This window comes from Miniopterus natalensis, chromosome X (assembly GCF_054644295.1).
Source record: "Miniopterus natalensis isolate mMinNat1 chromosome X, mMinNat1.hap1, whole genome shotgun sequence".
NCBI lineage: Eukaryota > Metazoa > Chordata > Mammalia > Chiroptera > Miniopteridae > Miniopterus > Miniopterus natalensis.
This window is the reverse complement of record NC_142103.1, coordinates 59,984,920-60,056,196: the sequence shown is the minus strand read 5'-3', so window position 1 is coordinate 60,056,196 and position 71,277 is coordinate 59,984,920. Positions and strand designations below refer to the sequence as shown.

The 71,277-nt window shown below is 48.0% G+C and overlaps 1 protein-coding gene across 1 annotated transcript; it reads left to right on the top strand.

Annotated features, from left to right (window-relative positions):
- The first annotated feature begins 16,407 nt into the window (after positions 1 to 16,407).
- On the top strand, positions 16,408 to 48,690 carry STARD8 (StAR related lipid transfer domain containing 8). The gene is made up of 14 exons (XM_087813303.1): positions 16,408 to 16,569; positions 35,468 to 35,539; positions 37,933 to 38,014; positions 39,022 to 39,085; positions 40,301 to 41,691; positions 42,349 to 42,522; positions 43,447 to 43,606; positions 44,074 to 44,272; positions 44,562 to 44,772; positions 45,069 to 45,183; positions 45,454 to 45,678; positions 46,639 to 46,856; positions 46,957 to 47,133; positions 47,284 to 48,690. Exons 4-14 carry the CDS (start codon positions 39,029 to 39,031, stop codon positions 47,399 to 47,401), a joined length of 3,045 nt encoding a protein of 1,014 aa, XP_087669429.1. The 5' UTR covers positions 16,408 to 16,569; positions 35,468 to 35,539; positions 37,933 to 38,014; positions 39,022 to 39,028; the 3' UTR covers positions 47,402 to 48,690.
- The last annotated feature ends 22,587 nt before the right edge of the window (positions 48,691 to 71,277 follow it).

Genomic DNA, 71,277 nt, shown 5'->3' with positions numbered 1-71,277 from the left:
AGACAAGGTCTGTCCTCATAGGGCCTCTCACTGCACAGGGTTTGGGGTTATTTTTTGACAAAGAATGTAGACCCCTGTCTCTGTGGTCTCCAGTCTGGAAGATGCAGCTGACCTGGGGCTAAATCCTGCTTAATAACTGACCCAAGTGGGCATTTCACAGGGCTTTTTTTTCTCCAGGGTTTATGGACTGCAGCTGGGCTTCCAACCCATTGTTGTTGGAGAAGTACAGGGGGCTGGCCTGGAGAAGCTACACCCCTTTCACAGCTACATGTGGGTGCCCCTATCTGTTAAAGCCATGCTGCTGCTTGTCTAAGAACCTGTGCATTGCCAAATTTTGTTTCCAGACTTCAGCATGGGTTACCTGAGGACACCACACTGAAGAGAAATTACAAGAGACGTTTTTCCCAAAGAAATTTGGAACTTCTCTGGAAACCTTTCTTTTGACCTGATTGCTTGAACTGTTCAGGGCCCAAGGGAGAGAGCTCTGGGAGACCAAATCTCCAGCACAGGATAAGGTAGGCACAGATACTGGAGGGCAAAGCCCTGGTGCAGGGCTCTGAGTTGCTTGCCCCTCCTTCGATGGGAGTCAGGATTTCCAACTGTACCATGAGGGGTGAAGTCCATGCTCACTGAGAACCAACCAGCTCCAAGCAGGGCTGCATGGAGGTTTGGGCCACTCAGAATCTCTCTCATGAATGACCTGAAATTCCAGAGGAATGTACCAAGTAATGGATGTAAATAAAGCCTGCCACTGCCATAGCTTGCTGACCCTCATGGCTAGTCACAATGGGGTGGGGATACAGGAGGCAGGTAACTGACTCCCAAGCTGAAAACTGCTCCTCTGACACAAAAGCAGCTTTTGTTCATGGCGAGGCCAGCTGCTCAAATGGACAGAGCCCTGGATCCTTGAGCCAGACTGCAGGGTATGTGTTATCTTGGGCTGGAGCTACACTGCCAGGTGATGGGAAGAGGAGGAGGGGCTTCTGCCAGTTCTGACAGGTGAAGGTGTATGTACTGAGGCCAGTGAGTTGAGGGTGAATGGCAACTATGGACAGGTGCTGTAACTACTTCCCAGATAAAGACAATTGGTAGGCATTGGAAATGAACAGCCTACACGATACAAGGACAGAAAGAAAGTGATGAGCCAGGGTGAAGGACTAAATAGAGTAAGTTTGTTACTGACAAGAGCATCTTATCAAAGCTTTGGTATTTGATCTACTTAACAGTTTAGGTAGGTAGGTGTTATTGTCTCCTTTAATAAGTGAGGAAACTGAGGCCCAGAGAAGTGATACATGTCATCTAGTAAGTGTTAAAGCTGGTGTTCAAAGCCAAGGCTGCTTTGAGAGTTGCTGTTCTTAGGGGCCCCTTGTTTAGAGCTGATAAAATCCACACATGTTACTGTCCATCCACCAACCCTTCTAAGGTTAGGTTGCAAAACCTAGGAATTATCCTTCCCATTTTACTAAAGCCCAGAAAAGGCTGATGATTGGTCTATAGGCATACACAGCCAGGTAGAGATGCAGAAAGGCTGAGGCTCAGGCCATTGACATTTCTGCCTTCATTTGGAAGGCTGCAACACTGATGTTCTCTGTGGCTGGTCATTTCCATTTACAAAGTGCTCTCAGATCCATTATCTCGAGGTTTGCAAGGCAGAAAAAGAGTTATTTTCATTTTCTAGGTGAAAAAACTGAGGGTCAGTAACTTGCCAAAGGTTACACAGTTTTTGTTGTTGTTTGTTTGTTTGTTTACTGAATGATGGAAACAGTTATGCTCACATTTCCTTCTACTTTTTCACAAAGTGTATTTGGCCAGCAAGGGAAGGACTGAGCAACTTCACTGAAGCATAATGTTTGAGGCCAAAAGAAGAAAAACCCAACTCCCTGGGGTGACATTTAAGCCATTCTCTCTCTTCCATATAATCCTCTGAATTGCAGAGGCAGTCATGTAGCCTTTGAGGGGGCAAAAGAGAAGCCAGTGAGCTCAGTTCTCTGGAGCAGACCCTAGAGAGACTGGCTTTCACGGCATGCTGGATACCCCATCAGCCCAATGATTTTGTGGTCAGAGTGCCAAGTTTGGTCCAGACACATGAAGGTCAGGATGGGGTGGGAGGAGCCTCACCACTTGTGGTTGCATTTCATGTCCAGTCTTTCAGTCATATTTACATTCCTCTATCCCAATGACATTGGGAAAGGAAACTCCAAATCTCTCAGCCACCATTTGGTTTGGTCAAGGCTGCTTCTGGGCCACTCACTCATTTATACACTCACTCTTCATTCAGTCCTTTAAGAAATATTCCCTAAGTGCCAATATAACTCCATGCCAAACTCCTTCCTGAGCAATGAATATGTCATAAATAATAAAACACAGTCCCTGCCCTCAGAGAATTTAAACGCTTTTTGGGCAGGAAGACATATATTAGATAACTAAATTCAATATAGAATGATTGCTGGTGTAACTGTGCTGTGGGAGCCCCCAGAAAGGGAATGGCTTATGGTATTCATACGAGGACCTGAAAGGATATATAGGACTTTTCCAGGCGCAGGGGATAGGGAAAATAACCTCTTTGTGCCTCAGCTTCCTTATCGGTAAAATGGGATAACAGTACCTACAGGGTTTCTGTAAGGCATCTGTAAGATAAAAAGTGCAAAGAGCTTAGAACAGTGTCAGGCACATTGAAAGCAACAAATAACTGTTTGTGAAATAAGTCAAAGGAAATAAAGATGAGCATTTTCATGAGAGAGAAGGGCATATTGTTATACATTTAGAGGGTGATGAAGTTAAGTTAATGAGGTTCTAGGAATGCCAGATCATTTGGATGGGTTACCTTGTGCAGCACTTTGAATGTCAATCTTAGAAGTGTGGACTGGTCCCTGTAGATGGATGGGCAGCCATTTCTGAAGCTGGATCTTTGCCATGGAGGGTGGCTGGATCTTTGCCATGGAGAATCCTGCCTGAAATTCTAGTGCTCTGTCCACCAGCTCTATAGGTGTTAGGTCCAAGTCATAAGCAAGGAAGCAGTCAGTTGCCACACATGAATGACCAGCCCTATGCCCAGCCCAGCCCCTGGCATACCTTCAGTCTGGGAAAGGTTGAGTTGGGGAGATAGGCAATGCATCTTTACCCTCAAGGACCTGCTAATCTAATTGCAATAAGGCTTGTTTCTGCCAAGAATCAACCCAATCATCCTGATGGAGATGGGTGGGTAAGAGAGGCTCTGTTGTAGCCTGAGAGGTGGCATGTATGGTGGTTACTAGCCAAGGCTGACAGGCTGTCTGGATTTAAAGTCCAGTGGTCACTTCCAAACTGTGTGACCATGGGCAAATTGCTTAACTTCTCTGTGCTACAGTTTTCCCACTAAAAATGAAAGTGATGATAATAACTTGACATCCTCATAGGGTTATCATGATGATTAAATTATATGTGAAAAATGCTTAGAATGCTGGCTCACATATCACATGATTCATAAACATTAACTCTTCTCAGTGACTAAGGGCCTACCATGTGCCAGGTGTCTAGTACTCCTGGGGTATAAGGCAGTGGCCTGGAGTATATGAATGCACAGAACCAATTTTTTCCATCTTCCTGGAGAGCCAACTTTCCTCAAAGACACTGGGAAATTCAAGCAGATGTTTAAGATAAAACCAAAGAGAGAGAAATCCAAGATGGCAGCAGATTGAGTGGAAGCTACACAGACACTCTCCCAGGACCAAACTGGAATTATAACTAAAACACAGAAAAACCACCATGAATAATCAACTGCAACTGAAGACTAGCTGGGAAGCACCCTCATAACCAAGGACCTAAAGTGGAAGCCATATAGAGACTGGTAGGAAGTGCAGAGGCATGAGAAGCCTGGCTGGGCAGCAGCTGAAGGTATGGAGGGATATCTCAGCTGTGGGAGGGTTCTCACTGAGGACTCTGGGGTCTAAACCTCAAGCTGGGCTCCCCAGCCCAGAGCACCAGAATGAGAAAGGTGCCCACGTAACATCTGCTGTGAAAAGCAACAGGGTATCTGTCTGCCAGGGAGAGAGGGCTGGAAATGCAGGTATCCTCTTAAAGGGCCAATAAACAAAGTTTTGTGTGTAGCCACTCACCTTGGGCTCTGGGGGAGGCAGAGTGTACTAAAGCTGCGTAAGGAGAGTCCAGGGGGGCTGGTTGGGGGTATAGATCTCACAGGGCACCCATCTGGAGTCCTGTGCTGAGTCATTCCCCCAAGAGGCAGAGGACACCTTTCACTGGCAGACGTTTACCTCACAAGCAGCTTTTGCCTAGGGGGAGAGCAATTACCCCACCCTGCTGGAAAACATATGGCCTCACCCCAGTGGAGTTTCTACAGCTTGAGGCTCCTAAAGAGACTTGATAACCATCAGCCACCCCACCCTGTGGAGTTTCTATACAACCTGAGGCTCATTAAGAGCTTGAATAACAGCCTCTGGGTGCCTTGAGTCTTTGCCTGATTTGCTCCTGGACCCAGGGCTTGGAAAAGCAGACCTTGGTGCACATCTTGGTCCTGTCCAAACACACCCAGCCCCAGCAGAGGAAACCAGAAGCTCTGGAGTATGGAAAACTTCAAACAGTGTTCTCAAGGCCAGTCACAAACAGTATCTGACATTGGCCTGCACCAGAGGCCATCCAACACACTGGGAATACTAGCAGATCTACTTAATACATAGAAACAAATCCAAACAGGTAGCCAAAATGGGTACACAAAAAAACAAGCCCCAAATGAAAGAACAAAAGAATTCTCCAGAAGAAGAGCTAAATGAAGTGGAGATAAGCAATCTCTCAGATATAGAGTTCATAATACTGGTCATAGAGATGCTCAACAGCAGGGAAAAAAAAGAAATGGAAACTATGAAGGAAATAAAGAATGACATAGTAGAGATAAAAAAACAACAACATTAGAAGGAATGAGCAGCAGATTAGGGGAAGCTGAGGATCAGATCAGCAAATTAGAAGACACGGTTAAAAAAAAATCAATCAGAGAACCAAAAAGAAAAGACAATTAAAAAACAGGAGGATAGTTTAAGGGAGCTGTGTGACATGAAACATAACAATATTCACACCATAGGAGTTCCAGAAGTGGTCGAAAGTAAGCAAGGGCTAGAGAACCTGTTTGAAGAAATAATGGCACAAAACTTCCCTAACCTGGTCAAGGAAAAAGTCACACAAGCTCAGGAGGCACAGAGAGTCCCAAACAAGAAGAACCCAAAGAGGCCCATGCCCAGACCCATCATGATTAAAATGCCAAAAATTTAAGACAAAGAGATAGTCTTAAAGGCAGCAAGAGAAAAGCGATCTGTTACCTACAAAGGAACTCTCATAAGGCTTTCAGCTGACTTCTCATCAGAAACTCTACAGGCCAGAAGGGAAAGTCATGAAGTATTCAAGCTAATGCAAAACAAGGATATGAAACCAAGACTACTCTGTCCAGCAAGGCTATCATTCAAAATAGATGGTGAAATAAAAAGCTTTCCAAACAAAAACAGGCTAAAGAAATTTATCACCACCAAACCAGCATTGCAAGAAATGTTTAAAGGACTGCTGTAATAAGAAGTTCAAGTAGAGAGAATGAGAAACATAGGCATAAAAAAATAAAATGGCAATAGATAAGTACCTATCGATAATAGCCTTAAATATAAATAGATTAAATGCCCCAATCAAAAGACTTAGGGTAGCTGAATGGATAAGAAAACAAGACCCAAATATATGCTGTCTACAAGAGACCCACCTCAGAACAAAAGACTCACACAGGCTCAAAAAAACAATGAAAACTTCTGGAGGACTTAAAGGAGAGATTGACAGCAATACAGTCATAGTAGGGGACATTAACACCCCACTGACTTTACTGGATAGATCTTCCAGACAAAAAATCAACAAGGAAACAGTGACTCTAAATGACACACTAGATCAGATGGATTAAATGGACATTTACAGAACATTCCACTACAAAGCTGTAGAATAGGCATTCTCCTCAAGTGCACATCGGACATTCTCCAAGATAGACCACATGTTAGGACACAAAACAAGTCTCGACAACTTCAAGAATATTGAAATCATATCAAGCATCTTCTTGGACATTACACCATGGAATACTATGCAGCTGTAAAAACGAAGAATCGCTTGCCCTTTGAGACAACATGGTGGGACCTGGAGAGTATTATGTTAAGCAAAATAAGACAGTCAGAGAAAGACAAGTGTCACATGATCTTACTCATATGTGGAATCTAATGAACAAAATAAATTTATGAACAAAATAGATCCAGAGACATAGACGCATGGAACAGACTGACGAATCTCAGAGGGATGGTGGGGGTGGGTGAGTGAGTGGGTATAGATAAACATAAGAACTTATATGCATAACCCATGGACACAGACAATAGTGGGGTGAAAGCCTGGGGGGAGGGGTACAGGGTTGAGGGGATTAATGTGGGACAAAAGGGGACATTTGTAATACTTTCAACAATAAAGATAAATTTTTTAAAAAAGATAAAAGCAGGGACTTCAAAGACATTCCCTGCTTAGAGCCAAAGTTTCAGAGTCCATTTTCAGCCCTCCCCTGCAGGGTTTCTTCACATTCTTCTCCGTTGGCCCTTAGGGGTACTTGGGTACAAAAGTTCCAGGCACACAGACACATGTGAACTCTTGGAACTTTTATGATGGATCATTCTCTGAGGTAGGAATGATGACTGCCTTTATAAGGATGAAAAGTGAGCTTCTGGGCTTAAATTCTGCCATGTCCACTATTAGCTGTGTGAACTGAGCAAGTTAAATTATGTTTGTCATCCCTCAGTTTCTCTATAAAATGGAGATGATGATGTTGATGATAGCACCTACTTTAGAGGGTTGTGATAAAGAGTTAGCACTCAGTACACATCAGCTTTTATTAAGTCCCTTCTCACATTTCCTCGCACACCACAGCAATATTGTCAAGTGGGTGTCATTCTGTCATTTTATAAAAAAGGAACTTGACACTGTTAGAGGTTAGGTCAGATTTGCTAACATAGGGCCTTCCTACAATGAAGAGGGAGTGCGGATAAGTGATCTTTGGGGTCCTTTCCAGTTCTCAGGTTCTGTGATTCAAGTTAAACTTTGGAGTCCTTTCACATCACTGTTCTGGCTGGGACTGAAGCAGCAGAACTCAGGAAATAGGGGAGGGACTGGCCAGGGAGGGAGATGACTTAACAGGGTACGTAAGAGCTGCTGCCTCCCTTCCTTCTAGGCTGCAGCCTTGGAGGGGCCGTGTCCATACTTTGGCTCCACCAGTGAGCAAAAGGGAAACTCCTATGCTTGCAGGAAGCTGACTGAGCCCTCCTTTTCCCCAGAAGGGAACTTGCCCCTGTGGCAGGGGTAGTGCTGGAACTTCAGAAGTCAAAGGCTCAGCAGCACCAAGCTGCGCATGCAGAGGAGCCTCCCAGTGGCTGTTCATCCTAGCTGAGCTGGTCCAAAATGAGGACTGCTGATAAGCCTGAGTATGCTGGGGGAGAGGAATGGGCTCCCCCTGGTTTATGATCACATAGAGGGAAACCAAAAAGAAGTCCATGAAGAAACATGGCCTAGTAGAAGGTGGAGTAGACAGGAGATATGACTCAATTCTGAAGTGGAGTCACTGTGTGACCTTGGGCAAGTCCTCTGCTCCATGTGAAGAATACATTCAATAAATGTTTCGTGAAAACCTACTGTGTGCCTTGGGGAAAAAGATGACTGGCATAGAGATCACAATGTTAATCTCTTATTCCCTTCCAACTCTGACACTGAGTCTAGGAAAAGTGGGTGCAAATCTCTTTCAAATAAGCACACCTCAATTCACAAACTCTTCTTTTTCCTAGCATGTCCCTCCCCCATGGGGTTGCTTAGCTCTAGTCTTGTGGCACAAGATGTGAACATGGTAGAAAGAGAGGTTGTGACCTTCACCTGTGTATCCCTTTATCATAATTCCCATTGTATCATAGGATTATTATCTTGTTGCAGATGAGGAAACCGAGGTTGAGAGAGGAAAAATGGCCCAGATTATGCTGCAGTTAGTGCAGAGCCACTATTAGAACCTTGCTCCCCTGGCCACCAATAGAAGTGGAGTGGAAATGACCAGGTCTGAGAGCTGGCAACTTTCTGTAAACAAAGACAGATCAGGTAATGCAAGTTTACTTGCTGTGGGTGGAGGTTAGGGGTAAGGGAATCTAAATTATGTAACTTAGGGTCCTGGGACCAGGCTTTTTAGTGTGGTAGATCTCCAGTGCAGATCTCTTTGAGAAAAAAAGTGAATCTTTCTTTACAGAGACTGTACTCGGGCACCATGCTCAGCCCTTTTGTATCCTCACAACAGTTCTGCAACGTAGAGATAATTGTCCATTTTAGATAATTGCCAAGTCATTTGCATTCTTGAGCCTCAGTTTTGCGTCTGTAACATAAGAGAGTCTATTAGGCATGCTTCTGCTCAAAAAGCCCAGGATATTCTTGGTACTAGAAGGGTTTCAAGGTGTTTTTGTTGGAACCCAAAGTCCCCTTGCTCTGTTGGTCACACAGAAAACCAGGGTGGATGGTGAGAAGTGTCTGAGTGCCTAGATGGTGGGAGCCATGTTCCCTCTCCATCTGACTGTTGCACAAGGTTTTCTCTCATGTCACATTTTGGTGAGATTTGGGGTAGACATGCAGTGGAGGAGCTGACCCTGGTACTAAGAAGACCCTCACTCTCTGGCACTGAGGTAGGAGAGTAGAAGGGAGTGGGATTGGTGGTGAGACACCTCTCAAATAAGTGACCAGGGTGGAAAGGGTCAGAGGGTGACTCCAACCCTGGAGATGAGGCCTGACTGCAGTAGGGAGTCAGAATATAGGAGCTAAATGACTTGAGGCCAGTGTGGGATAGAGAAGGGCGGGGGTTCTTGGGGGGCATGGAATTCTCTAGATGCTATGAGGGGCAGAGCAATCAGGCCTTGGCTCTTCCCCTGCCATCTGTTGGCTCAGTTTAGGTGCAAGCACCCAAAGCACGACGACCCGACCCGGCCAGCTGCCTGCAGGCTTCGGAGCCACCACCAACGCATGGCCAAGGCACAGGGCTGGGGGCCAGCCCTGTGGCTTCCGGAGCCACTGATGTGGACACGGAGCACGCCTTGGGATGTGAAGGGCACTTGGGGAGACCAGACACGCTGGAAACCAGGTGAACAGAGCAGGGCCGACCCTGGTGGGAGGTCAGGGCTCTGCTGCACTTGGCCGAGAGCTTTGGCCCTGCTGTCCCATGGCTCTAAGCTCCCAACCCCTTCATCTTTGGTTCCAGTCTCATTTTCATTTGTTAGTCCCATGTCCATTTGTCTAAACCCCACCCCTGGCTGGCAGTCCCCCTTTTTCAGACCTTCCAACCCAGCATGCCTGCTTTCTTCTAATTCTTAGCCACCTCTTGCTCTGTCCCAAGGTGTCCCGTTTTTTCATTCCTACTGTCCTTCTGGCTTCGTTCTTACCCACCTCTCTCCCTCTGCCTTCATCCTCCACTCAAAAAGAACATTATTTCAGTTATTAACACACAGTAGGTGTTTAATAAACAGTATGTCCTTAACCCTTTATTCCTACAACACCTTCTTTGTCTCTACCTCTGTTTTTGCACTTCTCCTGTCTGTCTTCCTGTCCCACTATATGTCTAACTCTCGTCAGTTATTTTCACTTCTTCATTCTATTGTTTTCCTGTCTGTCCTTCTATCTCTCTTGTTGTCTCCATATTCTTGGGTCTCACTACCTATTCATTAGCATCCTACACCCCACCACATCACTCCAAGGGCCCCTTACTGCCCAGCTCTGTCTTTTGTTTGCATGACCCAGCCCAGCTACCCTGGCAGCACTTTTTTAGTCAGCTCGAATTGACTAAAAGCTCCATCCCAAAGCCTGTTTTCACTCCAGCAGGTCTCCCAGAGTGCCTGACACTTTGTCTTGTTAAAAATATATATTTCTTTAAGAACTTTAAAACATTTCCAGGCTCTGCCTGTTCCTTTTCCCCAGTAAATTCTCCCTTGTTCCTGCCCTAATGGCAGGGAGGAAATAGCAAATTGGGTGGGGTTTCTCAACATGGATTTGTGGTGGAACATGAATGCACTGAAGGATAGGGCCCTCAGGGATGCTCAGATCAGACCCTTTGATTGTACCTATGTGGACATTGATGCTCAGAGAGGGTGACACTCCTAGCAAGGTAACACAGCATCTCTGTGGTAGACATAGGATAGAAGCCAGAGTTGCAGTGTCTTACCCTTGATCCAGGAGCCTAGATGGGGATAAGGGTGGGGGTGGGGCCCAGGAGCCACTTTCTTGGTGTTTCCTGAGGGATAGGGAGCATTGCTGTCATACCTCTCTCCCTGTCCTCTGGGACCTGATCTGGCTTCCCACCTGCCTGGGTTGGACATTCTCCACCTGGGGCTGCTGTTGCCTCCCCTACTGGCATGGCAGCTCCAGGAAGACAGGGACACTACAGCTATTGGATTTATCTATCCTGGCCTGTACTCCAGCTCCCTGTTGGTGCCTGGGTGCCCATATTGACATATGCATAGGGAAACCCTGGCCCTGGCTGAGAGCCAGATCAGAACTTTTACTTAGTAAGTGAGTGAAAGAGAGAGGGAGGGAGGAAGGGACAGAAGGGGTATTGGGAGAGTAGGGGTGGAGAGTTGTACTTGGAGAAGGGCCTACTGAGAAGGGACAGGGACTCCAAGACCAAGAAGAGCCCAAACACTTTGTTGAGTGGCCCTCAAGCCTTACCACACATCCCAGGTCCTCTCTGATGTCATCCTGGGGCCTCTGAGTTGTTTTCAGGGGAAGGATACAGGGTGTGTGGCTGTCCAGGAGATAGACTGTGTCTGCTTGAATTGTTATTGCCAAGTCCTAGAGACCCATAATTACAAGGTTGGACTGGGCCAGGCTCTGGGCATAGCCTGTAAAACCACACACACACACACACACACACACCAGCCCTCCAACTTCATGGGCACCGGATTTGGTCAGGCTGATTGGTTCCAAAGCCTGTGGGTGGAAAAGAAGAGCCCCATCTCTCCTCCTCTTTCACCTCCTCCTCACCCTCCCAGGTTTTGTCTTGGGAGCGCCTTTCCCAGAGAGACATGTGGAAAGGTCCCAGGCAAGGGGGCAGGATCCTGAACTCTGTTCAGGGGCTCTGGGTGTCCACTGCCACAGGATGAGCTGGGGACAGTGCTAGAGGCAGAGGTCAGGTCTCCAACCTTCTAGGCTGGGTTACCTTCAAACCCCCTCCCTTTCCCTGTCTTTCACCTGAGCCTTCCCCCTTCCTTTTTCTCACTTTCCTCTGCTCTTTCTGACCTGGTCCCTAGCTACTCCCCATCTTCAGAGGACCCTCATGCCCCCACCACCCCCTTCCTCTGCAGAAGCCCCATGAATGTTGCCTTCTGGAGGCCCCACTCCCACAGGAACACACAGAGAAGCTCACAGAAGCAGAGAATAAAGGGACCCTAGAAACCCAGGCCCAGCCCTGTTTTTTAATTTAATTTACTTTTTAATATGTTTTTTATTGATTTCAGAGAGAGGAAGGGAGAAGGAGAGAGAGAGAGAGAAACATCAATGATGAGAGAAAGTCATTGATTGACTGCCTCCTGCAACCTGGGATCGAGCCCAAAACCTGGGCATGTGCCCTGGACTGGTAATGGAACTGTGATCTTCTGGTTCATGGGTCGATGCTCAACCACTGAACCATGCCGGCTGAGCCCCAGAGCTGTTTTTTTATGTGAGGAAACTGAGCCTCGCCAGGAAGGGGCAAGCTTGAGAATCAAAACTAAATCAGGCAGAGGTGACTGTTGGGGAAGAGGTAGAGGGAGGGTTCCTCTGACCTCAGCTGCTTGTATGTATGCATGGGGAGGGTATGAGAGGGCTTGTATTAGACGTGGGTTTGTCTTTACACATCTTCTTTCAACCCCCTGTGACCTTCCTCTCAAGGACAGGAATGAGGTGGGATGTGGAGGGAGTGGAAATCTTGCTTTGGGTGTCTATGCCACAATCTCCAAATGCTCTGCCCATGGTGACCTCACCTATTTGTTTAAACCAAGGTAGGCATATCTCCCTGAGGGAAATGAGGAAGGGGGTGCTCCATCTGCCTATAGCAGAGAACCTCTTGCCCCTTTGATATGGGCCAGTAAAGCCAAGTCAGGGGCCCACCCTGGGTGTGAAATGGGGCCCATCACACTGTCATGGCCTGGAGGGTCTGTTACATGGATGCTGGGGGCCAGCCCTTCATCAAGCTGACACTCTGGTGTTTGTTGGGGAAAACGGGACAGGCTTTTGGGTGTCTGGGGAAGAGTCAGGGACAGGCACTGAGCGGGCCTCAGTTTTCTGCCTAGAGGCCTGAAGAGCTATCCTAACACTTTTCTTCTCAATGGCTCTAGGAGGCAGGTGGGAGGGAATGAGTGCCTTTGTGTCCTAGCTTAAAGAGGGGGATTCCAGAGAGGGTAAGCGGCCCCTGAAATTCCTCTGACCTGCTCCTGGCTTGGCTAGTGCTCCAGCTCCCCTCACAGCCAGCCCAGGGCTCCCAGTCCAGCACAGAGCTCCTCCTTCCCTTCTAGGGTCTCTAGTGTATGGGGTGAGCACAGCCATGGTGGTCCCTGAGCTGTGGGCTGAGAAAGAGTCTTTGTGCTCCTCTCAGGACCTAGCTCTGTGTTCACCACCCATACTTAGCAGTGCGCAGTAGGTGAGGTTCCTGTGTGCTTCTCACCTTTGCAAGCCCCTCCCACTACAGCCTCTCTACCTCCCCTACTCTGGCTGCCCTTCTTAGTGCAAAGTCCCTGCCATGGCAGTGGCTTTTCAGGATTTCTTTTATGAGCTATAACTAACTATCCCACATTGTAGGAGCCTGATCAATATCCTCCTTTCATGAAGCTGGGTAGGGGCCCCAAACTACCAAGGAGTGAGCCTTTACCCTCCCAGGCCTGACTGGTGGGCTTTCAATGAGGCATGCAGGATGTGTGTGCTAGTGCAAGGACACCCATGGTCACTTGCTGGATGGGCCTGAGTGTAATTTATTTTCCCCTCAGGCTTCTTCTCCCCTTTTATCCTTCCTGGATGAGTTTCCTGGGATTATTTGCTGCTGCTCTTTTAGCTCCATGGAAAAAGGTAGTGGAAGGGTCTGTTTGGTTTCTTCCTGATGTTACCCTCAGCCATTTCAGAGTGGGGTTATGGGTCTACCTGCAGCAGTTTTCAGAGCCCCCATTCCTAGGCAAGGATGGGTGTAGGGACTGTTGTAAGTCCTCAGGCACTATTGAGACCTAGGTGTCTTGGAGAGAGGCTCAGGGTAATGGCATATGGAGTTTCTCTCCCCCACCACCTAGAAGAAAAGGGCTGATTAGCCCTGGAAAAAACTTGGCTCTGCAACACATTCAGTGCCATTCTGCCACCTGTTACCACCCTTATACCACCCTCACATTTGTTGTCTCAGCTCTGCCTGCTAGGGATTGTGCTCTACCCTCATTCTACAAGTGAAGAGACTGATGGTTGGAGCACACAATGACTTGCCTTGGGTGACACAGCCAGAAAATGGTAGAGCTGAGGCTAACACCCAGCTCTCCTACTTCCTGATCCAGGGCTGTCACCATGTCTAACACTTAGAAGCACGTTCTATGTGCCAGACACCATTCTAAGTGTGATTTAGCCCAGTGGGTCTGCTCAACAGCTGCATAAGGTCAGGACTGTGATTATTATTCACACTTTACAGATGAGAAAACCGAGGCACAGAAAGTTGGGAAGTAATTTGCCCAAGGTCACACAGCTAGTTAGTAGCAAAGTTGAGCTTTGTACCCAGGTCGTCTGGCTCCAGTAGCCATTGCCCTGCCTTTTGCATGACACAACTGGTCTGTGGTGGTAGTAGAATGAGAAAAGCTCCATGTCTCAGGCATAGAAACACATGCACGCAAGCCCACGCCCAAGACCTTTTCACCTGCCCTCAGCCAGCCCTCATGCACTCTGTGTTTTCCTTCCTGGTGGCTGAGCAGGCATCCGGGACAGCAGCAACAGTACTATAGGATACATAGTCAAGAGTGGGGGCTTGTGGAAAAAGCAATTCCAAGGACCTAAAAGCTCCAGTTATCTCCAGAGCCACTCAAGATGCATCCCAGAAAGGAGCTTGTGAAAAGGTACCATTTCCTCATCCGTTCCAGGCACCATCATGGAATACCTGTTATATGCAAGACTCTGGCTTAGGTCAGGGGTAAGGGTGTCTTGGGGAGCAAGAGATGGTGGTGGGATTGAAAGAGATGAGCTATCTTTGTCTTTCCAAAGGGACTGAGCTCTTAATGCCTTTCTGAAGCTCATGAAGTCAAGGAAGACCAAACAAGATCCAAAGAAATAGCCCAGACATCACTTGGGCCATTTCAAAATGTCATGATGTGCATGGCAAATATTAGGATTGTTGCTTTCCCTGACTAATATGTTCACTCAAGCCATTCAACAGGTATTTTTATTGAGTACCTACTCTATGCCAGACACTGGGAAGCTCTTGTTCTAGTTATTTATAGCAATTGCTCTTTTTGTACCTTTTGTACTTTTTGTACTTTCTATAGTTTTCTGGTTCCATTGCCTTAAAAAAAAAAAAAAAAAAAAAAAAGAACTGGGTGTCCCAGAGCCCATCATATCTGATTTAGTTAAGTGTATCTACTAAAAGATAAGTCAAGTTTGCTCATTATTCATATGATTGTAATTTCTTCATGGTTGTCCCTTGCATATCTTTTGACATTCATTTGTCCATTAGAAGACATTACTGAGAAACTGCTGTAGTACTGCACTTGGTGCCATGGGTGGAAGGAATTGGCTCTGACATGATTTCCTGCCGTTAGGGAAGCTATAGAATCATTGCAGGACCCACACTTTTATATCCTTCTAGTATTTTCCAGAAGCAAGATAAGTTTGGCTCTAACTCAAAGGCTGACAGATATAACAGCCCAACCTCAGAAAGGAGGTCATCTCCCTTCCCACCCATCATAAGGGTTTCTGACTCTGGGTAAGATTTTATATCCAAGAGTGAGTTCTGGTGTACAGGTCTCATCCACATCTGAGATCCATAGGGACGTGGCTAATCTTGAACAAAGTGCCACCTGCAGTCTTGCCATTGAGAGGAAAGGAGGGGTACACACTGGAGGTAATCTTACTTCATCATTTCTCTTCTGATTATCATCAGGGTTAACCGGGGAAGAAGGTAGGAGAATTCCAGTTTGGCCTAGTGGACTGAAGGCCAGACAGGAGGGGAGCACCTGGGGCTAGATCTGGCTCTGCCCCTTCCTCTGGAGACCTTAAGAAAGTTGCTGTCTTAAGAATCACTAATTTTTGCTCTCACCTTTGTTGGGTACTCTAGCAAACAAATTACATGAATGCAGTCCCGCTTTTTAGGAGCCTCAGCTTCATTTCTCCCATCTGTTAGGTATGGAGAAAATAACCAGTGTGCAGGTATTGTCCCTGCCATGGATTTTCTGGGTAAACTTGAGTGAGTCATCTCTTCTCAGTTTCTGTACTTGTAAATGTGGAAGATAGTGGTTGGATGCATGGGCTCTTGGGTATTCCCATCCCAGGTTAATAGGAGTTTCCAATTCAACAGTGAAATCAAGGTTGTGAACTTGTGTTGGAGCCTTGTGAGGAAAGGGAAGAGAGAAATAAAATCTTAACTTAAACCTGAATTTAAATGGGCTTTCTTGTGGTGCTTGCTGTCACAACTCTTGGGAGCTCTGCCCTGCGGTGATTAATGCAGATACTTTGAAGTTTTCCATGCATTTCTCTGTGCAAGTACAGTCTAGACTTGGGGTAGAGAGCTGGGAGTAGTGGGGAAGTTGCAGAATGCTGGAGCCTGGCAAGGGGGAAATGGCAACTTCCTGCTCAAACATCTAATGTCCCAGTTCTATCTTGGTTGCTTCTACTAATCTGAGATCTCACGGAAGCTGTGTCTTCTGAATTCCCAGTAAATTATCTTCAGCAAACCTCTGAACCTTCCCGTGCACATGGCATTTGCACATAAATTCCCCACACAGTGCCATACACATACAGACCTCAATAAACGTTAGTCTGTGTACCTGGCCCACTCACTCCTTTACTCTCAGTCCTTGGCTCTTGGCTAGAGCCTTTACCCCCACCTCCCACGGCGCCCCCACCTCCTGGGGTGTGACCAGAGGAAGAGACAGCGGCGATGGGATTGGAGGATCTAGAAGGCAGAGCCTGGCCCACGACAATTTGGACGACTTTCTGAAGAGTCTGGTAGGCCGGACTGCACCCTCATTGGCCAAGGGCCTTATAGGTGGGCGGGGCTTCCCTACAATCTACTCGCCGCTGCTCCCTCCCCACCTGCTCCGAGAGTGGCTTTGGGTTCGCTAGAGCTAAGCAGCTCAGGCAGCTGCTTCTCTGGCTAGCACCGTTACCCCCGCCCGACCCCAGGCTCTGGGCGTGCCCAGGACTTAGCAGTGCCGCATACGCTCTCTTCCTGCTCTCTGGCAACTGTGTCTGGGTCTCAGACCCGAGGCGGTGGACGCGGCCTCCAGGTAGGAGTTGCGGCGACGACCCACGCAGGGGAAGCGAACCAAAGCACCTTTGCCCTTGGAATTTGGGGTAGGAGTCGACAAAATTGGGATACCCCTGAGCCTGACCGCCGCGCTTCTCCCAGGGAAGTCCCACTAGTGGGGTGGTGGAAGACGGCTGGCTGCCCGTTAGCCTCGGGCCCGGTTGGCGTCCCGAGTCATAGCTCTGAGGTTTTGGAGGGGGGCTGGAGCTAGGCGGGGGCGGCAGGGCTCCTGTCTCTGTGCCTGGGCTATGCTGCTTCTCCTACACTCTTCTCTTTCTTCTGTTTTTGAGGGCATTTTCAGGAAGCCTCTGGTCGGGCAGAATGTACTTTCCCTCCGCCAGTGCTTTCCCTTCTGAGAAACGCCCCAGACTTTCCGGTATTAGGGTAGCTGAAGGGATCAATCGAAAAACTTTGGATAAATTGCATGTTTCTGGGCTCAGTTTCCTCATGAAGTCCAAAACGGTTTTGGATTAGAGAACTGAGCGTTCTAGTAGAAGTTTTTGGGATTTCCAAATTAGATAGTCTGGCGGTCTCTTTAATTTCCCTTCTCCCAAGACTCTTTAAAGTTGAGCACTGAAGCCCTACTCGGGTTGGCTCAGTGGTTAGAGTGCTGGCCCATGGACTGGAAGGGTCCCAGATTTGATTCAGGCCAAGGGCACTTACCTGGGTTGGAGGCTCCATCCCTGGCCCTGGTGGGGTCCTGTGAGGAGGCAAATAATCAATGTGCCTCTCTCACACTGATGTTTCTCTTTCCCTTCCACTGTCTCTGAAAAGCAATGGGAAAAAAACATCCTCGGGTGAAGATTAAAAAAAAAAAGTTGAGCACTGAATTATGACTCAGGAAACCAGGGTTCAACTACTAATTCATGTGACCTTAGGAGAGTCATGCAACTTGTGTGAGCCACAGTATTTTCAACTGCAATGTAGGTGGTGGGCTGGCTAGATTTTGGTATCTAAAGGGCCAGTATCTTCTGCTCTGACATTTGGTCACTTGGTTCATGGGTCCAGGCTCCTAACTGACAGGTAAAGGGTTGTCTCTGAGATGCTTGGGGTGAGAGGAGCTAAGCAGATGGAAAGCTTTGTGGTAATTATGTAGCTAAGCCAGCTAGAAAACTAGTGGTGGTGGGGAGGGTGAACAACAGCCAGACTGAAGGTGGGGAAGGGTGGAACTAACACAGAACCCCATGCCCCAGAAGTTGGGCTGGAGGCCCCTGGCTTGTCTCCTTCTTATTCAGAGCACCCAGGTTTGCAGACCAGAGAGGAGGCTGATGACACATCCAGGGCTATTTTCAAACCCTGACTCCTACTGTAGAACCTGTTCTTGTCATCCCCACTGTAGGGGTTGCTTTACCACCCACCAGCTGTCTTATTGCTTTCTGAATTTTTCCTTCACTTTCATCTTCCTGGAATGGAGGAAGACAATTCTTGTCTGAGGATGAGAAAGTAGGCAGCCCAAGGGTGTGGAGAAGGTGGGAGCTGCAGGTGGTTTCTGAGTGTTCGATGGAGCAAGTGGGAAGAGTGTGATGGAATTGATGATGTTGGGGGCAGGGGACTCTTTCACCGTAAAGCTACAGCTACCATATTGCTGAACATTCTGGGCTGGTCCTCATTTTTTTGGATTTGGCCTTTGTCCAACTGTGTTCTGGATTTGAGATTTCTGCTCCCTGAGCCTCTGTAATTAGGGCTAGAAAACACCACGTGGAGAGAATTTGTTTGGTCTCCCCTATTTGCTTGCCTTCTCTCCACTCCTTAAGCGACTCTTGGGGACAATTATACTAACCTTCTATGTGCATCTGTGGCTCCCCTCCCTAATATGGAGAGAAAAGGCTGTTGAGAGATGACATCTGGAGGTGTTTAGAGCAAGAAGAGGGGCTGAATGTGTGAAAAGGGCAGTGTACCTTGTGTGCATGTTGGGGGTGAGGCTTTCATGTTAAAACACACCTTCTGAGTTTGAGCAGAGAAGCAAAAACAGTGACACACAGAGGCCCAAACTTTTACCCTCTCTCTCTACTTGAAGTTTTAAATTTTCATTCTTAAGGCTACTGATTGGAAAAGGAGTAAAGGACCTGTGTAGCCAGGTATAAGGATAGAAGCAGTGACAGGAAAGCAAGAAGTTCCCAAGAGAGGAGAAGATAGAGTCTCTGATCAGGATGCTATTGGAGCTGCCAGTACTTTTCTGTTAGGAGACTTCTGGAGCTACCTGTTGCAGTCATGGAAAGTTCAGATTCAACACATGGCAGGCTTAACAAAGGCAGGCTGTGCCCCTTCCTTCTTGGGGAAGGTGGGGTGAGGAGTGTCTGGCTGAAAGAAGGAATTGCTTCTGGTTTGAATAGAATAGAGATAATTTTTTCCTTGGGCTCTCAGTTTGGGTAAAATGAGTGTTATAACCTCGGTCTTTGGGAGGCTGTTATCAGATGAAATAGAGATTGAAATCTCAAAGATGCAAGGGCTTTAGGAGGGGAAATGTAAGCTCCCCCACCCTGCAACCTTAACCAGAGTAGTTGAACATAAGGCTAGGCACACAGTTGTGTCAAGTGTTTATTAAGGCTCTATTCATTTGTGACTCAGGGTCCTGGGGTGTGTGTGCGCTTGCTCATGAGTGTGTGTGTGTGTGTGTGTGTGTGTGTGTATAGGAGGGTGGGAGTTGGTCCTGATAAACTTGAATCAGTGGATTGGAAGCCACAGTATGGATTGTGGCCACAGTCTGAAGTGCTGTGTTTATATGCTGTCTCTTCTTGCCCAGCCCTCCACGTTGAGAACCTGCATGCTAACTGTTGCTGTACCTGTTACTTCAACTGGCATGGACTGTAGAACTGGATGTTAACTTCCTTGGGGGTCCAAGGTGGTATGTGGCAAAGAACTGGGAATTCAGTATCTGCTACTCTGCTTGACCTCTCAGAGTCTTGGTTTTCTCCCCACTTTTTCCACTTCACTGGATTAAATGAGGTGATTCATGGCCAAATGCTTTTTAAACTACTAATTGCTGTACAAATAATTAAGTTCAGGCCCGGTGCTCAGTCTTGTGGAGGATACAGAGTGTAATCCCATCTTCAGGGAATCTACCATCTAATTTGGAAGTTAGTGGCATGTATAGTACATGACACACCGAGTCCTTACCTCAGTGCAGGCTTTTACAAATTTATTATGAATAATTTCAAACAAATATAAAGGTAGAGATGGTTGTTAGTGTAATAAGGCCCTATGTACTCATCACCCAACTTCAACAGTCATTAGCCCATGGCCAATCTTACCCTAATTACACCTCCATCTTTCTTGTTATTTTGAAACAAATCCCAGACACTTTATCAATTTATCCATAAATAGTTCAATATGTAGCTCTAAAAGAAAAGGATTCATAAAATATAGCCGCTGTACCACTGTCACAACTAAAAGTCCCTTAATATACCACATATCCTGGCAGTGTTCATATTTCCAGTTGTTTAGGAGGCCATTGTGCACTGGGAGGCAGACTGGGGCATGAGTGCTTTTGATTAAGGGGAATGTGACTGACAGAGGCCGTGACATTTGAGCTGAACCTTGGAAGAGAGGCTCACCAAAGGTTCAAGCTGGAGGGATTATGGAACTCTAGTCCTCATTTTACAGCACCCCTCCCTGTCTCTGGGGCTCCAACTCTGAGGCTGACTTGTGGAGGGTTCTTGTGGAAACTCTGTGCCTGGTTCTCTATTGGTAAATGGGAGTTCTCACTCTCTGCCTTGCCTCCCCAGTTCAGAGTCATCCTGGAGCCTGAGGTCAGCTGTCCTGGGAGTATTCTTGGGAGGCTGCTCTCCTCCCGGCCCCTCCCCAGTGCCTGGCCCTGAGGCCAGTTTGGAGCAAAACAGGATGCACTCAGGATGAGTGTCTTTCCCAACTTGTCATTTAATCGCCATGGCCCAGCTTGAAGCTTCCTCTCTCATTCATGATAAAAACCCTCACAGTCTCCCTTTTCCCTCAGCCCAGTAAGGGCGTGGTGACTTCCTCCATATCCGGGCAGCCCTCCTCCACCCTCATGTGGGGCTGAGGAACAACTTCCCTCATCCAGGGCTCTCTTCCAACTTCCAGGGCCAGGAGGAGAGCAGCCTCCCAGGAATTCTCCCAGGACCTCAAGCTTCAGGATGTCTCTGAACTGGGGAGGCAAGGGGGAGAGTGAGAATTCCCATTTACCAATAGAAAACCAGGCACTGAGTTTCCACAAGAACCCTCCACAAGTCAGCCTCAGAGCTGGAGCCCCAGAGACAGGGAGTCTGTGCTGTAAAATGAGGACTAGAGCTCCATTAATCCTTCCAGCTTGAACCTCTCTTCCAAGGTTCAGCTCAAATGTCACGGCCTCTGTCAGTCACATTCCCCTTAATCAAAAGCACTTGCTCCCCAGAGCAGGCTGTGAGAGGGACTGAAAGATCCCACAAATGTTCTCCCTGGCTGCTGCCTCCTGTTCTTGGGCTGTCCTTGGGAAAGGAGTGGCTCTTTTCCAACAATTGTGGGGTCCTGCCACTGCTTGGTTAATGATTGAGCCACATAATAACCACCTTGGAAAGTCACCTCTTGAAGATGGCCACTAACTAATTCCTGTCCACCCCAGGCCTTAAAGGGACCCTATCCTGAACCCTCACCTTTCCCCTAGGGGACATTAACAAACCTTCAGTCATAGGAACTTCTGGAGCCAGTTAAACTGCCCCTCTGTCTTCCTTTGGGCAAACAGAAATAGTTATTCATATTGCTTCAAGGACACATATTCAGTTTAGGTGGTGAGGGAATTGATTTGATAAGGATTCAGGTGGGCAGTGGGGTAAGGACATTTTTAGGCATCAGAGTCAGAGGCATGTAAGGGTGTTTCCAGGAGCTGTTGACACCTTGATCTCAATTTAAAAGTCTAAACGAGCAAGAAGGGTCTGCCATTACTTGGGGTGGGATGGGGCCATGTGTGTGTCTGTTTTCAGCACAACTGTGGGTCCCTCTACACCAGGCTAGGATGTGAGCTACCAGCCACACTGCTGCTGCCAGGCTGGAAGAGGAGGCCTCCCTCAGAGAGCCTGTATCTTGACAACCAACAGGAGTTGGGAAGGGTCAGGCTAGTTCCCAGGTCCAATTTAGAAAGCTCTAGACCACAAGCCATTTTCTTCAGTTTCAGCGAAAAGAGAAAGAATCAACATTTCATGCACCTTGCAGATTTCACTATAGAGTCAGGAAACCTGGCTTCTAGGTGTGCCTCTCCATAGCTACTTCTCTATCAGTGACTTTAGAGAAACCTTTTACTTTCTCTGGGCCTCAGTTTCCACATCTTTAAAATGGGAAGGGCAGGTGGCACAGACTTAGTGGTCTCTCAGGCTCCCTTTTAGCTATGAAAGTATGTGTTCACAGTCAAGGCCCTTTTCTTATCCACAGGCAAAGGTGAGCTGGCTTCAAATTCTGCCAGGCCCAGTCACTAGATATCATCAGCTGGCTGCCAGTTTGGGCCTGCCAGGTCTTGTGCTGCCACAGCTTGGTTTTCCTTGAGCATGGCTTTCCTGCAGTTTGAGCTCTAGCCCCTCCCCATGTTTGTGTCTGTCCCAGCTCGCCACCTTCTGACCCATTCAGCCACAAGTTAATGAGTGACCTGTTCTCCCTGGGTAGTACCAGCCCAAGGTGCTGCTGGTATCCCAGGTCTCTGTGGGAACCCTCTGAGGGCTTAGTCAGCTCCAGTCACCTTTACACTTTCTCCCATGATGCCCCAGAGGTAGGAAGCAGACAGACCTTGGTGAAGAAAGGACTTTAGAAGGTACTTTGTCCAACTCTCCTTCTGAAGCTGGGGTCTTCCCTCCAAGTACTTGTGCAGTTCCTATTCACCCATCTCCCATCTTCAGTACCTAGGAGTGCAATGTTTCAAGGCAGTTGCTTTCATCCATGGAATGTCTAAAAATTTTATTTTATGTTGATCTGAACTCTGTCTCCCTGTGACTTTTATCCCTGGGCCTTAGCTCTACTCCCTGGGACCACCTAGGCCCCATCTGCTCTCTTTGACCTTCAGAGATCTGAGGAAAGAATCCTAGTTTCCCTGCATCTTCTTCAGGCCAAACAACCTCAGCTCTTCCAGGTGCTCCTCCAGGGACCTGGGACCAGTCCCCTTCCTAGCCTCATTACTGTCCTCTGCACATGCTACTGTTTGTGGTCTTTAGGGTGGGAAATGAGGCTCTAGAAGCTCTTCACTCTCCCCTTTATTTCTAGCCTGAATTTTTCTAGCCTCAACTACAGAATCCTAGTTCCAGGAACCTCTCACAGCTGTCTGATTTGTTCATCATTCAGGTCCAGCCAGCTCCCATGACTGGAAAGCAATTGGAGAGGACAGTCATCTTCTCATGTCCCCATAGCAGAGGGCAGTCCTGGTGAGAAGGCACTCACCTTGATGAGTTGACTGCAGTATACTGTGTGGGGGCTGACAGTGTATACTGCTTTCCTACCACTTGCTTTCTTCTCTTGAGCTGGTGGGGGTAGTGGGAAGGGGATATTTTAAGGAGCATTGAAGCCGGAAATAAGTGTAAGCCATGCCCACAGGGGAGCCTAGAAAGGTGAATCAGAAAGGGAGAAACACAAACTCAGTCATTCTTCTTCTAGCTGTCAGTGACAATGAATGCTCCCATGTCTTTCAAGTTTCCAAGGCACTTTCCCTTCTACTATCCCATTCTGTTCTCAGAGCAGCCCAGTAAGATAGACAGTATGATTCCCTAGTGTGACCCTGGGTGATCTCTACCTGAGGCCCAGGAAGTGGGAAGGGCACTGTCTTCAGGAAGGGAGGATTTGGAACCCAAGTCTCCTAACACTCAGTCTTCCTTGTTTTCCCCAAACCATACGCCGCAGCAAAAGCAGCTGGGGCTGACTCCACAGCTTCCCCACCACAGAAGAACCTCTGTCCAGGCTGCAACTCTGTTCCCACAATTGAGGAAGCGACTTCAATGGGAGGTGGATGAGGATTTCCTATTCTTTATCTGGGCTGGCCAAAGGCTGGGTTGTCTGAGGTGTGACATAGGCACTTGCAGACAGCTTTTTTGCCCCAGGCTGAGGTCCAGTCAGCCTGGGGAAGGGGCAGGGAGCTTGGGAAACCCTTGTCCCAGATATCCGGCCTGAGTAGTCCCCACCTGAATAAGGCCTTCTAAGTGGGAAAAACAAAGAGGGGCATGTGGGAAAGGGGCCAAAACAAAATACATCCTGAGTTGTACAAACGGTCCCTGGGTCAGAAGAGTGTCATGGTGAAGAGTGGGTGCAATGGTATATGCAATAGTGCATGACATTGGGCATATTACTTAATACCTATAAGCTTCCATTTTGTGAGCTATAAAATAAATGGAGATATGTACCTACCTCATGGGGCTGTTCAGTATTAGAGTCAATAGTATAAACAGAATTCTTATTGTTGTTTAGTAGTAGTTTTTGCCACCTCATCACTTTGCCGTGTTTCACTGAAATGGGTATGTGCAGTGCTCAAACCTGCCACCTCCTGAGCATTAGGTTTGAGCTTTTCTGTCGCTTCAGTTTCCACCTGCTCTGGAAAAGCTCTCCCTTACCATGCTCTCCTACAGGGCTCCCTTCCTCTGGCCTCCTTTACTGGCAATTGTGACGCTGCAACAGGGTGTAATACCAATAAGAACCTAATAACAATAGTGAACTCTTCTAGATTCTTGACACATTTGAAGTTACTTAGCTACCATGACAATGCTGTAAGGCAGGTACTGCTCTCATCATCCCCATTTTACACATGAGGAAACTGAGGTTAAATGAAAGCACATGAGGCAAAGAGAGGTTAAATGAAGAACTTACCCAAGGTTACACAGGTAGGGAGTGATGGATCTGGGATCAGAACCCAGGCAGACTGACCCCACCGCCCACACCTTTAGTGACTAGGCCATGCCTCTCCTCTCCCTTTCCCAGATGCTTGGCCAAGAGGCAAGAACTGAGGCTTGGGTTTCCCTTCTGCCCCTGATTGCTTATCATACCCACCAGCAATCAATCATTCCTGAGCAGACAGTCCCCAGATCCTTGCCTGCCCCCCTCATCAGGTGGACAGATGGACAGGAAAGAAAACTCGAAGGGCTGGGTTTCATGCTCTAAAGCATAGCTGCATTAGGGTGTGAGAAGGTGTGCAGGAGGGAGATGGGGTGGTTCTGATAGCAGTAGCAGGCTTGCTTGATTAGCACTTTCCAGCAATGAGGGGTGGAGATCAGGGTGCTGGGTGCCATCGGAAAGAAAGGGCATTTTAATGAGCTATCTTGACAAGTGAGTTGCATTATTTAGGAGGCATGGGTGGCAAGAGATAGGCAAGAGGCTAGCTAGATTACTTTTGTGATCCCATCAGCTGGTATGGCCCATGCTGGAATTGGGTATGTGGGGAGGGGTTGGCTTTTGTGCAGAAGCTGTAGCCCTCCCCACAATGTTCTCACCTCAGCACCCTTGGGTGCTGCAAGCTTCCTTCCACCAGGCTGTACCACCTGTCAGCTCCATTGCTTTTGAGCTCATTATCTATTATCTTGCATCCAAACAAGCTCCATCAGATGCTACAAAGGACATTCCATCTTAGCTTCTGCCTCCCTGAGAATGATGAGCTTGGTAGCAGCTCTGGCCAAGTACTCCAGGGAAGTTAGGCTTTATTTTTAGCTTCCAGACCTTGCTGTCAACATAGGGCCTGGCACCAAGTAGGTGCTCAGGTAATATTAGTTGAATAAGTGCACGGCCAAGGGGGAATAGATTTGAGGGGAGAGCCAGGAAGGCTAATGTGGTAACAGATTAACAGAAGGGCTCTGAACATTTAGGGGAGCTCCTGGCCTAAGAAAGTTCATTTGGCCTTTCATAACTTCAGTTTCCCCATTTGTGCAGTAGGCCTGCTTTAGACAGGGCTGTTGGGACCAAATGAGATGTGGGATGATCAAGTGCTTTCTCCATGATGGGAATTTGCTTCAGGTTAAGGATTCATACTGTAAAAATCCTGGTATATGTTTTTTATATCTATGGCTTAGGCTGTTTCTCCTGTTTAAAGAGGAAGATTCTAACTTTTTAAAATGTTTTTATTGATTTCAGAGAGAGGAAGAGAGAGAGAGAGAAGCATCAATGATGAGAGTCATTGATCTGCTGCCTCTTGCATCCTCCCCTGCCCCCCCCACTGGAGATTGAGCCCATAACCTGGGCATGTGCCCTGACCGGGAATCAAACCTTGATCTCCTGGATCATAGGTCGACGCTCAACCTATGAGTCACACAGGCCAGGCAGGAGGATTCTAACTTGGTGGCTCTGACTCTGTAGCCAGACTGCCTGGATATGCATCTTGTTTTACCACTTCTTAGCTGTTGACCTTGGGCAAGTTACTTGCTATCTCTGGGCCTCAGTTTTCACATCTGTCAAATAGATTATCAGAGTGCTTATCTCACAGGGTGGCCAAGAAGATTCAATGATATTAACCATATAAAAAGTAGCTAAAGAAATGCCTGGGACATAACAATGACCTTTGGCTATTATTATTATCTCATTTTATACTTGCATAAACCTCATGTCAATACTATGATCATATCACAATTTTACAGATGAGAACACTGAAGCATGAGAAATTAAATCTTGCCCAAAACAATCTGGCACATACTCAATAAATATTGGTGTCTATTATTAATTATATATTGTTATCAACAATGAGCACAGCCATAGCTAAGAAGTAGCAAAGCCAGGTTGAAAAGTTATGTTTTCAGATTGCTAGCCTGTTATTCTTCCCACTATACCTCAAAACCTTTATGCTCTTAAGTCTTATGCAGCCTTTTGGCCACCATTTGGAGTTCTGTTTCCCTTTGCCCAGCTATGGTCTGAACTTGAATGTTGTCACGCCCTGTCCCCAAGGCCCTAGGCCCTTGCTCTCTCTTTGTGCTCAGCATCAGAGCCTTCTTTTTAGCTGACCACAGGGCTCAGGGGAAGGGTTGTGTCGCTTTCAGAGGGAGAACAGACCTGGGCCTGAGGAGGCTACCTCTCTCAAGCCCATTTCCTTTGTGTCAGAGAGTTTTCTCTGGATCTCAGGGTGGGGACAAGCTCCCTCAAGGCATTTCCTGTTCGGGAGATTATATTTGGCCTCAGAAAAAGGAAAGGGAAGTAGGCAAGGCAGTGGGATATAGAAGTGGTGGCAAAGAGTCAAAACGGATGAGAGCCAAGATTTCACAGGCCAAAAGAGGGAAGCAGGAGGTGAAGCATGTCCTTTCTTTCGAGCTTGGATGTCCTACAGGTGCTTGGGATGGGAAAGCTAAGTGCACCTTGAAACCAGAATTTCCCCACCCTCAGGAACAGTTTATTTTCCCTCTCACATCTCTGGGCCTTGGTTCCTGGCCCTGTGGTTACTGTCCTGGAGCAAGGTTCTACCAGTCAGCCAGTGTGCCGAGTTGCAGGTGTGTGCTCAGTTCTGTGTCCTTGCTATGGGGATACCAGAGAAGGGGGTGGAGTCAGAGGCCCACACACACTGTTTAGTTGGGAAGCAGAACTTCCTGTCTAGGAGTTGCCAGAACATTCAGTAGCCCTTACCACACTACAGTGAGGATCCTGAGACCAATAGGACCCAGTGGAGTTGAGCTTTGGTTGAGTCAGTTAGACAGACTCTTGTGCTTTTGGGAAGCTAATGTGTGGGGAGCCACTTAATTTAACTGAGCCATTGGGTGGTAGGAGGTTGGTGAGAAGTCAGGGATGGAAGGCTTCATGGGAGGCAGTGTTTGGCCTCTATCTTGATGAATAATAGGAGTTTTCAGATCAAGTCAGACGGGGTCTACAGTGTGGATAACCTCAAGTGCTAGGTAGAAGCAATCTGCTATATTCACCCTGGGCTGTGGGCTGTAGGGAGTCTGTTAGGTTGCAGAGTAGGAGAGTGGCCAGGTCAGAGCTGGGCTCTTAGAAAAAGAAGCTGGCAGGATGACCTATTGAAAGGAGAAGCTAGGGACTGGGAACTTGGAGGACTGAAATAATCCAAGCATGAGAACCTAGAGCACGGTTGGGTGTGGGAAATCGTGACCATATGATGGAAAAGTTGATAGAACTTGGTAACTAAATACATGAGTAGAGAGAGAACAGACCAGGATGACTGGGCATTTAAACCTAGATGTTTGGTGGCTTAGGAGGGAAAGATGAGTTTGGTCTTGGTACCCACCAAGGACTCTCACTTGTTTCTCCCAGAAGAGAATATACAGGGAAAAGACAGCTCCCTCTACTGAACCAGCAACTGCCAATTATACCTACCTCTGCTCCAGATCGAGATTTTGGTGAATGGCCATGGGAAACTGAAGCTCAGACAAAGACAGTAGCTTGCCCAAGGTTACCCAAGAAATTCCTAGTGGAACTAAAGCCAGAATGAGGTTCTCCTGACCTTCAATCCAATAGTCTTCCATACCACAGTGAAGAATAGTTACCACTGGTCTAACATCTGCCCCAGACTGATTAGGCTGGCATTTCTTGCCTCTAGGCTGGGGGCTAAAGGTGATGGAGTAGCATGTGGCTTATTAAAACACCTGTTTTTCCTTGTCACCATGACCTTGTCAGAGCACCTAGGACTGTGTTGGGGGCAGGATCCCCTGGGGGCAAGAAAGCTAATGGAGAGACTGCAGCAGAACAGGTGGCAGCTTTGACCTTCGCTGTCACAGGGAAGCCCTGGGCCGGGCAGGAATGTTAGCTGCCTGCTTTGGCCCTGCTGCATCTAGTGCTAGCCTCGGTGACCACAGGCCTGGCTGACTTTAGACCCAGATTTTCAAGCAGCCCCAGCAAGCCAGAGGTCTGCTTTAGCCACAGGGCCCTTATAAACCTCCCTTATGACCCTCAGTACAGCTACATATGGAGCTCAGGCCACAGTTTCTTGAGGGGAGGGGCGCAGTTGGTGGTTCCTAGTGTAATGTTCATATTTATAAAAACTCCCAACTAGAACTGCTACCTCTCCTTGGCTAACCCTGCAAGGTGCCCACAGTGTCCAAAGACAAGGGACATTCATTGAATATTGAGTCCATTCTTTGCCTCACCCCACAGGACATCCCCAAGGTGGGTGGGGCTGCCTGGAGGTGCCTGAGGCCCCCAAGTAAGGTCTCACACTTCAGGTTTGGAATCAAACTTTTTTTGGTTGCAGGGGCTGTCCTGTGCAGTGTAGAATTTTAGCAGCATCTGTGGCTTCTACTCAGTAGATACTAGTTGCATCCTTCTCCAGTTGAAATGATCAAAAATGTCTCCAGATATTTTCAAAGATCCCCTGGGGGTAACTGTCACTGGTTGAAGAATCCCTGTGGCCCTGTAGCCTTGGACATGGAGTGCTAAGGATAGAGGGGTGTTAGAATGGAAAGCCACACACGTGAACCTACCACTGGCCAGCAAGAAGATTCAGTGGCTTCATTTTGTTGCCACCCAACCCCACACTACTGTACCTTCCTGGGCCTTTTGCCATGTTGGTGCCTCAGTTGTGACAGGGAGACTCTGAAGTGTTGCTTGCATAGCCCCAGGAGCCGGCATCTAGCCGTGGCTCCATCTGAAACTGAGGATGGCATCTGAACAGGTGTAGTAGGAACCCCAAGTTCTGCCTGTCTACCTAACAAGCTGGAGTCCAGCCAGTGTCTAGTACTGCCAAGCTAGGCCACTTGAAATTCAGCGGCCCTTGCTGTGGTGCCACTCCTGTGAGGTTTGGAATGTGGGATGACAGCTATTTTGGTCTTGTCTCCCTTCCTCCTTCTGCCTCCCTCCCCTGTAAGAATCTAGTTAGAGTTGTGATTCCAGCTAAGAGCAGCAGAAGCAGGGAGAGACAAGAGTGTACCCAACCTCCCATGGACAGGGTATTACAGACCCCTCTGAATGTCTACTCCAGGTTTGGAAGGGGACGTCTTAGCAGTCTTGGAATCCATGACAGCTTTTAGTATGGGCCCTTTTGAAGGCTCCTCTCCTTTGGTCCCCCAGAGTATCTCTGCCATTCTAGAGGGCCCTTTTGTGCAAATTCAAATGAAGCAACCGCCTTTGAAGAATCCAAGGCTTGAGGGTGGGTAGGCATGCTTCTTGTGGCCTAGGCCCCTTAGTGTATCCTTATAGGAGGGTGAAAGGGGTTAGTCATTTGAGCTTGGGGCCAAGTGAGATGTAAGCCCTCTGCCAAAAGTCCAACATCTCCTTAAGCAGGTCCCTCTAAGAGTAGGGGTGAATGAAAGAAACAGGCCTTGCATCAACCAAGAGAAATGATCTGAAAAGCTACTTGTTAGGACCTAGTAATTGCCAGGTGGGACAGCAGGGCCTGGAGTGGTAGGCAGCCCCTCTGCCTACCTTGGGTACTAGCTTGGCCTTGGGGACAGAGCCCACCTTGGGAACTTGGGCTTTCACATAGATGATGGCTATACAGGCCTTTCTCCAGCACTTTAGAACGCTGGCCTTCTTCCTGCACTCACTGAAGGTGAGAGAGGCCATGCTGATAACAGATCTTGTTTTGGAAACACTCATCCTGCCTCGAGGACCATGGAGGAGATGCCTTTCCAGATAACCAATACATTGTTTGGAAGCTGCCTTAAGGAGCAGGTCAGCTGTTTGAATAATTACCTTCACAAACACCCACAGACCTGCCCACTCCTGTTCTACCATAAGCATTCATATTACTGTTCATTGCTCTCTCCTGCTCTTGTACTCCCCCTAGAGAGAACATGGGCCAGTGATTAGAATGGCCTGAGTCTGGTCTCTGGTTAGAATCTTTCCAGAGATCTATGCTATGGTTTTTTAGCTGGCCACATCTGTTTATGGCAGTGGTTCTCTTATCTTGGTTGCACTTTAGAATCACCTGGAGAACTTTCAAAAACAAACAAAAAACAGATCCTCTCCCTAGAGACTAATTTATCTGATCATGACTGAGGCTCAGGCACTGGCATTTTTAAAAGCTCCCTAGATCAGCATGGCCAGAGTGGCTCAGTTGATTGGAGCATCATCCAGTGCACCATAAGGTTGCCACTTCGATCCCTGGTTGGGACACATATGGAAGGCAACCAATTGATGTTTCCCTCCCTCCCTCCCTCCCTCCCTCCCTCCCTCCCTCCCTCCCTCCCTCCCTCCCTCCCTCCTTTCCCCCTTCCTCTTGATAAGCATGTCCTTGGGTAAAGATTATAAAAATAAAGCTCCCCAGATTATAATGTTCAGCTTGAGTCGAGAGTTTACTGCTCCAGCTATAACAAAGACACTTTGATCTGGCTCCAGTGACATCCACCCATTGTTTGTCCTGGGCCCTGTGTCTTGCCTGGTCCTTAGTCCTGAGCTGGACTTTGGATTTTGGATTATCAGGCAACAGGCCGAACCAGGGCCTGGGCAGCTCTCTCACAGCCCAATGAGTGCCCACAAGGCATAAGGACTAGAGTTTCCCAATAGTGGCGTGAAGAAGACACAGTTGGTGACATTAGCTTGGTAAGGTATGACTTCCCAAAGCTTAGTTGCCCACTGCTTTCTCTTTCCCTCCTAGCTTTCTCTCTCACTTCTTTACAACTAAGACACAATCAGAACTGAGCCTTTAAGACTATGTGAATACAAAGTTCAAGTAGTCCTAACAAAGGAAGCCCTTTCTAATGATAGCTTTCATATAGATACTTTCAAAACCAGATAAAACCTTACCACATCCAGACTAACCAGAAAGGTAGGCAGGAAAGTTATTGGTCCTTACTGTTTAGATTTGGAAATGAAACCTTGGAGAATGAAGAAAGTTGCCTAAGATGACTTAGGCAGCAAGTATGGGAGCGGCTTAATTGGAAAAATCTTTTTCTCAAACTCAGTTATCATGTTTGGGCATTATTGCATTTCCTCTGTGGGGAATGTTGCTGCCTTTCTCCTGGATGCATAAACTCTACCCTCGTTCATAGAGTGCAGCACAAGAAAAGAAGTCTTGCTTTTCTCCTCATTGCATCCTTCTCTGCACAGAAAAATGCTCCATGCTAAGAGGGTCCTTGGTATGTGGCCTGTTGTAAGTGTAGGTGCAGGTACCATCATTGACCTCAAAAACCATCTGCTTCTGCTCAGCCAGTTCTTCCTTGATGCTCCCTCCAGGAGGAGGCTTGTGAGTGTGGCCCTGAGGCCAGATTTGACTCCAGAGCTCTCTAGAATGCCTCCTCCCCCAATTTTTGGGGGTTCAATTCAGGTGGGCCCCTCCCCAGGGGAAGAGTCTGGTCTTAAATCTCGATGGAATCCAGCTTGTGCCAGCTGAGTGCTGTCCCTGACCTGTCCTGGCATATCAGCCTTGCCTTGGCCAGAGCACAGCTTGCATGATATAGATGCTGAAACTACTGGAATCTGCACATCTGGCCACAGTCAGGCATTCCTACATCAATTGTGTCAGCCTGTCCAGTGTCACTCTCTCTGCCAGGCACATAAGGCAATCCTCAGTCTGGACCACCTGGGCCCTAGCTCCAGGTGAATTGATTCTTCTGGGAGTGGGTGGTCACTCCTGGCCTCAGCTTGGGCAAGCTGAGATGGGTGGGAGGGACGAAGGCAAAACACCTTACCTCAGCCCTTAATCACCAAGACATATATCCCTGATTGCTCATCTGGGAGGGGGCTTCAGAGCCTCCCAGCATTCCATGAGGTGGTATGTTGTTGGGAGCCAATGTCCTTGACATCCTGTTGGGGAATAACTTATTACATTCTCCAGATTCCTGCCAGGGAGGGCTGCTGGGGATGCAGGCTGGGGCCCTGCTTTGGACTTCTTGGCTCCTTTATCTTTTTGAGCTATTGTGGTCTCTGAAATTTCTGCCTCATAACCTCACTTCCCTGAGCCATTTGGCTCCAATTCTGATGGTAATAAGGATGCTGCCACTTTCCAGATCTAGAAGGGAGCTCTAGCTGAGCCTCTTTCTCCCATTTCCTCTTTTTCCTTAGGAAGCTTCAGTTATGGTGGGGTGGGAACTCATCTGTTGAGTGCTTGGTACTGTATGTCAGGGATATTTTTGTCCAGTATTTTATTGAATGCTTTTATTCCACAGAGGAGGAAATTGAGTCTTAGAGAGGTTAAACAACTTGGTCAATGTCAAAGAGCTAGTGACTGACAGCTTCAGGATTTAAACTCAGGCCTGTCATTCCACTAGACCAGAAGGGGCAGAAAACAAGTTTGAGGGCCTGGAGTTGGTTCCTTTGAGTCTAAGCCCCTTGTTTACCTGGCATCTGAGGGCAGGTGTACATAATGCCATGGAGAAGAGTGCCGGACATGGAATTTGAAGGTCAGGGTCATATTCTCAGTTATGACACAACATTGTGTGACTTGGAAAAGTCCCCTGGGCCTTAGCATGCTCCATACTGTAGCTTTTTAAAAATATGGATTTGGAGAGTTCCACCACAGACTGATAAAATCAGCCTCTGGGGATGGGACCTTGGGGAATTAGTATTTTTAAAACTTCTTAGTTGATTCTAATGTGCATCCAAGGATGAGAATACCTGAGCTAAGTGATTTAAGTCAGCACTTCTCAAACTTTAATGTGCTGCAAATCACCTGAGGATCTAGTTCAATGGAAATTCAGTTCAGTAGGTCTTGGACTCTGCTTGTCTAACACGCTCCCAGGTGATGCTGATGCTGCTGGTTCAGGGACCATGCTTTGAATAGCAGGGGCTAGAGGGCCCTCAGTCTGAATGAAACAACTTGGCACTCACCTGAGTGAGCTGATCCCCTTCCCAGCAATCCTGACTAGGGTCACTGTCTAGCATTAAGGGGGCAGGCAGCCCACCATTATCCCACAGGCCCCATGGCTCAGGCAGATGGCACAAGACACAGGACTTCATCACTGTGCTCTGCCTCCCCACTTAGGCTTAGGGAGGAGCATAGGAGTAATGGACAGGCAGGTACCTCTCTCCTCCCTTCTCTTCTTCTTTGTTCTGCCTCAAATCATGAGTGACAGGGGGCTGTAGTGGACTTCAAGTGTGTGTTCCTGACATGTACGACTATCCTTAGGGATTGGCTCCCCTGACCCTCGTGGCCATACCAGACTTATAGCCCTTTAGGTGTCACGTTTTCCTTCTATGCGCACCTTTCTGGAAACTCCTACCTGGTCCCTCCTTTGGCACTTCCCCTTTGTCTTAATGACAGGAAAGCAGAACTGGCTGCTGGGAGGGGATCTGGGGACAGGGAAGGTCCTTCTCCTGGGTGTGTGGCAGGAGTAAGAGACTATGGGGTGGTTGCAGCAGCCAGCTCAGCTATCCTAGCAGCGAAACCATGTCCCTCAAATGCTCCCTGGGTGGGTGTGAAGTCCCTTCAAGCTACTCTTATCACCCTCCCCCCACCTGCCTAGAGACCTGGAGCCTTTCCCAGGCCTGCATTACCTCCTGCCGGAGGGGCTGAGGTAATGCTAGCTGGGAGGTCCTGGTGCTTCCTAGCTCTTGATCATAGGTAAGAGTTGCAGTAACAAGAAACATGCACATACATACAGATGCAGGTGCATGCACAGACCAAGGGGCCTGTGGGGCTGTGAATACAAGAGCACGAGCCCACACCAATCCATGTGGATCGTGAACATGAGCAAACTTGGCTACAGCTGTACACAGAAGCACACACTTGAGAAAATACACAAGTATTTTCCCCATCCTTGTTTGCCCTCAGGGGCCCCAGAGCCTTCTTTTCTCCCTCTCATTAATGTGTGACCCTTGAGTATCTTGTTAGTTTTTCTGACGGACTTCCACCTTCCCACATTCTTTATCTCCTCCTCCACCCACCCAACATATCTGAAATATTGTTTTGTGCTTTAAGTTGTCAGCTCCAGCTGCCAGGTTCTCATCCTGGATTCTTTGTGGGAGGGCACTGCAGAGGAGAGCACTTGCTGCCTTGGAAAAACCCCACTAGTCTCCTTAGAGTCCCCTGGTCACAGGTGCTAAGAAAATGGAGGAAATGGGGACAGGACTCTGTGGTCAGAGCAGCTCTGCTGAGCAGCAGCCCACCCCACCTTTAATACCAGGTCCCATGTCCCAGTCCCGCTGCTTCCTGGCACCACTTGGGTAGGGACAAATAGCTGCCTGGGCAGTCTCAGGGCTTCGCTGCTGGTATTCAGCCTACACTGAGCCAAGAGGGCCTCCTCTGTGGCTTCAGTCCAGCTACACGTCTGCACCGAGGCTGGCAAGGTTGTCCCACTAAGTGCCCGGAACTCCCAGAGAAGAGGTAGGAGGCCGATCCAGCCATTGCCCTCCAAGACACCCACAGGCCACCACCGTGTCAGTAAGGTAGTCAGCACTGGGTTATGCCGCAAATAAGCCAGTCTCAGAGGAGAGCTGAGTCAGTCCTGGGAGACTCCCAGGGGGGAGAGAGCTGGACCTTGAGTGGTAGGGGAGGAAGAACACTGGGGCAGCCGCCATGTCAGAAGTGGCAACCCTGAGCTGGAGTCTAACTGAACTTGGACTCCGGGCCTAGGACTGCTACCCATTCCTTTCTGAGCTGCTTTGGAGAGCTGTGAAATGGTGATAGTAAAACCTTCTTCACAACTTCTTGTGTGTGTTCAGTGAGATTTGGTTATCAAAGTGCTGGAGAATGTTAGGTATGATGAGGGAAAGAGCATAATAATTGGTGAACATTCCATCTCCTTAACTGGACTGAGACAGTCTACCCAGGCCATGGAAAGGGATGGCTCCCCGAAGAAGAAGGGTGAAGATACAGCTGTGCCTCCCCTCTCCCAGCAGTACTCTGATCCCAGATGGTACTAGGAGGTGCTGCTGTTGGCAGGTTCTGTTCTTGGGCAGGGGCAGAAGACAGGGATGGCATTGGGACAGGTAAAGAATGAGGCTCAAGAAAGGGGTCTCAGGACATACAGGAAATGGGGCTTGGGGAGTAGAGAGTAAATCCTAGCTGCTTGTGACATGAAGCAAATGTGCCAACCCCTCCTAGCTTCTCTTGCTATTTCCAGATCACCAGAACTAGAGGTGCCTGCCTGTTGGAGGTGAGGCAGCAGGCACCCATCACCCCACTAAGCCCACTTTTCTGCCTCATTCTCTCTTCCTGTTCTATTTTAGAAGCTGAGACCAAAAAAGCATGTGAGTGGCTCCGAGCAACAGGATTTCCTCAATATGCTCAACTTTTTGAAGGTAAGGTTTCCCTTCCCCTAACCTCCAAATGTTCCTTATCCCTCCATTTTTCATCTGTAAAATGGGGAAAATCAGATCCTTTCTATGACTGTACAAGAAGCTGTGTGTCCTGGCCCTGCTCCTATAGTTAGAACCTCTACATCATCATCTCTACTGAATAGCTCTTATTAGCTCTTACAAGCTCTGCTGTTGCCCATGTGTAAAATACCTTGTCTTGACCAGGGCCACTGCTTTGTACCATTCCAAGGATGCCAGCTGCATAGATGCAGTGTGGAGGGTGTGCCCTGGCAGCTCGGTCCTCACTTCATGGTCTCATTTCTGTTTTCCTTCATATTTCCATTTTTCTTTAGCAGTGTTCCTACTCGCTGTTTCTACTTCTGCTCTTCTTTCCACATTCCCACTGCACCCTGGTTTTCCCTCACCTCACCAACAATAGTCCTTGTCAAGCTCACCAGTGAGCTTGTGGTCAAATTCAGTGGTCACTTCCCAGTCCTTACTTAATCTCTCAAAAGCTTCAGTGCAGTTGGCCACTCACTTCAGCTTCTAGAAACCCTCCTCTCCTGACTGTCTCTCTGGCTGCTGCTCTCCATCTCCATAGCTGACTCTGCTTCTGCTAAATGTCTGGTTGTCTCAGGGCCAAATCCTTGCTCCTCTTCTCTCTCAACATTTCTTTCCCAGGAGATTCTTTTTTTTTTTTTTTTTAAATATATCTTTATTGATTTCAGAGAGAGGAAAGGAGAGGGAGAGAGAGAGATAGAAACATCAATGATGAGAGAGTCATTGATGGGCTGCCTTCTGCACGCCCCCGACTAGGGATCAAGCCTGCAACCTGGGCATGTGCCCTGATCAGGCACATGGATCCTATGTCAACGCTCAACCACTGAGCCACGCCCAGGTGGGCCCCAGGAGATTCTTGTCCAAGTACCATCTATATTCTGGTGACTCCCAAATGTCTCTCTGTCCAAACCTCATTCCCAAGCTCCAGATTTATCTGTTCAACTGCCAATCACTACCTCTACCCAGATGTCTGCCAGGTGTCTCAGATTTAACAGGTCTCAATCTGAGTTCCCCATGGCATCGCCACCTACTCAAGCCCCAAATTCAGGAATCATCCTCAGTTCCTTTTTTCCTTTGTCTTCCATAGCTAACCCTTCAGCAAGCCCCTTCTCCTTCCAGAATATTTCTTGAGTCAATCCACTTCCTACCATCTTCACTGCCACATCAGTGTGACCTGCTGTCACCACTCACCAGGCCTAGTGTGCCAGTCTCCTTCTTGCACTCCCTCTTTTACTCTGAATGCAGAGCAGCTAGAGCCCCCATCACTATAGGCCTCGCTATGTCACTCCTCTGCTCTCTGTCACTCCAGCATACTTAGAATGAAGTCAGCCCAAGTGCTTTATCCTCACCCTTTCTTTATTCCTCTTCTCTTTGCTCACTATACTCCAGGCTCCTTTTTATCACTTGTTCACTCCAGGCCCTTTTCCTCTTCAGAGAATTAATTCCTCTTCAGAGAATGTTAGTCCTGCCAGGAACGCTCTACGCAGGCACTTTGCACCGCTGGCCCCTTCTTGTTCTTCAGGACTCAGCTCAGAAGTTAGCCCCAGAAGGCCTCTACAGACCACCTTTCTAAGAGTAGCCCCCACCCAACATCTCTTTACCCCATCACTTTGGTTGATGTCTTTCATAGCATTTATTATTGCATTCTCTTGTTTGTTTCGTGTATTGTTTATTGTCTTTTGCCCCCAGGAGAGTGAGAAGCCCATAAAGGCAGGGACCATTTCTGTCTCATTTGCTGTTATATCCCCAGTGCCTGGCACAAAGTAGATGCTCAGTGAATATTAGGAAATGAGTCAATGGGCTGGTTTTACCAATAAGGTAGAGAGGTGTGGGATTTCCCAGCTGCTCTCACTTCTTCCCTTGTTCCTTTCTCTCTCTCCTCCCCTCCCTAAACCCCAGGGACTGGGCTACATGCTCTGGGTAGCAAAAGGAAGTATTTCCTCTGTCCTTGCTCTCTCCCTACTCCCCTCATTCACGTTGGGACAGGGAGGAGGTTCCCTGTTTGAGCAGCCCAAGATTCAAAGGGAACTGAGGGAGCCCCTGTTGATTCTTGGCAGTCACCCAGGGCCTCAGGCCTGCTGTCCCCCATAGACCTGCCTAACTGACTGATGGGTCCTCTTGTCTAGCTCTACCTTTCAGGCCTCTCCTCATCCTTTCTGCTGATGGCCAACCCAAGCTTCCAGGGCCCCTCCTGTCCTGCAGGCATCCTCTTTCTTCTCTGGTCTTGCTTCCCCAGCCTCCCTGCTTCCCCAGCCTCTCCTTTCCAACTCAAGGGCCACTGGCAGAGTTTCTGACCAACCACTCTCGACTTATCTTGGCTTCTCTCTGCCATGCAGAAGGTTCATTTCCCCTGGATATTGGCTGTGTGAAGAAGGACCACGGTTTTCTGGAAGAGGACTCTTTGGGGGCCCTGTGCAGGTAGGGGGGGTGCTGAGGGCCAGACCTGGGAGGCCGGGACCCAGCTTGGGGCTTCCTCATGTTAAAAAATCCCTGTCCCCCTAACACAAGAGGAGCCTCATCTATTAACAAAGCTCATCTATTGCCTGGAGGAAAGGCATCCTCGCTCACTCTGTCTTCTGGATCTGTGACACCCTCATCCAACCAGGCACTCTAGCTGGAAAGCCAACATCTGGCCTTGATTCTTTTCTCCCTTTAGTTAGATTCCACATACCATACTTTGATTTGTCCCCTCTCTACTTACACCAGTTTGGCCCTGGTTTGAGGTCAAACCACAACTTCTTGGATCCATCACAGCCTCCTAACTGGCCTTCCTGCCTCCCATCTCTGCATTCCCCTCCTTGTCATGGTCCAGCGGCCCAACAGCCCCTAGAGTCAGTTTCCAGGTGGGTGCTACCTCCTCTGTTTAAAATGTGTCCTGCCTGAAGGGAGAAGTCCAATGCTTTTTGGCATAACACCTGAAGCCCTTGCCTTTCACAATCTGGTTTTGACCAACCTTATTAGCCTCAGTCCTCTTTCATAACTACACTGGTCTGTTTACTGTTTCCCTCCCTACCTTGTTCCAAGTTCCTATTGAAGTCTGAGATAGGAGTCCTTCTGTCTCTCTCTCTCTCCAAATCCTATTTCTGTCTTCCAGGAAGCCTTATTTAACTACAACTCCTTTGTTCATGGAAGTTCCTTGTCCTAACCTCTGTGCCTGCTGTGCCTTCTGTCTATTCTGTTCATGAACCTTTCCCATCTCTGTAATGGTTTGTTTCCACATCTTTAAGCTCTCAGAGAACAGAGGTCATAATCTACCCAGCATTGCATGTAGCACTGAAACCTTCATGAACACTGGGCTTGGGAGAAATTTCATTGGCTGGGCATGTGAATTAGTGGATGGCATCTTGGGAGTGTTTTGGTAGGTTATGCCCTGCAGACTTTGGAGGTTGGGACCTTTGGATGAACACTGCTTTGTTTCCTTGCAGGAGACTGATGACCTTGAACAATTGTGCCTCGATGAAACTGGAGGTTCACTTTCAACGCAAGCAGGTCAGTTATAGCAAGAGTGAGGTCTATGAACTTGTGGGAACCTAAGACATACACAAACCACTTTCGAAACTAGCTCCAGTGTCCCAGGGATGTCCTGAGCAGTGCCTTGCTTCAGCCTAGGAGTGCAGTGTAGGAAGCTCTATGAGGCCTCTGGGTTTTGGCTAGCCTGGTCTAGAGACTGGAGTATGAGAACAAGTACCCTGACCCTTGGCCTCACTCACTTCCCTCAGCTCACCTCTACCTTTTGGGTTTACTAATAACTTGACTTAGAGATAGTTGTTCCTTAAGGAAATCCATCTGCCTCCACTCCTTGCTCTGAGATGGCAAAAATCCCTTGATTAGGGGGTAGACAGAATAATTTGATGGAAAAATCATGGCCTATATGATCTTAGAAGTCAGGGTCCTTAACTCCACCCATACCAAGTCCTTTCCCTCTAAGCCTCATTTTTCCCATCTCTACAATGAATAAGGGTGTGGGGGATTAATAGCTTCCAAAGGCCTTTCTGACTCTGCCAATCTGGGATTGTAGAAACCACGAGAATTGTTGGTCTGCACATAGCCTTGGATTGTGGACCTGATGACCCCATCTTGCCCTGGGGTCAGACTTTGTGGGTTTCCTCTGGGGTTTTCTCTCCCAGAGGCCTGCAGCCAAGTGTATCAGCCAAGTTGCCGGACCCTTACCCAAGAAGCAGAAAACCCCTGGGACCTGGTCCCCACTGACTGCTCAATGACTTTGGGCAAACCTTCTGGGCCTTAGTTTTCCCACCTTGCATATTAGAAAATGAGAAAATCTAAAATCTCCTCCCAGCTCTGGCATTTGTGATTCTGATCTAAGACCAGCCCAGACTTGAGAGGTTGCTGAGGACAGGAGGTCAAGCCACCTGGATTCCAGCCTGGCTCTGTCACTGACTTCCTGAATGACATTTTATGACCTTGGGCAAGTGGCTTCTCATTTGTGGGTCTGACTTTCACTATCTGTAAATTGAAAGGGATTAGATTAATCAGATGACCTTTACCATCCATCAGAGTTTCATCTACGACAACTGGCTTCCTCCTTCTGGCACTCTCAGAGCCAGCTCTCCCTCTAGGATATGTATTAACCAAAAAACAAGACCCTGTTCCTCAAAGTCCCCCAAGCATTTGGAGGTAGAGTGGAGCACAAGCAAGGGCTTGTGGGTGGACTTCTCTGACCCGACCCTGTGGTGCTCTTCCCAGAATGAAGACTCAGAAGAGGAAGAGCAGTGTACTATCAACAACTCTTGGGCCTTGCAGAGAGAAAGTAAGTGCTGGTCTCACATGGGCTCTTCTGACCTGCTGGCCTCACCGAACCCTGGACTGCCAGTCACCTCCAGCTGTGAGAGTGTACTCACTGAGCTTAGTGCCATCTCTCTGCCGGCCATCACCGTGAGCCTACCACCCAAGCCAGTGGACCTGCTTTTGCTAGGCCATGACCCCAGCCCGAGTGACAGGCCCCAACTCAGCACCACCCAAGGCCCAGAGGGTCCCCAAGACAAAGTCAAGAAGCGCCGTTCCCGGAGCTTCCTGAAGCACCTTGAGTCTCTGAGATGGAAGGAAAAGGGTGGCAGCCGGCAAGCTGAGCCTGAGCGTAGCCAAGCCACCTTGGAGAAGGCCACCAAAGGCTCCTCTTTCCGAAGTCACCACAGCTTCCTCTCAGCTGGATTCTATAGGGCCAAGAACTGGGGAGACACCTTAGCCAGTGGCAGTGGTGCTGAGACTCAGAGGGGCTGGGAGGTTTGGCCTGTGGCCACGCTCTGGCACCCTCAACGGGTACACAGGGGTGACTACCTGGTGCATGTGCCTAGGGACCACAAACCAGGCACATTCCCTCGCTCCTTGTCCATTGAGAGCCTGTGTCCTGAAGACGGACACCGTCTAGCCGATTGGCAGCCAGGTAGGTGCTGGGGCTGCGAAGGGCGCCGGGGCTCCTGTGGCTCCACAGGCAGCCATACCAGCACCTATGACAACATGCCTGAGCTGTACCCAGCTGAGCCTATACTGGCTGGAGCTGACGCCGAAGATGAAGAGGAGAGTGGGGGCAGCTATGCCCACCTAGATGACATCCTCCAGCATGTGTGGGGGCTGCAGCAACGGGTAGAGCTTTGGTCTCAGACCATGTACCCAGACCTGGGGCCTGGAGATAAGGAAGAGGAAGAAGACGAGGAAGAGGCTACTTCGTCAGTAGAAATAGCCATAGTTGAGGTAGGAGGTCAACCTGAGGCTCTGGGCCAAGTAGAGGCTCCCACCCACAGAGAGTCCTCAGCCCTGGACCAGGCTGATATCCAGACAGTCATCTTGGCTCAGGCCTCAGCTGAGCTCCAGGCAGAGGCTGAGACCAAGTCACTTGGCCAAGCCCAAGATAATGAGCAGGAGGTGAATTCAGGTGGGGAACCCACCTCTGCCTCCAGCCTGTCTGTGGAAGAAGGACGCTCCATTTCTGACACTGTGGCCTCCTCCAGTGAACTGGATAGTAGCAGGAACTCCATGAACGAGGCTGAGGCTGCAGGGTCCCCGGCTGGATTCCAAGCATCAGCACCCCGTGAACGACGAGATTCAGGTGTTGGGGCCTCACTTACCAGACCCTGCAGGTGGGAGTTCAGGATAGGGAAAGGGGCAGGGGGCTGTGTTGTCTCTGTCTCTTCCCTTCCCAATTCCTTCCTTCCCCTTTCTCCCCTCCCTCCATTTTCACTCCCCCTCCCAAGCCAATTTCTTGGTTATGAGGCCCAGGGGCAGGTTCTTGGGAGCTGGCTGATTGTCTTTAGGCACCCAGTTGCAGGAAAGAAACAAGACTACACCACTTGGCAATCCAGAATATTGGGTTCCAGACCTGCCTCTGCTGTGGCCTTGAGCAAATCCTAGCTTGTCTTTAGGCCTCTGTTTTCCCATGTGTAAATCGAGAGCATTAGAAGAGATGAACTGTGATCCCCAGCTTTACCATTCTATGTTTTTCAGAACACCCCATCCACTGCAGTCCTGAAAGTGTAGGGGTTGGTACTACTTGCTAGCACTAGATGGGCCTGAGCTCTGTGCCACATCCCTAACAGCATCTGGGCCACTGGGCCACCCTGGAAGCTGAGACTAAGCTTTTTCCACCCTGGGGCCTAGCAGCTATGCTGGCAATTGTCCCATCTCCCTGCATTTTCTTTGTTTTGGGGAAAAAAGGGGTCCAGAAGAACACAGCCCATTCTAACATTGACCCAACCCTGCTCCTCTGGCTTTCTACACTCCCCTCCCTTCCTTACCAGGAAGCTCCGTTGGCACAGTTTCCAGAACTCCCATCGGCCCAGCCTCAACTCGGAATCACTGGAGATCAACCGGCAGTTTGCCAGCCAGATCCACCTGCTGCACAAGGGCTCCTTGCTGCGGCTCACGGCCTTCATGGAGAAGTACACTGTGCCCCACAAACAGGGCTGGGGCTGGTGAGTGCTCCTGGGCCACAATGCCGGCTCCCTCCCTGCCCCTACTCCAAGGTCCTGGGAGTATCAGCTCCAGAAGGCAGGTGTAGAGCCCACTGGCCAATGGAGTGGTGGGGTGTGCCAGGAGGCTAGAGGGGCTGTGGCCTGCGAGATCAGCATTGCTCTGAGTGGCTTGTACATATGTCTGCGGAGGGTGCACATAAGATGCATGGAAGTATGTGTGGCATGTACAAGGAGGGATGGCGGTGGGTATCATGAGGTCCTCGAGCTACCATTAGCAAGGTTGTCCTAAAATGCAGCTTTGGTTGTCACACTCTTGATAAACACCTTTCTGTGGCCTTGTGGCTTGGCACTGCCAAAGTTTCCTCCCTATAATGATCCTTTCATGTTCTAGTACTGCCCTTCTTTTGGGCTCTTTCGCCTGCCACTCCTAAGCAATGCCATTGTATGGGCCAGTCGCCCTTCCCTGAATGTGCCATGCTCTTTTCTTTGCCTCTTTGCCTTTGTCCATGTTTTTTTCTTGGCCTGGAATGCCTTTTTCCCATTTCTCTTCTGGGACAATGTCTACTTATTTTCAAGAGCCTGCTGAATTTCTACCTCTTTTTGAAGCCTTCCCTGACCCACTAGGTACAGTTCCCCTCCCTCATGGGTCTTCCCCTAAGTTCTTGGCCCACTACTGACCAAATGCATTGTCACTGCCTGTTGACATAGTTATTTCTTTAACCAGACTGAGAACTCCTTGTGTTCCTCTGTGACTCCCTAGGGCTGGGCCCAGAGCAAGTGCTTAGTGAATGTTGACTCTGGGGATGTGGTATGTTTCTTACCCACTCACCCCTGCCTGAGTCCCCCAAGGCTGCAGACAGTCTCCAAGCTGTGTCCCCACCTACCCTGTGCCCCTTCCTGATCTCTTGTCACTCCTCCATACAGGTCAGTGCCCAAATTCATGAAAAGGAACAAAACCCCAGACTACCGGGGCCAGCACGTGTTTGGGGTGCCGCCTCTCATCCATGTGCAACGTACAGGCCAGCCGCTGCCACAGAGCATTCAGCAAGCCATGCGCTACCTGCGCAGCCAGTGCCTGGACCAGGTGAGTCCCCCGAGGGACTGCATAGAGATGGCAATGGGGAGAAAGCCCAAGGCTAAGAAATTGGGGTGAGAAGCTGCTCTGCTCTGCTCCTTCCCCTTTGGTTTGACCACCAGAGACCTTTTCTAGCCTCAGGAAGGCCCAGCAAGGATCGAGCCAAAGCTCTCTTCTGCCCAGCTCCATGCCAGCCTCTTGTTGGCCCAACCACTATAGTCCCCAACTTCCAAGAGCCTGCATTAGCCTAGGTTCCCCTTTTCTTACTCATTTCCACTAAAGCCATGTTTCTCCTTGGCCTGAGGCTATAAAAACCGTTTTCTTTGGTTTTACCATTTCTCTACAATCCTGCACAGCAGGAGGCCTGCTGGGCTTGGATGTTTCTGGGATGGCCTACACTTGTGACTCCTGGTCCCAGCCTGGCTTCACAGTCTCCCCCTCCATGTCTCCCTCCCTCCCTGATCTGCATGGGCCAGGTGGGCATCTTCCGCAAGTCTGGGGTGAAGTCTAGGATCCAGAACCTGCGCCAAATGAATGAGTCCTCTCCCGACAATGTCTGCTACGAGGGCCAGTCGGCCTATGATGTGGCTGACCTGCTGAAGCAGTATTTCCGAGACCTGCCCGAGCCTATCTTCACCAGCAAGCTCACCACCACTTTCCTGCAGATCTACCAGCGTGAGTTGCCTGTACCTATCCCTAACATTCTGCCCCATTCTCAACCATCCCTGAGATAAAACAGGCTCTATTTCCCCAAACCCACTATATGGATGGGTAGACTGAGGCCCTGAGGAAGTTTACATTGTGCATTTGAGCAGAGCTTGATCTAACACTCAGAGACCTCCCAGAGCCCACCTTTGCCCTTCTCTTTCATTGGATTCTCTTAGAACCACTGTTTCTTCTGTATTCCTGGAAGCAGTTGGCTCCAGGGTAATAAGGAAATCCTTCTGCCATTCTTTCCTCACAGTCCTCCCCAAGGATCAGTGGTTGGCAGCAGCGCAAGCTGCCACTTTGCTGCTCCCCGATGAGAACCGAGAGGTGCTGCAGACCCTGCTCTATTTCCTAAGTGACATTGCCTCTGCTGAGGAAAACCAGATGACAGCCGGCAACCTGGCAGTGTGCCTGGCACCCTCCATCTTCCACCTCAACATCTCCAAGAAGGATAACACCTCACCCAGGTGAACAGGGTAACATGTGGCCCGGTCAGGCAGGGAGGGTTTGGCCCCTCAACCTGGTTGGACTTCAGGCCCTTGATGGCTGGCACTGCAGTTCCCAGGCATCACCAGAAGGGGTCAGCCTGACTCTTCAGGGGCAGGGGACTGGTTGATTGCTGTGAAGCAAGGCCTTCTGAAAGACAGCAGGTTGTTTTGTGTTAGGGACTGGTAAGCTGGATTCCTGGGAACTGGAAACCAGTCTGTCAGCCATATTGTCTCCTGCTCTTGTGCCACCCTCTCCTCTTGGCCTTCCCCTCCAGAATCAAGAGCAAACGCAGCCTGGTTGGTCGGCCAGGCCCTAGGGACCTGAGTGAGAACATGGCGGCCACCCAGGGCTTATCACATATGATCAGTGATTGTAAGAAACTTTTCCAGGTGAGTAACTCCAGGCCATGATACCTACCTCTCAGACCCAGGGGAACCATCAGGTCTGACCTTTGTATTCCCAGATTTGACACATGCCCCTCAACCTCCTACTTCCAGATCTTCCCGGCAAGGTTTGTCACCTACTTCACCACAGTAACCAGGCTTCCCCACCCTGTGAACATGAACCTGACAGACTCTGTGGGCTCTGGGACTTAGGCTCCCTGACTCTCTGCTGCTTGCTCCTCATGGCCCCAGCCCAGTGTATGCGTACCCTACCAGGTGCCTCAGGACATGGTGCTGCAGCTGTGTGGCTCCTACAGTGCAGCTGAACTCAGGCCTCCTGGCCCAGCCCTGGCTGAGCTGCGTCAGGCTCAGGCTGCTGGTGTGAGCCTGAGCCTCTACATGGAAGAGAGCATCCAGGAGCTGCTACGGGATGCTGCTGAACGCTTCAAGGGCTGGATGAGTATACCAGGGCCCCAACATACAGAGCTGGCTTGCAGGAAGGTGAGTACCGCACTTCCCATGGGCTCAGAAGAAGGTTTGGTGCAGGTTAGGGGACCAGGGATCCCAAAAGAAGGAGCTTCCCTGCCAGTGCTGCTGTATCTCAGCCTGATACTTGGATAACGTCAGTCGGTAAAGCAAGAACCAAATGAGACCAAGGGATCTCTCTCGGGGATTATTTCCCCAGAATTACCTTCCCAAAGCCCCACTCCAGACATGTCACTACTTTTAGAGCCTCACTTCCCATTTCATCTCTGCACCACAGTCACACTGTGTTTCTGCCCCTGATGTCATGCTACCTGGAGTGACCTGCCTCAAGCATTACATTTCCCAAGCCACTTTGAGCCCCAACTTGATATGCCCCCTCCTCCATTCAGAGCCCCCTGTCATGCCCTGGGCTGGAGGTGGTTTCTCTTTGTCCTTCTCTTGGCACCAGCCATGTTCTTCCTCAGTTTCTGATTATGGGTAAGACTGCACACTTGAGGTTTATCATATATAAACCTGTCACAGTGAAACCTCCCCTACAGGGTAGGGGTGAGAAGCTGGCCCAGTGCCTGGTACATACAAAAAGCTCAGTGAGTGGTAGCTTTTGCTGCTCTGTACATTGTCTACTTTGTACACTATGTGGTGAGTTCCTTGAGGACCATCACCATCTTCTCTTCCAGTTCACTTCCAGAAATTCCAAGCACTGTGCCCATTTTATGGTAGAACCTAGTAGGCCTCAGAGAATGTGTGTCTGTCATCTCTTTGTGCTCTTGAGCAGGTGAGGAAGCAGACATCTGGAAAGGAGAGAGAGGACAGGGAACACAGGGATGGCCTGGTTGGGTGTGACAAGGGTTAGCACAGTAACCCTGCAGCCTTCTTTTCTCAGGGACTGAAGTGAGGGTAGGCCAGGAATGGGAGGTAAGTAGGAGTTCTCCAGCCCTTACAGCTGCCTCCTGTCCCTGCTCACATGGCCTGCAGGCACCAGACGGGCACCCCTTGCGTATGTGGAAGGCATCCACAGAGGTGGCAGCCCCTCCAGCTGTGGTGCTACACCGTGTTCTGCGGGAGCGGGCCCTCTGGGATGAGGACCTGCTGCGGGCCCAAGTGCTAGAGGCTCTGATGCCAGGTGTGGAGCTGTACCACTATGTCACTGACAGCATGGCACCCCATCCCTGCCGCGACTTCGTGGTGCTTCGGTGAGAGACTTCAGCTGCCACTCTGCTGTGCTTAGAGGACAAGGGAGGTGGGGTGGGGACCAGCTTCAGGAACCTGAATGTGTGTGTCGCTTCCCCATAGGATGTGGCGTTCTGACCTGCCCCGCGGGGGTTGCTTGCTTGTGTCCCAGTCCCTGGATCCTGAGCAACCTGTGCCAGAGTCTGGGGTACGGGCCCTGATGCTCACTTCCCAGTACCTCATGGAGCCTTGTGGCCTGGGCCGCTCCCGGCTCACCCATATCTGCCGTGCTGACCTAAGGTACCAGGCTCTCTTTGCTCTGGCCCCGTCCCTGTCTCTGCCCCATGTCATTGAGCCCTGGGAGCTGGAGCAAGTCCTCTCTTCCTTCCTCCTGGAAAGGGCTCCTGGTAAGAATTCATGGCTCATGCTTGCTTGCTTCTACCTCCCCAGGGGCCGTTCTCCTGACTGGTACAACAAAGTCTTTGGGCACCTGTGTGCCATGGAAGTGGCAAAGATCCGGGACTCCTTTCCCACCTTACAGGCAGCTGGCCCTGAGACAAAATTGTGAGCCTCAGCCTGGTTCCAGGGTGACACCACCCAGTCCCCTTGGTACCAAAGGAGTAAGAGGGGAACAAGAACACAGCAGCCCCAGATGCTGCTTCCTGGGGCAGAGCCAGTCTCTGTGCCCCAGCTGCCTGTCCCCATCTCCTGAAGTTCCTCTGCACATACAGAGGAAGAAGAATTTCAGTGTCCCATCTCCACTCTCAAACCTGTGTTCTGCCTTCCTGAGAGAGAAGAGCCATTTTACGAGTAAGAAGACTGCTGCTGCCCTCCAGGTCACGGAGCCACCAGTCAAACTGAAGCCTTACCAGTTTTCCTCCTGCGGGGATGGAGGGAGAAGGCAGTATGTGCTCCCAGCTCACTGCCTTTTGGAGAGTCCAGGCTATCCTGTTTGGTACTAAGGTCCCTTTGAGGTTGAACAAGAGGTTCTGGTCCTGCCTTTGGGCCCAATATTGGCCCTAAACTGACTTTTCTAGAGAAATTGGATGGGAGTGGATAGTCACAGGGGCAGAGCACAGGGCAGCCCCAACCACCAAAAAGTGTTTTATTTGTGTAAATACAATGCTGATTTTTATGAGGCTGATTTAAAGAGAGGGTACTGACAGTCCCCTGGTAGGCTACATGCCGATTTGGGATAGCTTGGGACATGAGAGTAAGAGAGGGAACTTCCTTTCCAGGTCTCAAGAGACCAATGAACCAATTTCCTTTGGCGTGGGCCCCACATTTGGTCTGCCACTCCGTGGGGTACAGTGCAGCCTTTGGTCATGCACTGCCATGTCTGGAGAATAAACAAGCTCACTCTCACTACACAGGCTGAGCAGAAGCAGACAGCATCCCTTCTGCTCTTTGTGCCTGCAGTATCAGGCTCTTCTTCAAGCAGACACCTGGCCCCCAGCTCAGGTGGCCAGCCAGCCAAATGGAAGGCCCAGTGTCATCTCAGCCAGTTCCAAACTTGATCTATACTACCCATTGGCCATCTTAGTTCATGTAGAAATTCAAGTGCTATTCAAATGCCAGCTCATGACTTATTCTTCTTTTGGCTGAATAAAATGAAGTGGGATTGTTCCTAGCCAATGTTATAATTTTTAAGCCTATCTTGTATCTATAAATACTGTATAGTCATAATATGTATATATACTTGTGTATATAAAGATACATATATATACATACACACATCTATATACACACAGATATGTTCTATCATGAGTATACTATAATCTATGGGTGGGATTGGGTTGGGGGGCAGGGCACGTAGGATGAGATGGAGGAGGTGGAGAGCAGAAGCCACATGACCTCCTCAGCAGAACAATAAAGCATTACTAGAGATGTATTCCTGCTGTGTGACTGTCTTTGCTGAGATGATGGGCTAGGGACTGGGTTGCGCGTTAGGGTCAGAGGTTGTGAGCATCACTGGCCTAAGTCTCAGAGAAGTCACAAGAGGAATGGGGGCAAGGACTCAACTCTTCTCTTTTGGAGGTGGTTTGGGGATAGGGAGGCAAGATTCTAAGAAACCAGGGCTTGGGCAGAATCTGCAGACCCCATCCGCTTTCTTGGCCAGGGTCCCCCATCTGAGCGGCCCACAAGCATGAACTCAGGAGCCTTGATAGTAACCATAGGGAGAGATGTCCCTGGCTATGCTGTCCTTCCTTTCCCTGATACACACACCTTGGGTTGAGGGACAAAGTATGGAGACCCAGCCCCAGGAGGCTGGGAGAAGCTGTTGCACTCATAATCCAGGTTATGAGAGGTCTGAGTGCCTTGTGGCAGCTCCTGCCCTGGTTCCAGTGGCCAGCAAAACCCAGGGGACTAGAGAGTCCCTTTATTTTTATTTCCCTGGAGGAATGAGCTTTCTTCCTCTGTTGCTGTGGCTAGAAAATTCCCAACCTCCAAGGGGCAGCTAGAGACAGCACAAGCTTTGCAGTCAAATATGGCTGCGTCCCTTGAGTGTTATCAAGTAGCTTACGTATATCTATCTATCTATCTATCTATCTATCTATCTATCTATCTATCTATCTATCTATCTATCATCTATCTATCTATCTATCATCTATCTATCTATCTATCTATCTATCTATCTATCTATCTATCTAATCATCTATCTATATCTATCTATCATCTATCATCTATCATCTATCTATATATATCTATCTATCTATATCTATCTATCATCTATCTATCTATCATCTATCATCTATCATCTATCTATATCTATCTATCTATATCTATCTATCATCTATCTATCTATCATCTATCTATCATCATCATCTATCTATCTATTATCTATCTATCTATCTATCTATCTATCTATCTATCTATCTATCTATCATCTATCTATCTATCTATCTATCTATCATCTATCTATCATCTATCTATCTATCTATCTATCTATCTATCTATCTATCTATCTATCTATCATCTATCTATCTATCTATCTATCTATCTATCTATCTATCTATCTATCTATCTATCTATCATCTATCTATCTATCATCTATCATCATCTATCATCATCTATCTATCATCTATCAATCTATCATCTATCATCTCTCTCTGTGTCTGTCTCTCAGCTTCCTTGTAGAGCAAACAGGGGTACCTTGTCACAAGTAGGCCTCAGTAAGTGTTTGGGTTGGCCTGTCCCTGTCTGCACCCACACTCAGCCTGAACAGGTCTGGGTGCCTGTCAAGTCCCACTTCACTGTCACCTCCTTCCTTTCTCTTGGGTTTAGCTGTCCTTACATACCTTTGGTCTTTCCTCACTGCTGCTTCCTGGGGTTCTGGGCTAGTCCTGGAGAGGAGCAAGGTGAGCAGAGGGCCTGTCAACCCCTTGCCTTTGGGAAAGCAGTGGAGGCACCAGCCATGTGTGTTTGGGATGGAGATGGCTCAAGCAGTACTGGTGTTGAGGGATACCAGTGTAAAGTTCTGGCCAGTAGTTTTAGAGGCAGGCAGGCAGGGGGCTTTCTGGCACAGGCACTGCCCCACCTGGGCATGGAAGGATGCTGACTGATGGTATAGAAGATGAGAATGAGCATTCTGTTAATGGGTGGTATGAAAATGACCTCTCATGTGATCATTGCTAGGAGACAGATAAAGAGTTATGAGGGAGGCTCTTGGAAGGATTAGCCCAACCTTTCAGCCCTGGACTCTGTGTCTCTGGACCAGCTGCCCAGTGTGGTTCCCTTATGTCTGGCATTCTTGGAGAGGTAGTGCCAAGCAGGGAAGCTTCTCTGGGCTTTAGTGTCATTCCCCCTACATAAAGTGGAGGCTTTCATGCTTGCCTAGCTCTGCCTGGCTCACTGTGGAATCCATGAATGCACCACCATGGCCAACAGACGTGGCTGAGGCCTTTTACTGCCTCACATTGCGAATATCACCCATGGCCATTTCTAGCCCCTCAGTCTTATACCTCCAACCACCCTGAGTTGGCCTTTTCCTTACACTGATACCAGTGTAAGGAAAGGATGAGCATTCCTTTCACCCTCAAATTCCCAGCAGCATTGCCTATACTTTCTCCTCTTGTGCTTCCACTGACCCAGTACCTCAGAGAAACCAGGCTGTGGGTGAAGCCCACGTGGGCATTGCACAATCTAGCTGCAAGCTTTGGTCTATTTTTTTTTTTCCTCTAGTCTCCAGTGCCCTGTCACTGGAGTGGCTGAGAGTCAATGGTAGGAAGACCCATGTTCAGATTGCCTATTTCATTGCCTGGCTGTGTGAACTTTAGTGACACATTTAACCTTCCTGATTCCTTTTTCTCACAGAAGATAATTTATATCTTGCAAGGTTGTCATCAATGTTAAATGAGCCAACGTGAATGTGGCTACACAGTTCCTAGCAGATAGGGGACATGAATAAATGGTAGTTTCCTCTGCCCTGCTTCCTTCCTGCCAGTCAAGCTCTGTAGGAAGGGCTTGGGCCTGGGTGGATGAGTGGGTGGGCAGGAGTATGCATATTATTTTCTGCTTGGCGTCAAGGACCTACCTACCCTCTTGGTTCCCAGACCCCCACAGCCTCAGCTCCCACCATCTGGACAGAACACCTACCTCCTCAGCAGATTCAAAACTTCCCAGTGACCTCTTTGCATCCTAACTACTGATTGGATTTCACTCCACTTCCTCCTTGAGAATGTGGCCCCATGGCCACATCTTCCTTCCTGAGACCACCTTCCTCTAAGCAAAGAAATCTCTTCCCACTTATTTGACCATAGCTCCTGGCCTTCTTTCCTTGCCACTTCTCTCCTCCCTCTGCCCCACTTCATTCTAAAGCAATCCTCCAAGTTCTTATCCTTCTCCTCTTTGGCTCACCTTGCTCTTTAAGAGACCTTGCTGACATCCATTGTTTCACCTAGAGGCCCAAGTCAAACTCATCACCTTCCAACACACAGCCTGTTTCCTGTTGCCTGATCTGTCTCTGTTGGTAGATGCCCAGCTCAGATCCCCAAATCAGGCATAACCCTTCCCTTCTTCTCACCTTCCCTCACAACCAATGCATCCTTCCATCTGTATGTCCATCCATCCATCCATCCATCCATCCATCCATCCATCCATCCATCCATCCATCCAAACATTCGTCCATTCTGCCATTCAACAAACATGTATTTGTGGAAGTCTGCTACATGCCAGGTTCTGTTGAGATGCAGAGAATACAGCAGTGAACAAGACCAATAATGTTCCCACCTACCTTTAGTGCACATTTTACTAGATGGGTGAGTGGATGGAGGTAGACAGTAGACAAATACACAAGCTAACTTCAGCTATGATAAGGGTGATGAAGGCAATAAAGCAGAGTGAGGTAGTAGTGACTGGGCAGTTACTTTAATAAAGTGGTCGGAGAGGGCCTCTATGAAGGTGTGAGAGACCATGTAAGCCAAGATCTTCTTGGTTCACCTTGCCAAGGGAGGATAAAGAATCAGCCACACAAAGCTCCAAAGTGGATAGTCCTAAGTGGAGGAAATAGCAAGTACAATGACCCTGGTGTGAGGAAAAAGTTGGCATTTTCCAGGATGAGCAGTTGGTCAGTGTGACTGGGCTGCAGGGAACAAGGGAATAGTGGGAAGAGATGGGGTCATAAGGGCCGGGTCATGAAGATCTAAAGGGGAATTAGCCATGTCCCATCCAGTCTACCTTCACAGCATCTCCTGTATCCAGCCCATGCTAGATACAGCACCCAAGTTCATATTGCACACCCTTCTACCTGGATATTAGAGAGAGTTTCTCACCTCCTTTGTCCCCTCCTGCCCATTTCTACCTATACGTGGTACCAGGTGAATCTTTCTAAAGTCAAGTGACATCCTATGTCTTTCTGGCTCAAAAACTGTCAATGCCTCTTCCCCTTCTCCCCCAAACTGTGACTACCAAACTATGGCATTCAAGATCATACAATGTAGCCTTGTCCTGTCCACCAAATTTCTCCTTCCCTTCCCTTCTTCAGCCATGTCCCAGCATGTTCCTTTAGTTACCTCTTCCAGGAGTGGACATAGGACTGTCTTGGACTTGGACCCAGGTTCAAGTCTCAACTCTGCCAGTTCTTAGCTGTGGGCGAGTTATTTAACATTTTGGAGTCCCAGTTTCCCCACATATAAAATGAGGTTCAGAAATGTGTGGATTCCTTAGCAATGTAGGTTGAATATCACAAAATGTTATCACCCTCAAAGCTCAACAGCCTGGCAACACTAAATTCTGATACATCACCACAAAGTCATCCCTGAAGCTTCCAGCAAGGTTTGCTCCCTCAATCCATTAATCTGGGAGCACCTGAGGTAAGTTACCTCTTGGGATTTCTCTGAGTCCTTCATAGTGTCCAGCTCAGGGAGGTAGGAGGGTCCAGTGAAAGGCATCTGGGGAAACACAGAGGTGTGTTTAAGTCCTGGCCCTGCCACTTCTTAACAGTGTGACCTTGAGCAATCTACTTTGCTCCCTGAGCCTCAGTTCTCTCATCTGTAAAATGGGTACAGGAATGCCTACCTTGCTAAGCCCAATCCAGTGCCCAATACAGTAATGGCACAAAGGGAGCATTTCATCACTATTTATAGGCATGCCACATTTTATCGCACTTCACAGATAATGGATTTTCAGCAACATGGAAGCAAGACCCTCCACTAGCAAAAACATTACAACTTGCTGATGGCTCAGATGTTATAGTATTTTTTAGCAATAAAGTGGTATTTTTTAATTAAGGTATATACATTGTTCTTTTTCAGACATAATGCTATTGCACACTTAATAGAGTACAGTGCAGTGTAAACATAACTTTTATATGCACTGGGAAACCAAAAATTTCATGTGACTAACTTTTACTGTGATATTGCTTTATTATAGTGGTTTGAGACCAAACCCACAATATCTCCAAGGCATACCTGTGTTGTGTTGCCTCATGCATTCCAAGCCATTGCTCTAAAAGGCCTTCTTTACTTGGCTTGTCCCCCTATATCTTCTCTAGCTGTTTATACTCTTCCTGACTCAGCTAGCCTTTCCTAACCAACCAAGTTCTTGAAGCACTTTTCAAGTGGACTTTTATCACATAAAACTACCCTCAAGTGTACAAGCCAGTCTCTCCTTGCCTAGGCTGTGACATCAAGGACAGATACCAGGTGAGCCACCTCTGTGGTCCCATGTCCAGCACAGGGTCTGGTCTAGAAGAGCCAGTGTTCAGGGAGCTAGGGGAGTGTATGTTGAATACAGTTAAATATTTGTGTGTGAAAGTAGGGAGACAGGAGAATACTTGAGGTAGAGGCTGTGGGATGGAAAGGGACATGAGCTCAAAGGAGCCTGGGGAAAGGTGGGTGAGGACAGTGTCAAACTCTTCTGCTGCCTAGGAGGGAACTAATGGATACTGAACTCCTATTGTATATTAGACACCATGCCATTCATTTTCCCACACAGAATATCATTTCAACCTCCAAAGTGCCCTGTGGGGTACTAACATCCCCTTTTTCTGGATGGAGATCTGAGAGTCCAAGAGGCAATGAGACTTGCCCTGAAGCAGCTGAACTGGGACTTCCCACCAGACTCCCAAGCCTGTCTTCTTTTCACTATAGCCCTGTGCAAAAGGAGAGGACATTGCTACCTCTGGCTGGTGGTTTCCATGGGGGTTGGGGTTGGGGGATGGCAGGGGCACAGTGGAGAGGGAACCGATAGTGGTGGGTGCGAAAGTTGTTGAACAAAGGAGGGAATGCATTTGAGGAAAGCTGGCTGAAAAGAAGTTAGACCAGGAAGGAGGGAAGAGGGGCAGGACTGTAGGCATGCCCTGTGGTGTAGAGGTTACCCTCCTCTGTTTCCAGTCCACCCCCACAGCCTCTGGAAGTTAGCTTGCCATGCCCTGCCTGCAGGATACTGGTTATGGTCACCAAGGGCCCTAGGTTGGCCTGGGATGCCATAGCCACTAAGACAGGCAGATGGTACCTCAAGCCAATGGAGAGGGCTTGGGTCAATATTGAGTAGAGATCAGGGCCACATCTGAACTTTCACAGGCCCTAGTCACTTCTGCCTTTGTGGGCTCTTTCTTCATAAACAATATTAAAATACATATTGTGTGACTATTGGTATGAAGATGAATATTATCTGGGCTGGACTAATCATATATTCATTGACATATATTCATTTTTTTTCTTCTAATGTTAAAATAATTTAAAACATTTTTGTGGACCCTAGGTGCTGGGCCTAACAGTAAGTTGGCCCTGGCAGAGGGCAGCACAGAGCCTATAAGAAAGTGAAAACATTGCTTCTGGGGAAAGGGGAGGAGGTACTGACTGAGGCTCAGGGACCTGAACTCCTGTCTCTACACTTGGGGCACATCTAGCAAATGCAACCACAGCAGCACTTTCTGCCTCCCTTGTTGGAGTGCAGGCACTCCTCATTTCCCAACTTCACCTCAGATATACTTTGCAGGTTCCTATCGGGGCCTCTAACTGGCTCCTGTGGCCTCAGACAAGCTCCTTGATGTCAAATGAGGAGAGCAATTTATGACCCAGAGCTCCTGACTCAGATGCAGAAACCCCACACTCCAAGCCTCCTCTCCTCTGAGGGTGGAGGGAAGAGCAAGGCATGAGCTGGTGTACTCCCAACAAGTCTCCCAGAGGGACACAGTGTGGCAGCTGAAACAGTGGCTCCAGCTTGTCCATGGTGTGGCTCATGTTGCCCAGATCACAGAAAAGTGCCAGTATAAACAAGAACTGCTTGTGTAGGCAGAGGAAATGGCTATGTCCTGGCCTGTGACAGCTTCATGTGGAGGGGAAGCAGAGGACATGAGGGAGAGTGAGATGGGGACACAAGGGGGCAGGGTACTAAGAAGGGAGGCAGTGCTCAAGGCCTAGGGAAAGGAGGAGGAACTACAGAAATGAAAACCAATCCCTCTCACTAGATACTCACAAAACCCTGAAGGCAGGTATAATTTTTATCCCCATTTTAGAGGTGCAGAAATGGAGACTCAGAGAAATGAAAGGAAGTACTTGGCCAACATTGTACTCAGCTAGTTAGTGGTGAAGCTAGATTTGAACAAATTGGACCTGTGTGACTCAGTACTGGGTGGATGGGAAATCAGTCAGTGAAGTGATGGCGGAGAAGTAAGGGAGTGAGCAAGGCAAGAGCACACTTTCTCCTGGTTTTACATGTCTGGGGAGCCAGTCTGTCTATGCAGCACCCCCAATAAAATATACTTGGTTTGTTTCCAAAAGACCCTGAGGTGGGTATCAACATAATAGTAGCTAACATGAATTTAGTACCTACTATATGTCAAGCACTGCTAACACACTTCAAAGGCCTTTCCTCCTCTAACGCTCTGTGTGCACCTATCATGCCAGGCATTGTGTTGAGTACTATATATGCATTAGATAGTTTTTCCACAATAAATCTATGATAAATAGCCTTGTTTTATGCATGAGAACAATTGAAACCCAGGGAGGTGAAGGGACTTACCTGAGGTCACAGAGTTAGCAAATGACAGAGCCTGGATTTGAAGCTTGGTCTGTCAGACTCTAAAGACCAAAGAAAGGCTGGGATTGGACAGGGTGGTGGGCATTAGATCCAATGGAATAAGTTCAGCAAAGAAAAGGGACCTGAAAATAGAGCCCAGTCAGAGAAGAAGCAACAAATGACTGAGCCTGTTTTTCACCCAGAGGGCACTGAGAAGTGGTTTTCATGTCCATGGAAGAAAAAGAGGAAGTAAGTCTAAGAAGCAGCTGGAAAGATTGGGGTTGGATGTTAGGAAGCCCTTCCTCAGTCTGTGGATTACTAAAGCACCCACTTATTGTGAAGCATCTTCCTTGGAAGCAGGGGGCTATCTAAAATGACTCCCATGAGGCTTGGAGTTTGAACCAAAATTTGGGGAATACATGCAAGGACTCAAATTGCCTGGCAATAGTAGGGCTAAGTCCCTCCTCTGGAGACCAGCTTGTAGGTCCTACTGCTCAGAATACAGGACAGGCTCCACAACAAAGAATTTCCTGACCCAAAATGTGAATAGTTTCAAGGATGAGAAACCCTCATTTAACCCAAATGCTTCCAGCTGCAATTGGAGTTAACTGGTGAAGGATGTTGGGGCCAAAGTCTATAAAGCCAGGAGATCAAGGATGAGAAGATGAAGGGAGAAGGAAAGAAGGGCTATAGGGAACTGACTGTGTACCCCACAGCACTACTCTAAGAGCTCTGAAGGAGGGGCCCTCACAGCCAGTGCAGCTTAGGCTTGCAGTTCCAGATAGATGAGATAGACATGTAGCTGAGAGAATTCTTCAGCAGTACCTAGAAGGTGACAAGCAAGTAGACAGAACTGAGTGTCCTTCATGGATTCAGCATCCTGCAGGACAACCTAGGGAGACACAATGAATAAGAGTCACCTCACACAGCTACACAGCTATTTACACCCAAATAAGCATTGCTCTGCCCTTTGGCTGCTGTGGGCCTCAAGAACACTGCATGAGATTGGCAGGATGAAAGTTCTCTCTGCTCTGGGGTAGTAGAAAAAACACTGCTCTGAGAATCAGGTACTGTGGGGTCTTGTCTCAGCTCTGTTGTTTCTGAATTAGGTGGCCCTGAGCAAGACCTGTATACCCAGATATTATTCCAAGCCCACCAAGAGGAAGTAGAGATATGGTCTAGGGAGCTGAACCAGGCTCTGCTCTCCACAGCTCCCAGCAGTCCCAGGAGATGGACTTGGGGACTTCAGGGCCTCTGTTCTCTGGAAATAAGACCCTGTCCCTCCCCTGAATGCAGGTAGGCCTGTGCATAAACACATGTGCTTACAGACATATTCACTGCACACACATGCTCATGCATGCACACACAAATTATCGCCCCCTCACACACACACACACACACACACACACACACACACGTGCACTCGTGCTCACACACACATGCACAGGCACAGATATAGACATCAGATTCCTTACTCCCTGGCTGGAGCAAACATGGGAAGAAGGGAAGACAGGATAAAGACCTTGCAAAAAGTACAAGGAACTCAGTCCCAGAAAGGTGCCCAGGCTGAGGTTATTGCTCTCCAGCATCCTGTGAGGTGGTGAGCTTCAATAAAGAGGTACAGCACTTGGACTTTGCCCAGGCAGGAGACCTAGCTCCAAGGTGGGGCACAGAAAGAAGTGGGGTCTGCCTGTCCCCGACTGCTACCCTCATCCTGAGCAGCATCCAGGAGAGCTTAACAGAGTTGACCCCACCACAATGGGACCAAGAAATTTGTGAACACTTGAGGTGGGCTTCCTTCTGAAGGTTTGCCTTACTAGGCCCTCAGCCTTGTGCTGTCCTTGTTTGTCCAAACATAGAGGTGACACAGCAACTGTTGTGTGAACTGGTTTACTGTTTCACTGTTCTTCAGGGTGGTCAGGCTGTGTGGCCAAGGTATAGAGGTAGATAGTGCCACTCAGAGAAGAAACCAGTGCTTGATTTGAGGTCGCTGAGAACAGACAACACACACACCAGGCTCAAGAGACACAGTGCTACTTACAGCAAGAGGAGAAAAACAGTGCACAAGTTCCAGCCCCTTATAGTGTGTCGGTCCCCCATGGGACAGCAGATCTGTTCTACAGTCAATGCCTCATGTGACTGCAGGAACCCACTTTGTGCTGCAGTGAAGGACCCCCCATCCCTCCTCTGTGAGGTGTGAAATGCGGAAAGCTGGAGGTGTTCCTGAGGGCCAGTGACATGCATGCTTAAGCAAACAAAGGAGTACACATCAAGCCAAGAACAGAGAGAGAGTCCTTCACAAGAACTTAAGCCTAGCACAGTGTTCCAGGGCAATGGCTCTGGGTGGGTGGGGAGCTGTTGGGGGAGGATCAGGCATGGAGGGTGGAAGACTTCAGGATACTGCCTTATTCATCACTCACAGAGCCTTCTCTTGACTCTCCTCTATCTTCCTCCCATTCCCAGAAGGAAAGAAGTCACTCAGAACCACTCTAGGTAAAGGTCCTGAAAGAGGCAGGGAGAAATACCACCAGGGCCACAGATGACAGATCAGAGTCTGGGGCAAGGGAAGGGATGGGCATGGAACTTGCCTAGGCAGCGAGTGTGCTCAAGGAACCAGGAGGGCTAGCTTGAGTGGAAAAGCAAGCTCTGAAGTGTGAATCTTATCTAAGAGAGAAACACATGGTAAATTATTAGTTAGCCAGGAAAGGCACAGACTTCTTTCTCTGGTGAGTCCTCCTGTGGAAGGTTCATTTTTTTAAAGGTTCTTTTTGCCTTAAGTGTTCTATTGCTTTCTTATAAGAACAACTTCTCCAAAGGGGGCAGTCAGCTCACTAGTGCACAGGGTTGCCAGGGGAGCAAATGAGAGTGGGGATGGTTCTGTGTAGCACATATACTTGCTGGAGAGACAACTTATGGTCCTGGTCTTTAGACCAAGAATGGAGACTAAAGTCTTGGTCATCTTTGTTAAGGAAGGACTTATAAGGTATGGGGCAGGAAGAGGTGACAGAGATCTCTACAGGCCTGACCAGTGATCCCTGGGATCAGAGACAAGTGAAACTCTAGGATACAGGGTCATTTACAACTCGGGGCTGAACACACCTCCCTCCTGCCCTGCTCAGGGCTGATAGCCAGTGGCCAGCAGTCATGAGTTCCAAAGAAAATACCAAGGCCACCTCAAACCCAAGTTTCTCTCTGGGCTGGCTGGCTATTCTAACATAGACTGTTCTTTGATAAATGGCCCATCCTGTCCTCCCCAAGCCAAAAGCTGAGCACTCCCAACTAGTACCCAAAGCCTCAGCCCCATACTTACTTAACCACCCACCCTAGGCTCCATCCAGGAAACCTGGCACTCACAGCATTCTCAGTGGTGATAAGCCTTTGAAAGCCTTGGGAGTGATGGAGAGAACTGAGCTGTCAAAAAGAAGCTGTGAGCAGAGAAAGGATCTAAGGAGTCTTACAGTGTCCCATGCTCTTGTGCCCCAGAGAAGCCCAGGGTCCGAGGGAAGAAACAGGTCCTCAAATGTTGTCCCTGGCCGTATTGATTCCTCCAGGTTCCACATTTTCTACATGGGCCTGCCTGAGATCTTGTTCCCTTCCTTCCAGCAAAACACATGGGACTTCGTCAAGTCAGGTGGGACAGACTGGGTGTCTGCACTGAGGAGGATGAATGGGCTTTGCAGAAACTGGGTCTGCCTCCACCTGTCCTGCAGATTATGTCTGATTATCTGAAGCAACTAGCAGTAAATGGAGACTGCATCTTTCCATTGCTCAGGCCGAAAGCCTTGACTATTCTTTCTTACATACCCCACATGCAATCTAAGTTCTGTTGGTTCTTTAAGCACTTACTTTATGCCAGGTTCTATGCAGAGTGCCAGGGTGAAAGAAGGTCATCCAAACCCTAATTTTGGCCTTTCTAGCGTTTATTTCTTTTCTCCATTTATTAAATCTGAGCCTCAGAGGGAAGGAGAGAGAAACAGACTCAGAGGGTAGAAGTGCATCATCAGGAAGGAGGTAAAGGAGAAGCTAAGACACACCAGCGCCCTCCTGTGGAGGTGGGTGAGTTCTCAGGCCTTCCCCTCCAGTTCTACCCCATGGAGGCAGACCCTGACACTGACTCAGGCTGCCTGAGGGCCAAATGGGGCCCAGCTGACCTGGGGATGGCCCATTTGAGCTTTTTAACAGACATTAAAAAAAAATCCAATTAGTGAGCACTGCTGAATTAGCAGGCTGGACTGACAATATGCTGGCCTCACTGTTGTGTGTGGGCTGCAGCTTCAGTGGATGCCAATAAGCCAAGAGTGGTTGGCTATTCTTACTGAAGCTGCATAGAGTATATTATATAATGTACAACTGTTCAATTTCAAGTCCATTAGCTTGACCTAAAGAACCTGAGGCACTCTGAGGGTTTCTTGACAAAAGCCTCCATATACTTGCTTTTGCTCTCTCATTCCCTCTTTCTGTCCCTCTTTTTCTTTTTCTTTTTTTTTTTTTTTTAATATATCTTTATTGACTTCAGAGAGAGGAAGGGAGAGGAAGAGAGAGAGATAGAAACATCAATGATGAGAGAGTCATTGATCGGCTGAAGCCCGCAACACGGGCATGTGCCCTGACTGGGAATCGAACCCTGATCGCCTGGATCCTAGGTCGACTCTCAACCGCTGAGCCACGCCTGGCTGGGCATCTATCCCTCTTTTTCTTAAACTTTCTCCTTTTTCCCTGCTGCTCTTTCTGTCTCATCTCTCCATCCAGCATTCACTGAGAACTGGCAGGCCCTGGGCTGGGGTCTGGGCCCAGAGTTGAATAAGGCCCAGAACCTGCCTATAAGGAGCTCAAAATCCTATGTGGGCAGCAAATATTGAAATAGTTTCAATACACGATAACTGACAAGTCAGAGACAAGCACAGCCTGGAGAGTGAGGAATGGGTAGTGGGTAGGGGAAGCCAGGGTAGGCTTCCTGGAGAAGGCACAGTCTAAAAGTCTTGAAAGGTTAGTAGGAATTAAGTAGGCAATGGCGAAGACCAAGAAAGGCATTCCAGTTAAGGGAACAGCATGAATAAAGAAAAGAGGGCTGTAGGTACATGCAGGTCCCAAGTCCCAGAGAACTGCATATGGCATGTTGAGCCAGTGTCTCCCAAACTTGGTTCTGCTGAACACTATGTCCCATGAGAAAGATGAGATAAAGAGTTATACATTAGCATAGTACAGATGCCAATCTGTTCTACAATAAAGACACCTGTTTGCTTTGTTGAATGAGGTAGTCTCTTAGTTTATTTGCCCTTGGAACCTCTTTTATCACTGTCACATAGTTTGGGAAATGCTGCCATAGACACTAGAGAACCATCAGATGGTTTTAGGCTGGGAGTGATGAGGTGGGGCCTGTGTTTTGGAAGGGTCACTCTAGATGTTGTGTGGGTCATGGACTGAAGGAGAGAGAGAAGAGCTGAAGGGAGAATAAGAAAGAGCCTACTGCAATTCTCCATGCAAGAGAATTGAGTCCTGCCAATGTTCAAGGGTGCAGCAGGAAGGGCAGGTGGTGTGGGAGCCTGTCTCATCTTTGAACTGGGCCCAGTCCATGCACCCTGAAACCTGCTCAGTCCAACCCTCGGTCTGTCTACACTCTCTCCACCTAGCCCTCTTCAATCCTCCCAGCACCAGTTCCTCCAGACTACCCAGAATGTCAGGGTGCTAGCATTATAGGAGGCTGGATTCCTGGACTCTCTCTACCCAGAAATCTTGAAAGGCTGGTATCCTAGGAAGCCCACAGTCTTCAATTCCATTTCTCCCTAACTGGATTTGCAACTTGGGTGGGCCTGGCCCCAAGTTCCCTTCTGTTTTATGAAGCATTGTATGACTTCTCACTAGAGGGACTTTGTTGGGAAAGCTAGCTGGACTGATGGCAGTGATGAAAAAAAGTGAGGAGGCAAGTGCAAATAGCTTCTCTTCTTCCCATGGATCAGCCTCATGTCCTCATCCTGGCCAAGTGTGGAGTCAAGGTCACAAGTGGAAACACCCTGACAGGTTATTCCTGTGGACAATGCTAATGGGTACCTTCTCCACATGGACACACACTGTACACCAAACAAGGTACCTGGCTGGCCCAAATGTACATAAAAGGGAGCACATAGCCAGTGATCCTCTTGTACTCACTCAGAAGCACTTGAGCAAGTGCTCACACACACACACACACACTCACATACACTTGGATACATGACATTTTGATCTGGCTGCTTTGATGCATTCATTTGGACACCAGGAACATTTTGTTCTGATTGATTTAATGGGGTGGATTAAACACAAAGATACTTTTACAAGGTTTAAAATTAAACCATGAAACTTTCAGCTTAAAAACAAAGGAGTATTACCGAGTGTTATTTGAAAAAGATATCCTCATCTCATCACTTCACCTTACTCCGTTGGTGCTCCAGCTCTGATAGGGGTTGGTGGTGGAATTCAGGAGTGATGGAAGATCAGTGATGTTAAAGGAGCCCATTATCTAACAATAAAAATGTGGTCATTTTATTTGGTAACACAGCCATCTGGGCATAACATGTTCAATGACTCCAGCAAAATGGTCCTCAACATGTTCTGTGTTAAGGTGTGCTGATTTTGGTCATGCTTGGAGATGCAGGACACATGTCCTCACAGTAGCACAGAAAAACAAGCCCAGGCACAAAGACTCACACATGCCTGCACAAAGACACAGGAGTCTCAAACACACATCTTTTCCACTTCTCATTTACTGCTTGTGGGACCCTGGGTCATGGGGTATCCATGGTGGTCACACTAGTCATGGGGCAAAGATAGAAACACATGGGCACTTACAGCGCTTCACAACATGGGCATTGGATGAATTACTTCTCCTGGAGCTGGTGGGGCTGAAGGAGGGCTGGAGACTTGGGCCTTGGCTGAGAGTCACCATCCTAGATGGTCTGTGAACCTCTTTTCAGCCTTAAATTACATGGCACAGAGACTGTGTGCTGCTCATAAGGCTCCTGGTGGAGGGGAGAGGACACTGAAGGGTGAGAGGAACAGGCCTCTCTGTGAAGGCAGTGTATTGAAGTGGAGAGAACACTGAACAATCTTTGACCAACTGCTAAGAAGGTGAAGGAGGAGGGCAGCAGAGATGACTGGCTGTGAACAGGCAGGGTCCGAATATCCAGCTTGAAATCACTCAATCAGAGATTCCAAGATGGTGGTGGATTAAGTGGAAGCAACACTGACATTCTCCCAGGACCAAACTGAAATTACAATTAAAATACAGAAAAAACATGCTGAATAACCAACTGTAACTGAAGATTTAGCTGGAGATCACCCTCGTAAACAAAGATGTAAAATGGAGACCACACAGAGACTGGTAGGAAATGGAGAGGCGCAAGAAGGCTGGTTGGGCTCCCACAGGCAGCAGCTGAAGGTCCAGAGGGATATCTCACCTGTGAGGGGTTCCCACTGAGAGCTCTGATGTCTAAACCCCAGGCTGGGCTCCCCAGCCCAGAGCACCAGAACTGAGAAAGGTACCCACATAACATCTGGCTGTGAAAAGGAGCAGGGTTCCTATCTGCCAGGGAGAGAAGGGTGGAAATGCAGGTACTCTCTTAAAGGACCAATGCACAAAGTTTTGTGTGCAGCCACTCACCTAGGGCTCTGGCAGAAGGAAGGCAGAGTGGTCTAGAGCTCTGTGAGGAAAATCCAGGGGTGCTCGCCCTGGGGATAGAATTCCAAGGGCAGCCATCTAGATCCTTGTGCTGAGTCATTCTCCCATACTGCAGAAGACATATTTCTCTGGGAGACCTTTACCATCTTGGCAGCTTTTGCCTGGGAAGGAAGCAATTGCTCCACCCAATGTAAACATCTCTCCCCACCTGTGTGGCCTACCTTCAGAGGCACATTAAGATAACAATACCTCTGCAGGCAAAGGTGGATCTCTGGATGCTTTGTGTCTTTGCCTGATCTGCTTCTGGACCTAGGGATAGGAAAAACAGAGCTTGGTGCTTTGCAGACACACCCAGCCCCAACAGAGGGAGCCATAAGCAGTAGAGTGCTTATAACTCCAAACTGTATACTATGGGCCAGTAACAAACAGCATCTGACATTGTCCTACACTAGACACCCTCCAAAAAGACTAGAAGTCATAACAGATCTACCTAATACATAAAAACAAATCCAAACAGGCAACCAAAATGGGGAGACAAAAAACAAGCCCCAAATGAAAGAACAAAACAATTCTCCAGAAGAAGAGCTAATGAAGTGGAGATAAGCAATCTACCAGATATAGAATTCAGAATACTGATTGTAAGGATGTTCAACAGGATGAGAAAAGAAATGGAAACTATGAAGGAAATTAAGAATGACATAGTAGAAATAAAAAAATACATTGGATGGAATAAACAGCAGATTAGGGGAAATTTAGGAGTAGATCAGCAAATTAGAACACAGGGTTGAAAAAAATCACTCAATCAGAGAACCAAAAAGAAAAGACAATTAAAAAACAGGAGGACAGTTTAAGGGAGCTGTGGGACAACATGAAATGTAACAATATTCACACCATAGGATTACCAGAAGGGGAAGAGAATAAGCAAAGGGTAGAGAATTTGTTTGAAGAAAGAATGGCAGGAAACTTCCTTTACCCGAAGGAAAAAGTCACACAAGCTCAGGAGGCACAGAGAGTCTCAAACAAGAAAAACCCAAAGAGGCCCATGCCCAGACACATATTTGAAACGCCAAAAATTCAAGACAAAGAGAGAATCTTAAAGGCAGCAAGAGCAAAACAATCCATTACCTACAAAGAAGTTCCCATACGGCTTTCAGCTGACTTCTCATCAGAAACTCTACAGGCCAGAAGGAAATGGAATGAAGTATTCAAGCTAATGCAAAACAAGGGTCTGAAACCAACACTACTCTATCCAGCTATCATTCAAAATAGATGGTAATATAAAGAGCTTCCTGGACAAAAAAAAAGCTAAATGAGTTTATCATCACCAAGCCAGCATTGCAAGAAATGTTAAAGGGACTACTGTAATAAGAAGTAGAAATAGAGAGAGAGAGAAATATAGACATAAAGAATTAAAATATTAATAGGTAAGTTCCTATCGATAATAACCTTAAATATAAATGGATTAAATGCTGCAAAGGACATAGGATAGCTGAGTGAATAAGAAAACATGACTCAAATATATGCCGACTACAAGAGACCCACCTCAGAATAAAAGACACACACAGCTGAAAAAAAATACTTCTGGAGGACTTTGAGAGATCGATAGCAGTACAGTCCTAGTAGGGGACTTTAACACCCCACTGACTTTACTGGATAGATCTTCCAGACAAAAAATCAACAAGGAAACAGTGATTCTAAATGACACACTAGATCAGATGGATTTAATGGACATTTACAGAACATTCCACTACAAAGCTGTAGAATAGGCATTCTCCTCAAGTGCACATAGGACATTCTCCAAGATAGACCACATGTTAGGATACAAAGCAAGTCTCTACATCTTCAAGAATATTGAAATCATATCAAACATCTTCTTGGACATTACACATGGCATACTATGCAGCTGTAAAAATGAAGTATCCCTTACCCTTTGAGACAGCATGGTGGGACCTAGAGAGTATTATGCTAAGCAAAATAAGACAGTCAGAGAAAGACAAGTGTCACATGATCTTACTCATATGTGGAATCTAATGAACAAAATAAACTGATGAACAAAATAGATCCATGGAACAGACTGAAGAATCTCAGAAGGAAGGCAAGGGTGTGTGGGTGCATGTGTCCTATGGACACAGACAGTAGTGTGGTGAAGGCCTGGTGGGGGGGGGGGTGCAGGGTGGAAGGGATCAATGGGGAGGAAAGGGGGGTATTTGTAATACTTTCAACAATAAATTTAAAAAAAAAATAAGAGAAAAAAAGGAAATGAATTTAAAAAGCAACACAAGCCAATCTGGACCATAGGTAAAGCCTCTAGATCATGCTACTAAATGACTTTACACTTCACCAGTTTAGGCATTGAGTTTTTAAAAAAATCCATAAATGAAGTACCTTGACTCAAAATTTTCTATATTCATTTCTACATCTAATATTTTGAGACTGGAATTCAGAGGAATATTCTTATAGTTTGCAGTCAGAAGCATTCCAGCTGTGCTCAAAAGTGTAAAAGGTAATGTATGCTGCAGCTACTTAGCACTACATCTAAGAAAAAGAAAAAGAGATATAATTTAAACGATGACATCAGATTACCTTTGTATGCACTTAAAAGAAGCTCATAACAAGTGATTGCTTGGTCTCTCAAGATGAACAACAAAGAGAACAAAATTGAAAGAGTAAGGTGAGCATAGACTGAAGGTAGACATGGTTGGTGTGAGTAGTGCTTCTTCTGTTACAAGCTTTCTCTGTGTTTCATTAATCTGTCTATAAAAGGCAGAATTATTGACTTGTAGGAGGCAGCTGATCAATGACTCTCTCATCATTGATGTTTCTGTCTCTCTCTCTTCATCTCTCTGAAATCAATAAAGATTTTTTAAGAAAAGTTCTGAAATTAAATAATAATGGTGTTTGCACAACTATACAAATATGCTAAAACCTATTGATTTGTACACTTAAAATGGGTGAATTATATGGCATGGAAATTGTATCTCAATAAAGCTGTTATAAGGAATAATCTAAAAAGCAATAACATGATAAAATAATTTGGGCTCCAAAAAAAAACACCAAGATGGCAGTGTAGGTCACAGCTGCACCCGCCGCCTCCCGCAACCTCATCAAAATTACAACTAAAATACAAAACCACCATCACTCAGAACCTCCTGAAATCTGGCTGAACAGAAGCCCCACAACCAGGGAGCTGACGAAGCACAGAGACCGGTAGGAGGGGCCAGACGCGGGCGGATCTGGGCTGAATCTCAGAGACATGGCCGCGGGCCCACACCCGGTGCCGAGGTTGAAACCCGGGAGGGAATCTCAGCAGCGGAGTTTTCCCGGAGGAGGGAGGGGTCCCAGCCCCACAGCAGGCCCCCAGTCCAGGGCTCCAGGCCGGGAAGAGACGTCCCCACAACTCCGGGCTGTGAAACCAGCGGGGGCTGTGGCTGAGGGTCCCGGAGGCTGCGGGAGCCCCAGCAGCTCCTCCTAAAGGGCCCTCGCACGGACTCACTCGGACGCGCTCCCTCGGAGCCCAGCGCCGGGCAGCAGCTGGAAAGGACCTGGGACACTAGGAGAGAAACTAACCTGCCTGAAATCCAGGAGAGAGGTGGAGGGGCGGCTTCCTCCCAGGCAGAAGGGCTGGCAGAGGCCATTGCTCCTGTGGCGAGTCCTCCCTGCACACAGCCGGCAGGCAGGCGCCATATTTGAATCGCCAGTGCCTGACTCATGCCTTTGGCCCTGCCCCGTGATTCCCGGAGGCCCTGCTCCTCCCCAGTTGCAGTTCATCCAGGCCATTTCCAGGGGCTTTTCTATGCAAGTGGCCTCTCCAGCCTCATGCTTAGGACTTTCCTAAAATCTCTTAAACAAGCAGCAGCGGGCCCCATACAGCTTGATAAGCGGCCTCAGGCCTGACACTAGCAGCAGCCTGCATTGGCTCATAGCTTGGCCTCTCCTGGACACCGCCAAGCCCAGCACAAGGAGCAGCCAACTACGGTTTGCTGTGTAGCTCATGCTGGGGGGCCCTGGGCAAGGCACTGGCAGAGGCTGACTTTGCACCTCCCGGGAGGCCCCAGAGACAGTGCACCTGGTGCTCAAACTGGACCACTCTGGATTACAACCCTACCACAGCCACGCATGACACACTCAAGGGGCGCACTTGGTGAACCAAAGCTCCACTGAAGTAAATCCTGCTCCATAGGGGTGTATCCAGCACAGCAGCTCTCTGGCTGTAATTGCAGCTGGTCTCACAGCTGATTGGCCTGGGGGCCAGTTCCTCCTAGGGACGCCAACAGCAACCAAGGCTCAACTACAACAGGACAGTGCACACAACCCACACAGGGGAGCACCTAGAAGGCCCAGCTCAGGTGACTGGGGAGGCTGAGCCACTGGACCCTACAGGACACCTACTACACAAAGCCACTCTACAAATTCCAGGAGACATAGCAGCTCTACCTAATACATAGAAACAATCACCTGGAAGCAGCCAAAATGCGGAGGCAAAGAAACATGTCACAAAGGAAAGAACAGAAGAAATCTCTAGAAGATGAACTAAATGAAATAGACCCAAGCAAGCTAACAGATACAGAGTTCAGAATTTTGTTTACAAGGATGTTTAAGCAGATGGTTAGGGAAATAACTGAGAAAATCGATAACATAATAAAGCACCAATTTGAAATGAAGGCTACACGAACTGAAATAATTTACTGAAGAATAATTTACAGGGAATCAACAGTAGAGTAGAGGACATTGAGAATCAAATCAGCAATTTGGAATATGAGGAAACAAAAAACACCCAACCAGAAGAGCAAAAAGAAAAAAGAATCCAGAAATATGAAAATAGTATAAGGAGCCTCTGGGACAACTTCAAGAGGCCCAACATTCATCTTATTGGGGTGCCAGAAAGGGAAGAAAGAAACCAAGGAATTGAAAACCTATTTGAAAAAATAATTACAGAAAACTTCCCCTACCTGGGGAAAGAAATCAACTTTCAAGTCCAGGAAGCACAGAGGGTCCCAAAGAAGAGGAACCCAAAGAGGCCCACAGCAAGACACATCATAATTAAAGTGCCAAAGGTTAAAGACAAAGAGAGAATCTTAAAAGCAGCAAGAGAAAAGCAATTGGTTACCTACAAGGGAGCACCCATACGACTGTCAGCTGATTTCTCAACAGAAACCTTGCAGGCCAGAAGGGAGTGGCAAGAAATATTCAAAGTGATGAAAAACATGGAACTACAACCAAGATTACTCTACCCAGCAAAGCTGTCATTTAGAACTGAAGGTCAAATAAAGAGCTTCACAGGCAAGAAAAAGCTGAAGGAGTTCATCACCACCAGACCAGCACTACATGAAATGTTGAAGGGTCTTCTTTAAGAAGAAGCTAATGAACAAAAGAATCTGATGAACTAAATAGATCCAGAGACATTGACACATGCAACAGATGATCATATTTCAGAGGAAAGAGGGAAGGGAGGTGGAGGGTGGAAAGAGATTAACCAAAGAAGTTATATGCATATATGCATAACCTATGGACACAGTCAATAACAGGGTGAAGGCCTGGGGAAGGGGTGGGAGCGAAGTGGAGGGGGTCATTTGCGGGGGAAAATGGTATACCTGTAATACTCTCAACAATAAAGATAAATTTAAAAAGAAAAAAAAAAAAAGACTCAACCAATATTAGCTATTATAGTACAGCAATGGATTTGTGGTTGGATAGAATGATGCAGGCTTATTAATAATATGAAGTGATCTTTTCCATATCAATAAAAAGTTCATAATGTAGGTAATGAAATACAATATGTATTGTATTTTAAATTTGAGATTAGATGTGACAAAGTGTTACTGTTGGTCATTTAGGGGCAGCCTTGTGTTCAGGTTGTAGCTGGCATTTAAATGGTACCTGAATCGCTCTGGTCCTAGCCCAGCAAGATCTTCACTTTGAGAGTTAAGAATACTTATGTGGAAATAAAGCTTATTGTCTGGAATAATAATAATAATAATAATAATAATAATAATAATAATAATAATTTGGGCTCCAGATACAAGAAAGAACTAATATTCTTAATAGATAAATTGTTCTTACAAGCTAATGATAAAAAACACACAGGCAAAGGAGACGAATATGCAAAGCCAAGAAGGCATACAAATTAGCTAATGAATATTTAAAGAAGGCAAAAAACCAATAGCACCCCACCTAATAAGGGCTAACACGTCCATGGCACATGCAACGTAATTGCTTCATGTGTGTTATCTCATTTAACCCTCACAATCACCCTATGAAGTAGGCTCCCAGTCTCGCACAGTGAATGCCACAGGCTACCCAAGACTGTGTGACACTCCCAACCCATTCATGGTTGTCTTCTGACTTGTGTGGGGTGTGGGCACCACTGACTCCAGTGGCCTGACTTCACTCCAGGGTTCATTGGGAGTGTCAGGAGAGCTGCTCCTAGAGTCTTTATTTCTGGAAGTACAAGTTTGTTATGTGCTAGGTGGCAATAGGTAAGCCCATTTACACCAATGAGCTCCTGGAGTGCCAATATTCTGTGTGGTGGGGTATGTGCACACCCATCAGCCTTAGCAATCATCTAGGCTTTGAGTGAGGTTGTCAGCTGCTGATGGAAGGTGGGTTGCTGACAAAGACACACATACCCATAGACGAAGACCACCATGCTTCTGCCAGCAGTGGGTCCTGAGAGGTTCTGCTGGCAGGACCAAGATTTCTTGCAGGAAGCAGTTCTGTTATGAACCAATGTGAGGAAAAATGGGTAATCAGAGTCACAGAAGCCTGTGACTTATTGCCTGTCCTTGGTTATTTCAGCCTGAACATTTTTAAAAGCAGGTGTTACCAATTATCCTCTTTGTCCATAAAAGCCCTTAATAAAATGCCCATGGAAAATCCAGCCTGAAACCTGTAAGTTCTGCTCCTTGCAGAATGTTCTTGGGAAACTGAATAGGTTGCCTGCTTTTCAAGGTTGTCAACTCCAAACCAGGGCCTTGTTAGACCCCTAGAGGTGGGAGCAGGTAAGTGTGTGTGTGAGGGAGCTTGAAACCCCTTGGATCCCCACAAGGAGCTTTTTCTTTCCAGCCCCAGCAGGTACTCTTTGCGCAAAGGACTACTACAAACACAGCGGCTGAAAGAGAGAATCTCAGGTGAGTGACTTACTTGGGGAAGGAGAGAGGGCAAAAGTGAGATGTCTCAGTTTCCTCTAAGGCCACCAGGCTGAAGAAAAGCAAAATGGCTCAAGTCGATGCCACAGGCAAAAGTAAGGCTCTACTCAATGGTGTTTGCTGGACTGGGACTGTTTGCTAGCTGGGCACAACATGGAGTGAAGGGAACTAACTCAAGCATCTCTC

Coding starts and splice junctions, on each gene's coding strand:
- STARD8 (XM_087813303.1), top strand. CDS start 39,029: ATGACCTTGAACAATTGTGCCTCGATGAAACTGGAGGTTCACTTTCAA. Junction 43,607..44,073: donor GCAGCCAGTGCCTGGACCAG/GTGAGTCCCCCG, acceptor TGCATGGGCCAG/GTGGGCATCTTCCGCAAGTC. Junction 44,273..44,561: donor TTTCCTGCAGATCTACCAGC/GTGAGTTGCCTG, acceptor CTTTCCTCACAG/TCCTCCCCAAGGATCAGTGG.